Here is a 72,089-nt window from a genome sequence, read left to right on the forward strand (position 1 = left end):
CCATGATATATCTGATATCTTCTGTAATATAAACTAAAGTGATAGTAAAGTATTGTGATGTTATGATATTGTGACCAGTGCGGAATTGCTGTGTAGAAGAATTCATAAAGTTGAGAATAGATTAAACATTCTAGAATTTGAACGAGGATAAATAGGATATGAAGAGATGGGCCGGAAGTAGGAGTAGGAAGAAAGATTCGATATTTAAGAGAGAGGAATTATTTGAGCATTCTTTCAAGCAGTAGGAAACTGGGGCGGCTTGACCTATAGTGTAGGGTGTGCAATGCACACGCACACGCAGCAACAGAGATGTGCTATAGGCATAAAAACAATGAGTATTATTCTGCCGTCATAAGAAGAAAGTCCGTAACTAATACCATTGCTTGATGGAATATGAAAAAACTTTCTTATTACGACGGCAAAGTATAGCCGCGGGGGGAGGGGTCTTGCCTGGGGGTGCCAGGGTTTCATTGCACACGGGTGTTAAACGAACTAGAGTCGCCCCTGGTAGAAAAACATCGCTAGAGTCGGAATGGTTAAAAGTGTTTCAAATTACAGTGAGAATAAGGTTAATCATGCTACGCCCGATACAGTCGCTTCCAACAGCAATATAGTTTCTCAACATGTTTTAAATTAAGCATGCTATTTAGCAGTTCAATAACTATTTTTACGGTGCACATAATTAATGCAAAAAAAAACAACATAGCGTATAATTTTATAGTCATTGGGTTTGAATTAAGAATGACATGATGCATTTTTTTATTTTATTTATTTTTACTCGTTAAGGAAACTTAAAAACTAGTTACATTTTAACAGGCTACTTAGGAGTCATTACAAGTTTCCGCCTTCAGCATTATTACATACATTGTGAGGATGTGCAAAAGGATCATAATCCTACATAAAAAAGTTACTCAATAAACTCTATAGCACATACAGGATGAGCAACAGTCTTACAAGATATACATAAACATAGTATATGTTTGATTGTTTCGACCTTGTTACTAACCGCATCCGCGCTGTGTGTTTTTACTGTGCAACAGACAATTAAAGCTACAACGAGGATCAAGACCCGCGCCGCTCTCAGGACTTTAAGGACCAGAATTAATAGTCATATAGTAAGTTCCTGGGCCCTTGGGTTCCTATTTTACTATTCTTTTTCCTGTTGTAACAAACTGACACTGCATAACATTTCATACAGCGTAATTTGCACAACCGCTCCGCAAGTACAGTCCACTTATAAGGTGAAAATTATTATTAATCCGCAAGCGACCATCTGATGATCCTTCGAGCCGGAGTATATATATGATTTGTATCTTGATATGTCTGTGACCTGATACGGGCCACTGAACTTCACTACCGGATGACCAGTGGGTTGTTAATAAACGATGCCGATCTTTGGACTTCACTAGATGCAGTCCTCTCACTTTCGCTAAGTTATTTCGTAATTCGGTTCACTTAGAACGTAACATGTATATAGTAAAGTTGCTGTGAAGCTATGATTCGTTGCGTCATCTAATGATAACTTAGTATCTATTAATATACAAACTGCTTCAGCGTTTTTTACTGACAAAAACTACTGGCTGGTCGCGGTTCAGAAAAAAAAAACTAAATAATAATAATATATATATTGAACACAATATACGTAAAAGACACAGAATAAAATAATAAATAAATAAAAATAGACTATATATATTGCAAATAAAAGAGCACAAAATAAGTTATAATTAAATAACTAAACGAGATTGTGTCGTAGTCGTTTCATGGATACCTACTGGAAGGTATAGGCCTCCCCCAAAGATATCTAGGGGGATATACCATAATCGTCACATCGCAGTGTGGTATTATGGTATGCAGAGGACGCTGCCCGTCCTCTGAAAACTTGTTTGAGAGCAGTGGCAATACTATATAATTAATGCACAAAGTGTGAATTATTAAAAATTATATCCCGGGAACCGAACCTAGGATTCTAAGTCTCTGTCCTTTATCACTGGACTACCACTGCCATATATATACTGCCATACTGCCATTATGTCCAGATTAAGTGTATACAGTTATAATTATTTAACCAATCGATGTATATTAAATAAATATATAAACACATTATTTAAAAAAGTAGGAATTAAGTCCGTGTGTGTGTTTTGTGTGTGTGGCGGGACCGCAGACAAGCCGCGGCCCCGCTGACTTACACAGGCCTAATAAAACATATATAAGAACAATCACCAAACAACATGCGTTTTATCGCAATTCCAAATTCAAAAAAAACTTCAACCATGCAACTACGACAGAATTTAAATAATACTTATATAAAAAAATATTAAGGGTTAGATGTTTATTTTATTTATAACAACATAGTAATATTTTATTTTATCATAATACTTTTATTTCAATTTTTTAATTTGGTTTTAATTACAGATGATTTTTACACTAATCATTTCAATTGTCGTCCATTTCTGGGAATAGGCCTGCTCAATAGATTTCCAATAAGACCGGTTGGAAGCGACCTTCATCCAACGTCTCCAATGGCCTTAAAAAGGTCGTCTATACTCCTTCTTGATGAACGGACGTATTCTTGTGGACATCTATTCGAGGCGCTATGTGACCTGCCTACTATAACTTCAACTCGCCAATCTATTAGGCAATGTTGGTAACTTTCATTAGTCTGTATATCTATTCATTACTTATTCAATTTCGTAAAGAACTTCCGTGCCTTCTCTTTGACTCGATAAGTGACAGCAAGCTGACTGGAAGAGTATACATTATATATAGACTTTGTCTTTATATATTAAGGGATTTAAGATATACAATAAATCTGAAACAATTCAAAAAAAAAATATTTTTGTGATACGTTATATATAAATTCACAGAAGGTATTATACTTTCTTCAACATTTCGTAACATCTTTATCAATGTATGAAAATGATAATTTTACATTAAAGGCAAGAATATTTTCACTCTGTGAGCCAATGCGGTAGTACATTTGACATTTAAAGGGCGAAATCGAACGTGACTCCTTTGAAACAATGTCTCAGTAGTTCATTATGTCAGTTGAGTAAACTGACTATATTTATATAACGTCAATTTGTTACTATCCGAGTTTCGTACTACAAAAACCTTTGTACCTAATTAGTTAATAATATTTTAATTTGCAAAACATGGCAGTCATCCTGTGTGGCTGTTACATAAACTGCCTATTTACGAGCTCAATCTTTTCTAAAGATACGGCAATGAGGCTCTGCGAATAGGCAGTGTCTTCTGGTTTCGGAGTGAAGACCACGGATCATAAAGTGTATATTTAACAACCCATAGAGACAATAATTCACAACGATAGCCCGGGACTTCTTTACGAGGTTGAATTAAAAAAGAGGAGATTCGAAGATGAATGAAAGTAATAGCCTAGCGAAAAGGCAAGATGGTCTGGACAAACGAAATAGCAATGACCACATATTGCGCAGAACTGATGGCAGCTGGGACTTCACGGTTCTGGAGTAAACCACCAATCAAAAAGTGTATATCTAACGATCCATGGAGACAAAAACCCTCGAAGACATCTTAAGATTTCTCTATAAGGTCGAATCAGAAATGAGGAAATTCTTAGATGAACGAAAGTGATCGATATAGCCTGGCGAATAGGCAATATGAGCTAAAAATGACAACCAGCAGTGGAAATCTGATAGTAACTTGGACTTCATGGAGTCAAGGCCACGGACCGGAAAGCGTATATTGTACGACCAACGAAGAGACGATAGGTCAGGACTTCTCTACGAGATCTAATAAGAAATGACTCGTAGATGAACAAAAGTGACTGTCAAAACCGAATAGCGAATTGGCAAGATGAACTGGCAGTGGCCACATATCGAGCAAAACAAGTGGCCGCTGGGTCTTTAAGGTTCTGGAGTACAGACCTTGGACCAGAAAACGCAGATTAGGACGTCCATCTAGATCATGGATGCACAGACCGCGGCCCACCGGTCTAATACTGGTGGCCCGCCGACAGCAAAAATAATACTCTCGTACATTCGAAAAATATTGAATTCTATTCCAGAATAATACCAAAAAAAATTAATTACCCATACTTCTGGCAGCCGGCCAGCCATCAGTATATGATGTCCGAGTGGCCCCTAGTCTTAATAAGTCTGTGCAACCATGATCTAGATGAACAGAGCCTATAAAAGTCGGAACTGGACGCTATTGTAAATTCTTGGAGAGGCCTATATCCGAGGACATCCGGTAGCTGTAAATGATGACGTCCACATTTAAGTTACTTCATAACTATACAATCTCTTATTGACAGGTTTGTTTATAGGCGTAGGTATATCATAAGATTTGAATTCAGTTTGAAAATAGAACAAAATGTTTATTTATGTAAATTTGTGATCTCAAAGTCATACGGCATCAAAAAGATCCGAAGTAGATTCGTAACATTATCTGGACTTTCACTTATCAACTTGACGGAAATATTAAGTTTAATGGTAACCCTTAAACACCTCTCGAAATCTGTTTAGGTTACGCCTGGTATACTCAACATTAGGTGCTTCGCGCATTTAAATATTATATTTATATTTTTTTTATCAGGCATATATGTGGGGGTAATACTAAACTTGATTCTTACTTTAAACCTCATTAATGCCTAAATAATTTGATTCATATTTTTATCCTCATAAAATCATTATTATTGTCATATTATCATCATTTACAATGATCACTTATGTAAATAAAAGAAGAATCCTACAATAGGACAAAAAAATAGTCAATTAATCCCTTCATAGTAATTTAATTCAATTTGTAATAATCGCAAACATTTATAAAAGTATTTTATCCACTTATTTGCCGTCGTGAAAGGTACGAAAAAAAAGGTTCAATACCCCTGGATTGCGCAATAGTTTACTGTGAATACATAATCAATTCAACTTGGATAAGTATTGCTTATGGTTATTTTGAGGAGGAAAAAACAGTGTAAGAAACATCTAACATTACGAGATGAGGTTAGATCTTAACTTCCATAATTTTTACGTTGATTACATTTAACAAAGTACAAAATCAAATATGTTTGCTTTTTTCAGACGTATATAGCCACCATTATAACTATTCTAGTTTATATCTTAACGTTAATAACTAAATAAAATAAGAAGTAATATAAAACCTCTCACCTAATTATAACAGAAAAGGATACAAACATTTTATTGTATGTTAAATTAATTATAGCAAAGATATAAAGACATATACATACTTTCTTTACCGTAAGAAATTCAGAAATTAAAAAAGATTAACTGAGACAATTGTACGTTGCAGTGGGCAGAGCACATAGCACGCCGAGCCGGATCGGGAGATGGCAGATCCTGCTTATATACAGTGGCGAAGAATCCTTGGTCCATCACGCTTCGTTACGTCAACCCCTAAGTCAACCCGGATTTACAAGAATAGGGCTAAGTTATCCCCTGTCTGTCTAAAGAGGCGACTAAAAGGGCGTAGGGTTCGTGAAGGGTTAATGCTGGAGAACTGATCATCCACTCAATGCAAACTCGATAAGAATAGCAACGCGAAGTAGTCACGTGTTGCTGTGGTACGGAGAGGGATGTGCCTTGAAGAGCAGCTGTGAGAGACGACCACCAAGAACGTTTTAGTGGGAAGGTATCACACATGACCTCCTATCCTTCTCTGAAGAAGATTCCCTCCTCCTCATAGCGCGCAGAACGATTTACCACTGCTGTTTTAAGATTCTGGTGTGGAGACTACAGACCCGTAAGCATAGAACATCCATCCATAAGGTAGCCGCAGACCGCTTCCAATCAGTCTTATTAGAAATCTTAGGCCCAGGCCTATATCCAGTGGCCGAAATTATAATAAAAGTTTACTAAAGAACGTTGTCGCCCGAATAGAGTGACTGGCTGAATATCCAGAGGTAGTCCTATTTAAGATAGACAGCTAAGTCCACGGCTGGACATAGACCTTTTAATTTCCAACAGGACTGGTTGTAAGCGACCAACATCTGCCGTGAATTCTATGTATGTCATAGGCTATACTTGGTCATGGTATCCATTCCAGAACTGTTCTGTACGTTATGTCACCTGCCCAGTGTCACTTATGACAAGAATAGATACTCGTAAATACCAGAAACAGGAAGAGGTATTTAGTAGAGAAATGGTATTTGGGCATATAATGTTACCATCTTGTATCTTCAATGCGCGAGACGGTGGAACTGGGACAGTGGCTGCCGAGGTCGCCGGTGAAAGGATGCGCGTGTGCTGCTGTGGCAACCGTCGTTGAGTTTACAACACCCTCTTACATAGCTAACTTAATAACTGCTAGTATCAACATTGTTTACCGACGTTCTATATTACTCGAGAATTTTTTTTAACGGCTTGTTAAACATTCATATTTAAATTTCATAAAGTTTATTTTATTAATGCCGTTTTGTTTATGACTTTCATAATAATTCGTATATCTTACGCAGTGTTTTGAATTGCAATTTATCTTTTATTTTCACATAGACAATTAAAAATATGTACATATGAAATCACGAAATTTTGTTCACAGTTTTAATGATATATGTATGAATAATATGATATATCAACTAACTTGGGACATGCAGTAATATTATAAATAAAACTTTTTACTCATTTAAACAGAACTGGAAGTCATCGTGACTATCTTTAAGGGCGGCCTGTCTTCCAATCTATCTGTTACCATGATGAAAATGTCTCTTAAGTTCGTTCTTTAGAGTTTGAACAGTATAAATCACGAGCAAAGCATATGGGTTTATATTTGTGCTAGGAGAGTTTACATAGCGAATAAAAAAGACAGCAAAATTATTTTTAATAAAGTTAAAGAGTAGGTAGAATAGAACGATATTTATATGAATTGATGTTAAATGTTTAAAAGATATTGATACAAGTTTAATTTGCTCAGTGTTATTTTATCTATATCCGTCCCAAATTTTCTATCTTTTTCTCTCTATGAGAACATTTCTCGTATATTAATATAAATAAGGGGTTAAAAAGCGAGGCGGTTATTGTCCGTCGATCAGCAGACATCCTGGGGCTGTATAACAGTGTTCATCATGCAGTGGTAGTAATATCACGTAACACGAGCTCGTGCGTGTATTACACGGATGAAACTCAAGATGCGATCGCAAGATTCTGGACCGCACAAATACTGGCACACAACCTGAGGATGGCAATATGGAGTAGATGAGAAAGTTGTCGAACATAATTTTATGAACTGGATATTTTTTTTTGACCCCCGCTATCGGGAGCCTCTCGTACCCCTATTTTGTTTGGGACAGGGACTTTATTTACAAATAGTTTTTTTAGAGTTTTATCTTTATTCTACATTCACTTTCATTCTTCTCAATTTCTTTAATTCTTTCCTTTTATCCTTTACAATATCTTGCAATTTTTCTTGTTCTTTCATTCCTTCTTGCTTTCGTCGTCTTCCTTTCCTCAACTTTTTTACTCTTAGGTTATTCTTAAATTTTCTATCCTTGTCTTTTAATATCACAGGTTTGTTTAGATTAGACTTTTTAATACATTAGAGTCTTGTCTTACATTTATTATTAATATATATTTACGGGATATTGTTAGGGCATCGTTGAAATAGATATTAGATTAAGATAGTAACATTAATATCTTACGAGTACATTTGTAAATCAGCATTGTTTATTATTTAGACACAATACAAATCAATAAACTGACCACTATTTTTTCGTTAGACAAGATTTATTTACTTATTATGACAATTATTGTTGTCTACTTGATGTGAATACAACTTCATCATCATCATGTCAACCGATTTACGCCCACTGCGAGGTATAGGCCTCCCCCAAGATGGTCACGATATCTTCCCACGACTCTAACTTTGTCGTCAGTCCATCTACTGTGGGAGCTTACACAAACTGCATATACCGACTCGTGGTCACCAGTTGAGATCTTTTCGGCCCCAACGGATGTCGGTTGAATAATCGATGTGTCTCACTGCCATTTCAGACGACCAACTCTACAAGATGACTCATTTCTGACTCGATCTCGCAGCGAAACTCTGACTATAGCCTCTCCATTGCCCTCTGGGTGTCCTTGAACCTTATGAGACGAGAGTGATGTCTAAAGTCCATGTCAAGTCTACTCAAGAAGTTGTCGGAGGTATGTAAGTTCAACTTAGTGAAAGAGATCATTCGCCGAATCCAATTCGGATGGGCAGCGTTCGGGAAGATCCGAAACCTCATGGTTGTTACTCTCTGGGTGATCTTAAGCCTCCACATGAGGTACATCGTTAGCGACCACATCTCGGATCCGAGTTTAATTAAAAATGGAACTCGCGTATTATAATTGTCAAAACCATAAAAGAGTTAGAGATATTAATTAAAGTTTAATGCGTCACGTTCATTTATATTTTTATTTCGGGAATCAAACTGGCAACCCTACGATCGTAACCGACATGGCCATAGTCGCATTACTTAACTGTATTTGGATTTGAAATCTCACAAGTAGCGATTGATTAGACAAATAAGGAAAACGAGGGCCTCCGGTCAACGCGAAATGTCAAAGGCTAAATTAATTTTCGAGATTTCGTATGACATGTTACGCAATACGCGACGTATTTGACACTTTTATTTTGTTTAGAGAATGTACTTTACAAACAGTTCAATTTTATCTCAATTTTTACACACATAATTAAGTATTATATTTTAATAAAACATAACTTTGTGATTGAAGTCGTTTTACTAAAAACTTGTATAGAGGTTTTACGGGTGTCGGTGAGAGACCACCATTTATTTCTCTTCTTTTATGGCGGAGCAAATGAAAGCAAGGTGTGATCATTTTGTATACAGGTGATCACAAGCCGCGGGTTCGATTCCTTGGCTACAATCTAAGGTTTACCACTGCTGACAACAAGTTTCCAGAAGCAAGAAAAGGACCAATATTTAGCCACTTCCGCACATGCAGTGGTAGTCGTGCAATAAAGTGCACCGCCCGCCAGCCCGCTGATAAATGCGCATGCGGCAAACAATGCGAATTACACAACAACCACCGTTAAATCACTCAACACGTGTTTCACCCCTGCACGGGGCATCTTCAGGAGTTATGTTACACCGATTAGTGCCAAACACAGAGTCCAGAAAGTGAACAGCAGCGAACTATGCGTTCTATTATACATTAATGCGATCTCAAACCCGCCTGCTAAGCGTGGCGATTTTGGTATACCTGCCTATACGTATTTGATGTGATCTGATCTTTCCTTCTTAAATTTTGTACATAGAAAACTAAATTAATTAAAAAAAAAATATGTGTCACCTATAAAGGAACACATAACAGTACCATTATTAATAATGCAACTTTTAACACACTGCGATCTGTAGCCCGGCTGGAAATGTGGTGATTATGGTGTATATATATCTTTGTGCCGCCCATATATCTTTGTGGTAGGCGTATGCCTTCCAGTGAGCGTCTATTGGCTGAAAAGAAGAAGAAAATTCGTGTAATAACTTTCAAAATATTACTTATTTATGCTTTTAAATCTTACGTAAATTTATCTTAAAAATTATTTTAAAAAAATCAGGTTATCAAAGTGTCAAAGGTCCGACATTCGCTACACCGTACTAATTCGGGTTAACGTCTTGATGAATAATTAATTAAAAATATTTTAATCTAATGTAAATAGCTACAAACCTCCACCTCCATTAATTACATCAAATAAATATAAATCTAATCATATTTAATCGTGTAGAAATTCAACGGATTATATATGTATATATAAATTCGTAGTTGAATGGGAAAGCGGCTGACAAATTTCTTATTGTTTTATAAAAAAAAATTAAAAAGCAATAAAATTATTGTCAGTAAATTCGTTTGAAACGTAAAATATATCCTCAATACACACCCGGCTCAAAGTAAAGGCCTCCTATAAAGATATCTATAGGAGATATACCATACTCGCCATGCTTGGCGATTGCAAAGTGGTTTCATGTACGCAGAGGACTCTCTCTCTCTCTCTTTCTCTCTCTCTATCTCTCTCTCTCCTTGACATTTATTAATCCCATCTGATAGTGGGGTTTACCTTCTTCGTTTTCCGCTTCCATTTCGCTCTATCCGACGTTTCATTTTCGGACACATTGCAGAACCGCATGTCTTATTTGACCACATCCATCTAGTTTTCGATCGCCCTCTTGGTCTGGAACCTGGTATGTTGATATTGGATGCGACGTTGCTTACCTTCTTTGGTGGTGTCCTCTTTACGTGTCAATGCCGGTGTAGTCCGTTTTCTTGAAGCTTATCGACGATGTCATGTACACCGAGACTATCACGTAATTGTTGCGGATTTTGTCGAGTCTCATCACTCTGCGCTTCCAACGCTGTGACAATCTTATATAATTTCTACACAAAGTGTGAATTAGATAAGATTTTATGTCGGAAATATAATCCGCGAACTGCATAAATACAGACGCCCAATGCATAACATTTCTTTAAGACTCTATCTTAAAGAACAAAGGTGTAAAAGGTCCAGTAACCAGAATGTGCTTTCTTTAATACAGTTGGTAGTAAAGATAACGTATATATATTTAGTAATGTCTGTTAAAGTACATTTAAAGTAATTAAGGCCACATAACGCGCAGAATATACGATAAGTAGAGTCTTAAAGTAGTGGAGACAGCGGTGTGGAAAGAAGCAGAGCAAGAAGTCCATTCGCAGTGTGGACTGATCTGATGTTTCTGATCTAATGATTGTCTGAAGGTCATAGTAAAACGCTGGACGCTCACCAGCCGGTATTATGGGAAGTCTATACAGGAGGCCTTTATCCAGTTGTGGAGATCATATGACTGAAATAACTTCTACTTTCACAATATTATTGTAAGATTCTTAATAAATAGTGTTGTGTGACATTCTTCACATGATCTTTCATTCCATTCTTTTATACCACATTTCTTCTTTCTTACCCTTTTGCTCTGTTCGTCTATCATTCTTCCCTTTTTCTTTCTCTCTTATCTATTTTGCTTTTAATACTCTGTTTTATTTCTTTCTATCGCCCTTTTGGCGATTTTTTTACAAAGGTATATGGACGCCTGTTTGTCATCGCCGCCTATCAGGGAGACTATTGTCTCTTCCCTGATTTCAACGACAGACCGGCACTCGAAGCCGTGCCGGAGTCCCCCGAATGCGCGACACCGGGCCACAAGGTGGATCACGGTCTGGTCCACGCCCGGTTCACAGAAGCACGAGGGGTCCTCCTTGAGCTTGAAGCTGTGGAGGTACTCAGAGAACCCCCGTGCCCCGTGAAGAGCTGGGCCGAGACCGCGTCCACCTCGATACTGCGGAGCACGCGGATACTTTTGAGTTTAACACCTGCAGGATTTCGTACTGTCATAATATGTAATCGTGTTACTGTACAATATAATTGATAATATACAGGTTGGTTGGTTATAGATGTAAAAACTTTAAACGAAGAAAAAGACCAATATTTAGCCTCTCTGTGGGATGTGCGAGTGGTTTGAGGGTGCAGTTGTGTAATTCGCATTGTTTACCGCATACGCATTTATCAGCGGGCTGGCGAGCGGTGCACTTTGTTACACGACTACTACTGCATGTGCGGAAGTGGCTAAATATTCGTCTTTTTCTTACTCAGGATGGACTTCCGCAAGGTAACACCTGATTCCATTAAACTTTTAAAGAGAAAATGTATAGCTGATATTTCAGCGTTTCACACACTGAAATATGTTACATTAACTTATTTTTTATATCGGAATGTGACAGGCCAATAATTTCTTGCAGTACGAAATATGCAGTGACAAATAGTCAATAATAATAAATTCTAGTATGTACTAATCAAAATTTTGAAAAAGCTTTTTCTTTTGTTATTATTTCAGAAACCATTAATTATTAAATAGGTTGGTTGCACCGTACATTCATAAGTTTCAATCTTTTAAATTTCTTATTAAATCATTCTGTATAGCCACATAGTATGATCGTTTCATCTCAGATCTTGAACTTTGAACTGAGTATCGGTATACATACGTCAATTTTACACCTGGTTGTCTGTACAACAGACAAAAATGTACATTATAGTTACGTAATAAGTTTCAATTTTGAATAGATTATATTTAAGTGGCGATTCTATAATTGTCAATAATTTGGCAACAGCTCTAACGGATGGCCGGTAACTGTACGCCTTCTAGTGGTTCAGTAACTTAGTATTGCGTAATTGGAGAGGCGAAGTTCGAGCGCGTTCCGCCTGGTGTGTCTATAGCTTTATTAAGGCGAAGTATGCTACAATTAAATTCGTCTAGTTGTAACTATAAAACTTAATAAGTAAACACTTAGCAGAATTATGTGTCTACGAACAAGATATTATAAATTTAGTCGAGTTTGTGCTCTAAGAATATAATATTTTAAATGATTCCATGTTTAAAAAGTTTATATGCAATAGCGTTGATAGATAGAAAATAAGTGAATGAACGTAGCCAATTAATTTCAAATCACAACAGTTAATAATTCATGGATTACTGGTGATATATATGTATATGTATACGTCAGGCCTAATAAAAAATAAAGGCCTTGGAGCCAAATAGCAATGGAAATGGAAGAAACAAAGCTGCTATCGAATCAGAAATCAGGAGATATTCATAGAAATACCAAGGTAATCGACATTGCTCGAAGAATTGCTCGAAGAGTGGTTTCGTTCCCATGGTTGGAGGGGCGATCAAGAACCAGTAGACGCGGCGTGGGTAGCCCCCTTTTTAGGTGTATCGATGACATAGTTCAGGTCACGGGATGTCCTGCGGGCAGGGAGAGGCCTATGACTTGGGCGGCTATCGGCTGAAGAGAAGAAATTATGTTTATTGATACATGATTTTTTTACTTGGTCCCCTCTTTGCACGAAAGCCTCCAACATTCTGTATATATCTTACGCCTTGTTCAACTAGTACTGTCTTTGATTTCTGAAACATTAGCTCTCCAACTTTTGTGTAATGATCTCATGTTTTTTTTGTACCTTAATTATATTTATATACTGTTAAATTGATTGTATGTGCTCATTACTCATTATTATCTAAGATAAAAAGAACATTGGAAGTGATTGTTTGCCAGAACAAAGAACAATGAGTTGTTTACGCTAACATAGCCTTAGTGTTATTTCTTTGCAATAAATATTATACATACTTACTCCAGAACTTTACATTTGTACAGGTAGCCATGTTTTATTTTCTCAATTGTATCTCTCTATGTCATTGATAGCAGTATCCAACTTTTATCTTTACAATGTGCAATTTGCCCAGCAATGCTGACAATTGTTCACGCCGGAATTTAAAAATACTTAGACTATTTTATGCAAGAGAAAGATGACGAGTTTCTCCATGGAGTCGTTGGAATTAAAAACCATGTGACTTGGCCTTTACAATGTGACGGGACGGAGCAGACATTCTACGCCATTCCCTGTGCCGACCTCCTATCAACGCTGAACAATCTTTACGTTCAATTATCGGATTACAACATTCGATTAAACTGTTAGCAACCGTAATATAGTGACATAGGTAAAAATAAAACAGTAATAGACTCAAATAGACTTAAATATGAATAAAAAAAAATTAAAGCAAACACTAAAATATAGAAATAAAATAAATAAAGTAGTAACAAAAATAGTGCAATAAACAGTATAATATAATATGATAATTATTAAGAAAATATGTGTTAAATAATTGAACAATAAATGTAAAGTTGCAAAATAAAATAGTAAGGAAACCTAGAATGTAGTGGTTGAGGATGGATGCATAGCTAATGGAATGAAAGAGAAAGACTGGGAAAATTGTAGAATGAAAGAAACAGTACGACAGATAATATGATAGATGAAAGAGAAGAATGATAATAATAAAAAACATGAACAAATTACTGGGAAATAAAAGTCCCTGTCTCACACGAGATAGGGGAACGGGAGATCCCCAACAGCGGGGACCATTTAAAAAAAACACAAAAAAAATATAGTGACATATAGTTAAACATTTACAATTAAATAAAAATCCGACTTTCCACAATCTGTTTGCGTAGAGTACTCTATTAATACGATCACTATGCACGGAGGATAAACTAAAGAAGCTAATAGTTATAAGCAATATAGATGGTAAAAATAACAGAGAATGGTTACCTAATCATTGGACTGATGAAATTTCAGAAGCATGGAACACCTTAATTTTAACAAAATAGAACAGCATATAAAGATGGTAGCAGAAACTGACTTATTAGGGCAAAACACTCAGCCACGAGGAAGAGAAGAAAAATTATTTTCTTTCCAATGTGCGGAATATGACAATTTCATAATCATGATTTCGGTTACTGTTGGAAAACTTTCACGTTTGGAACTGTGCCTTCTCCAGAGAATTCTTTTCTTTGATTTTTACCAAGTGTGTCCACCTTGAGAGTACAGTCTGTGGCTTCTACTTCAGAACCTTACTCTGAACCTTAATCTTTTCCTTGCGCTATGCGGTCTGACCACTGCCACTTCTGCTACTTACGTTCGTCAATGAATTTCCTCATTCCTGGTATGATCTTCTTGAGTATATTCTATCGAGTATAAATCTGTAATGTAAATTTGGTGCAAAAAAAAAACCACTTAGGTGTAAAATTTTAACTAAATCTGGTCTGAGGCTGGACTATGACTTAGCTGTAATGCTGTTACAAACGCACTGCCTTTACTAAAGGCTGGAAGACTGTTTACAATCGCTTGAATTATTATACAAATCATTAGATATATACTGTTAGCGTAAACAATACATTAGCCTTTGTTCTGGCAAACAATCACTTCCAATGTATTGCTTTTTTACTTGGATAATAATGAGTACATGTATCAATTTAACAGTATACAGACATCTAAGCACAAAACTATGAGATCGTTACAGTCAGAATTAAATTATTTTCTTTCCATAGTCCGGAATATGAAATGATTTGTTTTATATTTATTTATTAATCGTTACTTTCATTATTATCGTCTTATTATCATATTAGAGCAGGGTTCTGTTATCGTGGCGACCTTTTGGGGGAGGTGGATGATTATTGTTTTAGAGTCATTTACAGCGGCCATTAGTCATGGAAAGAATGTCAGGAGAGTCCAATTTGTTAAAACTAGAATCAGATTGCGTTCCCTTATAATGGCACCCTTTTAACTTAAAGCTATGAAGGTTCCTAACGCGGCCTGATCTCAGAAGTGTCTCTTCTACTGAGCAATTTTAAATAACTTTGATTGTTTAGTTTCTAATGCACAAAGGAATTTTCTATCATAGTTAAAATACATAAAGAGTGTCCCAAATAACATTCAAGAATTGGCGCCGGAATGAAACGTGCAATTTATTTAATAAAGTCATTAAATGATTATGAAAAATTTAAATGATTAATTAGTACACGATAATTAATACCGTACATTGACAAGTTAAAACTAAATCTGGCAACCCTTCTAGGGTTGCCTGTACATTGCAATAATTGCGTTCAGGAAAAGCAACAAAGCTTTCAGGGTATAAATATATATTTGCTGTCGATTATTGTATGGTACACCATATCTATAAATTAATGTTTTCAAAAAATGAAATAACGTAATGATGATATAGTAAGAGAAACCTTTTTCAAAATTAAAATTTTAAAATATTAAAATCAATCATTGTTTACTATATATCCTTGCTATCTTTGTACTACCAGAAGTTATTGTCATGTCGCATACGAATTGTTAAATTAAACTAGTTAAATGTATTTCAGAGTGATCATTTTGTACAGGTTGATTATATATAGGCCTTTTACCATTTCAGACAATTTCATCTGGAACTTACTCCGAAATGTCTTTTAGGTATGTTACCAATTACAACGTATATACATAAATATGTTAAATACATATTTATAACTAATAGTCAACAAATATTTCGTTTAATAATACAGTTGAATAGACTCATTAAAACTATGTCGGAGTTTTACTAAAGCTTGACCACGCCTAAATTGATGTGCTTTTACTTTAAGTGATTATGCAAAGTTATTGTTTATAAATATGTAATAGGCTCGTGTGTCATGCCTCTCAGAATTCGGTCAACGGTGACACACGGACACAAAGGATGATGACATGATTTTTTTTTGAAAATAATTGCGCAAAACAATAATATAAAAAAGATATTTTGCCGACAATTTTTTTTGCAACCGAAAAGAGAAATTGCTTTCTTATTTATGTAAGTCGATTGGTTATATTAGCTTTAAAAGGTCAAATATATCCTCCATATGCTGCTCCGTAATATAAGTTATGATCTTACCTAATCATATTGTAAGAAGGGGTGTACAACATTAAAGGATAGAATGTATAACTCATTTGTCAGCAAACATTTTAAAAGCTTTAATACCTATTTGCAATCACCCTGTTCATATTGATCAGTCTGAAATATGTTACATTAATTTCCTTTTTTGCTTGAATGCGGCAGGCCAATAAGTTCTTGCAGTAATAAATCTGCCAAAACAGATAGTAAAAAAATAACTAATTTATATTATTAAACCACTTTTTATGATTATTTATGTCTTATTTTGGATAGGGTGTGCTATATATTAATTGACAGAAAATGCAAAATACATTGACCCATTTAAAGCTACAATCAAACCATAAGTTAATCTAATATATAAAATTCTCGTGTCACGGTGTTCGAACTTGAACTTCTCTGAAACGGCTTGATCGATTTTTACTAAATTTTATATGCGTATTTAGTAGGTCTGAGAATCGGCTACTATCTATTTTTAATACCCCTAAGTGATAAGGGTTGTTCACCCTTAAAATTTTTTTTTATTTTATTGACGAAATTTTATGTTTTTATTTTTTTATGATACAACATACAAAAATACATACAACTCTAAATTTTCACCCCTCTACGATCAACCCTTATTTTTAAATTGAAAATTAAAAATATTTTTTTTGCAAAACAATCAGCCAGTATTTAATAAAATATTTAGTTTGCAAGTTTTAACAACCGTGTGTCACTTTACGGACATAATCTGCGCCGCCACGCGCGCCGAATAGAAAGGCACAGTGAAAGTTTACGTCCTTGTAATGAAGGCACGCTTCCTGCTACTCAGCACAACAACGGCAGCTGGTAGAAATATCTCTACCGATGCCAATAATGCGGTCGATATTTTATTAGATGTTACCACTAACTCGATAGATTTGAAAAGCACCGATCTTAATAATTAAACTAAGGAATCTCCTTTTTGTCATCAAAAGGTTATAAATAGAGATTCCGGGTTTGTTAATTTCACTAAAATAAACCAATCGAGTAAGGCGAAGTAGTTACGAGTACCATTACATACAAAGAAGTTACCAAGGTTTACTAAGTGACTAAAAATACTGAACCAATGTCAGAGAACATGCTTCTTTTGCGCAGTATTATGAAATCGTATAATGCTCATCTCTTTGATTATTTTTATTAAGTTTGAATTGTCATTTATTGTATCACTAAATAAATATAAAAAAGTTGTTTTATATAAGTTATAAAAATTTCTTCTTTTTTTAAATATTCGTGATATGTCTTTCTGTTTTTGTTTATATTTTAGTATCCGCTCTGTTTTTTAATACTATTATAATATATAGCTGATTGTGTTAATATTAATTTCTTTATTGTTTTAATCAGCCTAATTCTAATTACACAATTATTTATTATCTCAAACAAATCAAAAAAATGACTACCAAGGAGGTTTAATAGGTAGGAAAGGACACCTAGCTTAGGTAGAAACATAGTAATTTTTTCTCGCGAAAATATCTCGTGTAAAAGAGGGATGACAGATAAGCCTATTTTCGGATTCCATGTTAAAAGTTGTGCTAAAGAAGAAGCTATATACGGATAAGCTTTGAACCAATTCAGCACACCAAAATAGTTTACCAGTTCAATCGTAAGGTAAGGAAGCAAGTTATAATAAAAACCTTACCAAGCCTTAGTAAACCTAAGTATTAACAAGAGAGATGAGCATCTATTTTCATGTATTAGTATAATATCTGGTGGCAGGACATGGATTTTAAATTTAAATTAAAAAAAAAAACAGATCATGTGGCAGGATACGAATTTTAAAGGAGTGAAATTTAAGATCCTTCTTCATTATTTCATTCACAATTATTCTGGGACCCCTGGAGCAGCCACTTTCTTGCACACTCTGACATTATTAGATTATCGTCCAAGCTGTTCGCGAACAGTTCTATATTTTCATTAGTCCTCAACATGCGGCTAGGCCCAGACCGCGGGTTTTTGTTGTTGAACCTGTTGCTCAAAGCTTTCAAAAGAATCAGATCTTCACTTGGAGCGTCATATAGCCGTCGAATTATATTACATACGCTTCCACGGTATTTTACTGTCCAATTTGATAAACAGTTGCTGAACAATTTGAATTTGAAATTCGAATTCTGATACCGGACACCTTGTACAAGAAAACTTAAACTATTTGAAACAACAAACAAAACCTATCGAACTGTAAACATACTATTCGAAATTAATTAAAGATATAAAACTGATTATTGTATTGGTTTAATGAAAAAACACCCACCTAACCAATACATAACTTGAACATATGTTGAAATTATGTCACAATGTGCCATGTGGGCCCGGCCTAATATTGACCCAATACATTTTCTTTTAAAGTTGTCGTACGAGGCCACAGAGAGATCGGTTGCCAAAGGGTGATCACCACTATCCTCTGCGTACCTTAACACCACATTACGTTTGCCAATTGGCATTCTAGCGAAAAAAATAAATTAATGTACAGTAATACCCCGCTTTACGCGAGGGATACGTTCCAAAAAAATTCGCGTATAACGAGGTTTATGATTAAACATAGTCAAAAATTATTACAAAAAAATACAAATCATTTTAATCAATCACTTTAATTCTAGGAACACTATGCAATAATATTTTTTTACGGAAAAACACATCTATTGTCTTTTGGGTAACGTTTTGTTTACGTTCTTGTAAAATACGTTCATAACACCCAACACTGTTTTTAATTGTTTAACAGATGGTCAAGACACCACAGAGAAGTTGATGACTACATTATATTTATACGCACTCTTTCGCGTAATTCAAGGCATTTTAGCGCGAAATATGCAATTCGCGTTATAGTGAAACCACGTATATCGGGGTCGCGTAAAGCGGGGTATTACTGTAACATATTAAAAAGTCATTACTTTAAACAGGTTAATTGGAAACTACCTATTTTTGTTGTTGATATAAAAATATCAACAACAAAAAGATTTGAAACTTTTTGCTGTCAAGTTATTTATAAATTCATTTCTTTAAATCTTTTACATCATTAGCTAATCTCTGTCTTATAACGGTATATAAGTGCTCTTAGTCAGTCGACAAGTAGGAAATTTTTCCTATTTTATGAATAGAACAATAGTTAGAGCGCCAAAATGTACAAATTCTTTGTTGCGTAATGTGTAACGGATGCCGCAATAGGCGCGACTTCCGAATTCTAAGCGAAAGTACGGGATTCAAATTAATTTCTTACATTGTATAATTGTTTAGTACGGCTACGTTGACCATAATTAACCCATTAATGGCAATTTAGGATCGATTTGACCAGATTCACTTATTTTAGAACACTCGAACTCTGATGAATGAATGAGGAGGAGACAATAGCCTACCTGATAAGCGAAAAAGACACCAAACAGTCATTCATCACCCTCTGCAGAAAAATCGTAAAAAATGCTATAGAAAGGAACAAAACGTAAATATTGCAAATAAATAGATAATGAAGATAAAATAAGAGCAAATTAATATACAGTTCTGTGATATAAAATATTTATAGATTTTTAAGTAATAAAAATGTGATATAAAATAACAATGTAATTATGAAAATGTAAAAAGAAAAGAGGAATGAACGAAAGGTGATACAGAGCAAAAGGGAAAGACAGCAGAATTGTGGTATGAAAGAATAGACCGAAAGACAATGTGAAGTATGAAAAAAGAGAAAGTAAATAATAAAAAATTATGTGAATAATTAAATTTGTCCGTAAAGTCCTTGTCCCACAAAAGATAGGGGGTACGAGAGGCCCCCAATAGCGGGGGCCATTAAAAAAAGAACCCATTAATGCAGGACTATAAATGTATAAATACAAGGAAATTTACTCTAAGAGTACGAATCAACTACTTTTTCTTTCCAAAGGATCGACGCCAATTGCAAAGCGTAGGCTTTCCGGAAAAATCGCCACGATCGGTCCCGTCTATCATCATTGTGGACGGATGTCGTTCACTTTGCATAAAATGTTACTCCGTCACCATTATAACCTATGTTATGAAGTAATTTGTAATTAAAATCACTAATAGTTAACATTATTGATTACTTAGACTTAGGAATAATTACTGAAGTTTAGAAGTTATTATTTTCATACACATAACTCATGGCCACCCTATTTGCATTTAGAATCGTGGACAAATTCCCACGCAGCCTTTTGACCGTCTCGCGCATGTCGCCGCGTCCAAATGCCTTTCGTCTTTCGCATAGTGTTGTTAAACAGATGCTGTTGGTTTCCATTGTCAGGCTTAATACGATATACAGGATGATTGTTTATATGTGTAAAAGCCTCAAAAAACCGTAATAATAAATTACTAAGTAAAATTTTTTTCAAAATTCGGATTACAATATATTGCAATTAATTATTGTTTACTATCTATTTCTAGATACTGTACTGTCAGTTGCTAGTGTGTGCATTCAAAATTTCAAAAAATTATTGAATCTTTGTTTTAGAATAATCTCTTAATTTAGTATGATTGACAATAGATATACAGTGGTACCTCGACATACGAGTTTAATTCGTTCCGCAACCTTGCTCGTATCTTGAATTACTCGTATCTCGAAGCAAATTTTCCCATACAAAACAATTGAACTACCATTAATCCGTTCCAACCTCCAAAATGTCACCCCAGTTATTTTTGTTACGAGGTTTTGAACAATAAAAACGTATTTATACATAACAAATATTTATTGCACAAAAACAAAAAAGAGAATGTAAAGAAATAAATTAGATATCCTCACTGGTCTATGCCTTTTTCGCTACATTTTTCTCGCTTTCACCTGTAGGCCGTTTTGAAAAAAACATGTTCAAGGAGGTTTGTTTCTTCTTCCCTCTCAAAATGTTCCGGAAATGAATTAGGCAAGTGTCATTAAAAAGGTCAGATGCGACTGTTGCTTTTTCTGGGTGTTTTTTTTCCCACGAACTGTGAAACTCTATCCCACATTTCTAAGATCTCCTTTATCTCACTTGTAGAACTAACCTCCTCCTCTGACTCCTCAAAACCAATTTCTTGCATAACCTCAGAATGCTGCTGTGACTGTAACTCTTGTATCTTGTGTTACTACCGAACCGAACTCGTATTTCGAATTTCGCTCGTAGCTCAAAGCAAAAAATCACTTGCTCGTCGGCTCGTATCTCGAAATACTCGTATGTTGGGGCACTCGTATGTCGAGGTACCACTGTAGAAGCTTTGGAGGTTTTAACCGTCAAATAGGCTATTTATTCACTCCTTAAAGTCTTTTATATATAACAGGTTGTCAAATATCTCCCTTCCGCTTTTTTGCTCTTCATTCAAAGCTTTATAAAAAGTGTTACAGTGATCGGATTTAGTTCAAATATGCGTCGTTTTGTTCGATAATCTGTTTCCATCTAGACGGCAACTTCATAATACCTCCCTCGTAGAAGCCCCCCTCCTTATTTGCGAAGAACTCGGACAGCCACTTTTCACAAACCTCTTTTGAGTTCAACTTTACACCACCAAGGGCGTTCGCCATGGACAGGAACAGGTGGTAATCACTTGGCGCTATGTCCGGGCTATATGGTGGATGTGATAAAACCTCCCATCCGAGTTCCCGTAGCTTCTGACGAGTCATCAACGAAGTGTGTGGTCTGGCGTTGTCCTGGTGGAACACTACACCCTTCCTGTTGGCCAATTCTGGACGCTTCTGGTCGATCGCCTGCTTCAAGCGGTCCAGTTGGTCGTAGTAGATGGTAGAATTAAGCGTCTGGCCATATGGGAGCAGCTCATAGTGGATGATTCCCTTCCAATCCCACCAAACATACAGCAAAACCTTCCTGGCCGTCAGTCCCGGCTTGGCCACTGTTTGGGACGATTCGCCGGCCTTCGACCACGACCGTTTTCGCTTGATATTGTCGTATGTGATCTATTTTTCGTCGCCAGTCACCATCCGCTTCAAGAATGGGTCGAGTTCGTTCCGTTTCAGCAGCATATCGCAGGCGTTGATTCGGTCCAGAAGGTTTTTTTACGTCAAATCATGCGGCACCCAAACATCAAGCTTTTTTTTGTATCCAGCCTTCTGCAGATGGTTTAAAATGGTTTGGTGACTAACTCCCATCTCCTGGGCGATGTCACGAGATGCCACATGACGGTCTAACTCGATATAGTCCATGATTTGATCGGTATTTGTCGTCACAGGTCTTCCGCCGGCTGGCTTATCCATGGTGTCGTTTTCGCCGGCTCTGAATCGTCGAAACCATTCCTCCGCGGTTCGAAGTGATAGAGTACCATCCCCCAAAACACCATTAATCTCACGGAACGTTTCTCTAGCGGATTTGCCTTTAACGAAGGAAAACTTTAAAATAGCGCGAATTTCGGCGTTAGTGAACTCCATGTTTACACGTCTATAACTGTTGAACGCAATATCCAAACTAATCATGCATAGCGTCGTTTTGTAGGTTATGTCAAGACCTTTCAAATTATGTATAGTATTGCCAGATACGAGCTCTGTAGCGCTTTGTACATAGCCGCGAAATTCAAAAGACAAAAAGGCGGAAGGGAGATATTTGACAACCTTTTATAACCAATCAACCTATTTATGTATATAATGTATGGTTCAGACGAATTCAAGTCAATAAGTACAAGCTGTGGTTAACCATCTTTTAATGTCAAAATAGTTTTATTATATGAGATTGTAGGAGCAATGGGGAAGGAGAAACGGGGAATTCCACAGAAATATAATTCTTTATTTACATGGTATAAATACGGGTGAAGCTAGAATACACACTACTTCTTCAGACTTCATGTTGTTAATACCTCAAGATCTACAGCGCTAAGAAGAATCCCACAATATCGTGTCCTGATTTCCAGCTGGGAGAAGAAAGATTCGTATCAGATAGCAACAATCTTTCTTCCGTCTGCGTTCAGCAATCGCGAAAGAAACACATTGATAGCCAAACATCCTAGCGATACAAATTATAATTATTAAAAAAACGATGTAAAGTATTGTTATTACGGGGGTATGATTTGTTTATTCCTTTTTTAAAGTGCTTCGGCAAAAGGAAAATTACGTGTCATATACTTTGACTTTAGTGTAGTGGAGATGTATTCTGATCACAATCTATGCCTGGACTTCTGGTAAGTAGCTATTGTTTCTATTTTGCGACACTTTATGTCGCCGTTTGTGAAATATCTCTTCGATATGAGCGTCGTAATGGTGCAGCAACGAGTGATGACATATTTTACAAGTTTAGTCATTCACGTATTAATTTACTATTACATCCTAAAAGCCTTATACGCCCATTGCAAGGTATAAACCTTCCCGAGATATCTATAGGTGATATATCATAAATGTCACGCTGAGCAGGCGTGGTTGGCGATCGCAGTATGTGTTATTTATACATATGTAGCGTCTGGAAACTTGATTGTGAGTAGTGGCAATCCCATGTTATTAATGCACAAATTTTAAAATATATATAAGACTGTGTCTCGGGAATAGAATCCGCGACCTACGATCTCAAGTCACAGTTCTTAACGCTGTAATGCTGTTTGTGTAGATCATGTATTCTCAATTAGTTAAATTACTAGATTTAATATTATCATTAACTATACCTATGGACATTGAAATGCAAGAATGTATTGGCCTGTTGCATTCTCATCATCACCTTTTCAGCTGTGTGACGTTCACAGCTGGACCTCGGTCTACCCCTTGTTTCTAAAAGACCGGTTAGAAGCGGTCTGCATCCAACGTCTTAAAATGACCTAAACAAGGTCATCTGTCAGCTGCGCTTCCCGCTCCGTGATCTCTACACCAGAACTTTCAAAAAGCTCGCTATATAGCCTTCTGATACTTATTAATCAGTTGGGCAATGTTGGTTGCTTTCGTTAGTTTACATATATCTTCATTCCCGACGCAATTTCTTGAGAGAAAGGCCTTTTTACATTTTTTAAACGGTTTTTATTTAGTGCGAACCGTACGGAATTTATTTGGGTCAAAATTAGAAATTGAAATTTAAGCACCTTCCCGTTGTCAGATCGATCTGAAATTTGGTGCACACATTTAATTTAGATGACAATACAATATAATAAAATCAATAACATTAAATCTAAGATGGCCGCCGATACAAAATGGCGGATTACATATTTTTCCTTAACCCCCTCAATATGGGTATCAAATGAAAGGGCTACACTAGTAAAACACAATGATTATGTCAAAATTTAAAATTCAAGATGGACGCCGTTCCAATATGGCGGACTAGGTACATATTTTTCCACAACCGCCACAATATAGGTATCAAAAAACCGTTTAACTTAAAAGTTTTTTAAATGTATTTATTACGATTAAAATTTTATAATACATTATCTTAACATTATTGTATTTAGTAGCCTATAACAATTTCATAACTCATGATTTTAGATAAACGGTAATTACCCGAAAATTAGTACTAGAAATCATTATCGAACAATTGCGATTCTTATCAGCGGCGAAACAATGTAAATTTTGCGTAATCTATTGTAGAGCGACGTCTTTTTTCTCTCACATTGCATTATTTTTACAGCACATCGGCAATAGATACGAAATAGAATTGTTAACATATTGCATATTCTCACACTTATTCAATAGAACGGAGCCAGTTCATGTTCATATATTGTAATCGAAGTGATAACACAATATTTCATTTATTGCGTATTCAAATGCTTCGTGTCTTTTGTATGATTTTTGAACGCAGACATTTTACACAATTCTTTTCAGTAGTTATCATTTCGATCACAAGATGTCTACTACTGGACATAGAACTCAAGATTTCCAATAGCACTGTTTGGATGGGACCTACTGTTATATATATCTATAAAAAGAATACATTTTTGCCTGATACATTTCAATTATGATTATGGTATGATACGTTGCAGTGGGGAGACATTTTTAATTATATAAAAAAGATTTTATATTAATTACTCAATTAAAACATAACCTTTATGTATGATTTGTATTTCGTTTTTCTTTTTCATTTTGTAACATTATACATTGGACTACATAATAATTAATTTTTAAAATCATGAAACATAATTTTTGAAGACATAATTACGATATTCTTTTTGGGGGATGGAGTGTGTTTATTTGAAAATCTTAACATATTCGATTATTCTCTGTCAAGTATTACCTAACCAAAATAAGTTGTATCAACAACACAAGATATTAATAAGCAAAATAAATATCCATTACAATGCTCTTGCTAATTTGGCAATATGTGTGGGCGAATTTATGGATTATCGAGCTTATACTAAAACATTCAAGGTTTATGATAGCGTGGTAGAATTTTGGTCTTTTTGAATGTTTCAATTAATGCAACTAATGTTTATTGTGTAATGCAGTGGTCTGGTTAGTGGCAAAATTGTTTTGTAACTTTTTTATAATTAAAAATGGCGCATGCACACATGCATTTTATGCTGTGTAAACATCATTTAATAACACTTGAAATAAGTGCAACAGGTTATCCCGATACCACTGCCAATGGTATGAGGTTAAACTAGAACATTGTATTACCTCTTTTTTATTTAATGGAATCAGGCGTTATTTTGCGGAACTCCATCCTAAGTAAGAAAAGGACCAATAGTTAGCCACTTCCGCACATGCAGTGGTAGTCGTGCAACAAAGTGCACCTCTGTGTTTGGCACTAATCGGTGTAACATAACTCCTGAAGATGCCCCGTGGAGGGGTGAAACACGTGTTGAGTGATTTGGCGGTGGCGGTTGTGTAGTTCGCATTGTTTGCCGCATACGCATTTATGAGCGGGCTGGCGGGCAGTGCACTTTGTTGCACGATTACCACTGCATGTGCGGAAGTGGCTACATATTAGTCCTTTTCATACTTACCTCTTATTTGTCCAAGTCTCCGGATGAAGTCTGATGTCCATGAAAGAATATCTCTGTGACTATATTATATTATATAAGTATTATTTTTTTATAATTACGTTTTTCGGGACATTTCGTTTGTGTGTGTGGGACAGGGAAGTCACATATTCCGAAAATTTGTTCCAGTAAGAATTTTTAATTTCTCATTCTACTTCTATTCTTCACAAATTATTTCGTGCTTTCCTTTCTTCCTTTACAATATCTATCTTTCCAACGCTTGATTATAAGCTGCCTTTCATCGCCTTCCTTCCCTCATCTTCGCTCTTATATCAATGGTAATTTTGTATCATAGTATTGACTTTTTTATCTTAAATTTTTTATTTTAATTTGTATTTATATGATTTTTAGCTTTTCTTTTTTTTTCTGAAAATACTTACTATTTTACTTGCATTAGGTCTTGCCCGACCGCTATGGGATACATTATTATTAAAGGTCTCATACTAGAAGCTAAACAACTATTAGCTTAACAAGCGATCTGCTTACAGCTAGAGAGAGAGAATTTGAGAGAGCCGATATGTTTAACATGGGACTCGCCTCAGCTGACGAAGCGCCTCGAGAAACATTGGGACTGGACAGTTTGTTAAAAACGTCGCGAAGTCATGTCAAACTTTAGGCCTTTTTCGGAACCCTTTATGAAATTATTCCCTTGGATGTAATGTAATAAATAAAAATGTAATTTTGTCGATTCCTAACGCAATTTTACATTTAATCAAAGTTTGTTATGTTAAAGAAAGATTGATTAATTAAGGATATTATTGTATTAGGTAGAACAGAAACATGCTTCGAATTAACATAAAGTTGATATTTATGTTACAAAAAGAAAATAAGTTGGAAAATTGCCGTCAAAAGGGTACCAGTGGATTTTCTTACTAGGTACTTCTCTTCATTCTGACCTAACAAACTAGTTTTCGCAGCGGAAAATTAACATAGGTTAACTGTCTTGAAAACACGGCCACGCCTCGCGTCACCCCCTCCCGATGCACCGACCCTTCAAGGAATCAAGCGCTGCCTCTAAAGAGAAAGAGAGTCCACCCACACGAGTCACCACACGGACTAGACACGTTCACGGAAGATGGTCACCAGAAAGAAGAAACCTCAGAGAGAAATAAACTTCGACACTGAAAGCTAAAGAAGCAGTCAAAAATCCTCGCCGCACCATCCTCGAAGCAAGGACTGCCTCCAAGCACCAAGCGAAGAGACAAAGAAATAGTATACCTGAGTACACTGACGCTTTACATAACATATAAGTGTCAAACAAGAACGTACAGTAATAAAAGTAGGGAAATCTGAATTTTAACTCGCGGATCTTTAATTCACGAGCTATGTGATCACCAAAGCTATAAGAACCAATATATCAGAAACAAAAAAACCGATATATCAGAAACTAAAGAGAATAACACTTTGTACTTGTGTAGGGGCAAAAAAACATCATCGTCAGAGGCGCATCGAAACGGGGAATTCCACAGAAATATAATTCTTTATTTACATCGGTATTACGGCAGCAACATTATCAGCGGCGCATCTAAAAGGGGAATCCCACACATATAAAATTGTTCACTTATATCTATATAGATTATATACTTCTAATTCAGGCTTCGTGTTGTTAGTACCTCAAGGCCTACCGGCCCTAGGAAGAAACCTACGTTTGTATTAAAATGTATGTTGTAATATCTTGACGTTTCGAAAGAATAAATATATTTTTTTAATTTTTTGTTTCATTAAAAACGTATTATAAAGACCAACCATACGATTTACTTCAATAAATGCTTCATTTTAGTTCGAATATAGAACCTTTCAAATCCTTAAATAGGCCGAAGTATGAACAGTGATTATTTATATCAATTGAATAGTTTAAAACGGCTCTAGCATTAAAATCATAGAGGACGCTCGTGATCGGTTAAATCCATTGAACTAGTTAGTGAGAGGAAAGCCTTTAAGTTAATCTAAGTGAGCGGTAGTGGAGAGATTAGGTAATTTGTAACAAGGTCCGGCCATTATTCATCGGTTGCATATGCGCTTGCGCACGTTTCGGCCTCCTTTGTGTTCTGACCTCCGCCTACGCAGCTAACGGAAACTTTATAAATGTATCTTAGTAGTTAATATCGAAATATTAATCGAGCTTCGTTCGAAAACAAATGGTTAGTGTAATAATTTAAAGGAGTTAATGTATAGACCTACGGGGTGGTTGTTGGTAAATCCCCCTCATCTCGTAGTAGGTAATCCGATTTAAGGAAAACACTTGCAGGATGGTTTAAATATATACAATATCACAGCATAACAATCTCAATCTGAGTTTCAATAATCTTTTGTTTTTACAGCGGTCGAAGCGACGCGTCTAGTCGGTAGTGCAGTGCGTCAGAGAGAGCGAGACACACAGACTAGAGTAGAAAAAAATGCGTTCTTAAATAATGAACTTCGGTGCGTTCTAATGAACGCCACACCACCCGAATAAAAAAAATTAATGAAAGAGGAACTAATCACAGGTCGGAAGGAGTTTTGAAACGGACAAGACGACCTAAGCGCATGTATTTCGTCGCAAGTTGTGTCGGCGTCGTATGAGGCGTTGGTGTTGCTGTTGGAGCGTGCATCGGGCTGGGTGCGACGGGCGTCAATGAACTAGCTGTTTAGCATACCCAAGAACCTCTGGAGTCCTTCGACGGTCTTCGATACGGGGAATTCCTGCAGGGCTTCTATACGTTCCGAAGGTAGACGCGTGCCTTCTTGGGATATACGGTAGCCTAGGAAGATTACCTCTTTCGCCAGGGCTCACGTCGAAGAGTTGACCACAACACGATAATCGCCAGACGCTTGAACAAGGTCCTCGTGCTTAAGCTCATCCTTGGAATACACAAGAATATCATCTAAATAAGGAAAACAGAAAATACCCGACCTGACCTCATGAATAAACCTTTGAAAGGTTTGGCCCGCGTTGTTTAAACCAAATGTCATATAGGGGAATCCGAAGAGGCCAAACGGAGTAGTGATTGCCATTTTCACGATGTCCTTTTCAGCAAACGGGTATCTGATTGTAAGCTTTGACTAGGTCAATGGTACTGAAAATTGTGGAACCCGAGTTATTGTGACAAAGGTCCCTAATGTGTCGTTCTGGGTAACGATCAACACAGTAGTATATATTCAAAAAACAAGGTGAAATAACCATTTAAAAATATGTCAAAGATAAGTTGCTTCAAAATCGTCGACCACAACTAGAGACCTCTATCGTTTCCTCCCTAGTGTCGGGATATCATTTGGCTTAGCCCGAATCATTTTAAAGAATATTTTTTTACTCCTACGCGTGAAGTCTTGATACTACATACTTTATTGGTTCTTCGCGATTTTTTTTTTGCCAAAAACTCGACTGATATCGTTCCGTAGCCATCACATTTAAATCGAAAGATCTTGAAGGCTTCACCGGTAAAAGACTATTTCCAATTGTTTCAAGTAATAGAGAAAGCGTTGGCAAAATTGCGTTTTATCGGACGAGGATTATATTGAAAGGGACGAAATTAGAATAAATAAAAAAAATACATTTTATTAACAAATTCATATTACTTTTTGACCACAGTTTTATATTAGTTGTACATAATCATTATTTCAGCTTTACTAAGACCACTATTGGACATAGGCTTCTCACATTTATTTTATTTAAGTCGGAAAGGGTCTGATTCTAGCGTCTTCCGACAATCCTGCAACGCTTCTCCGTCCTCCTTATAGATGGAAGCCCTACACAGAACTTTAAGGTCCCAGCGATGATCAGTTATGCGCGCTATGATGACTTGTCCACTGCTACTTCAAACTGTCAATCAGTTAGACTGTCAATTTTGTTCGTATATAAAATGGGTTAATTTATTAAGTGGTTGGATACGGGCAGCATACCGGTCAATGTAGCGATCTTTGGAGGTCTATGCCATGCAGTCGGTGTCTATCAGAGAACAAAAGTAAACACAGAGTAAGTCATTACTTGTCCTAAAGCTTTTACACCTATAAACAATAACAAAATTTTTTTTTATCAAATCTGTAAAAAGAAACATCCACATTAAGCAGGGGGAATCATGGGCCCTAAAATCGGGGACATTTCAAAAAAATCACATGTACAATTATTACTTTTTTTTTGGTCCCCGCTATTGGGGAGCTCTCGTTCTGCTCCCTATTTAATTGGGAACAGGGATTTTTGGTGCAATGTTTTTTTCAAACTCCTTTTTTTATTTACTTTCTTTTTATAGTCTTTCATTCTTTTATTCATTCCTTTTTTCCCTCACCTCTCACCCCATCGTCATTCACTTCATTTTTAGGTCTATTTTTTATAAATCACTTCATCAATTTATAAATCACAATTTATATCACATAAACTATTACTTTATGTGCTTTTTTCTACAATTTTCTTGGGTTCTCTCATTTTAATTTTTTTTCTAATTTTTAGCAATGTAAAAATAAAATTTGGCTTATATTTAACCGAACATTTAAGTAAGTTTTATTTCTTGCCGTGACTTCATTTATGACAATGTTTACTTTAGCCAGTCGAGTATATTTGTCAATCACAGAGTAAGTTGCGCTGGTAAGATATTGGATGAACATTTTATCACTAATATTTTTACCTCTTAGGTTAAAATATGCATATATTATATACATATGAAACTAAAAACGCCATAAATTCAATTAAATGTTGTACATACAAAAGTAAGAATTCAAATAATTGCTTGCTCACGAGTAGTAATTTATAAATACACTTTTTGACTGTTGCCTTTGCCCTTTTTAGGTTAACATCTAAAAAACGTTATCATGACGACATAAATTTCTTATGTGAACTGGTCACATAGACTCAAAATGTTTACATTTTCTATTTGTTTTATTTCAGCATAGCCTGAAAATATTGGTAAACGTTTAGAAATTTGAGAAAGCCAAGTTTTTGAAACTTGCAATATAAGCAACTAATGATCGCTGATTTATACGCATGAGTATAGTTTTCAAAACACAAAAAAATTAACACTATTCCATGAACATAAGATTGCATAATATTGGCTAACATCAGAAGATAAATTCTTCTTTTCAGGAAATAGATGATGCCCGAAATCGCCTCGTCTGGTCCTGCGCTGCCCGCATAATCAAGTCTTTATTTTTAAAATTATTGTCGTTTAAATGTTATAATAATTTTGCGTACATGATTATATCAGGGTTCAATCTAACCATTGTTGCGCCAAATTTATGTCACCTGTTCTAGTATTTAAATTTTTCTCATAAGAAACCACTTAAAAGTTCTCCATTCACTAAAGTCATATGGAAAATTTTCGTCATTTTCTTTTTTATGAAAAGCGTTAATAAAGATGTAATTAACAAGATTTTCACCAAAATTGTTCACCATCACTTCATTCTAAAAATGAACAAATGACCAAATGTGATAAATAAAAAACCAAAATATCACAATAAAAAAATTTATTATCTATATAACATAACATCGGACCATAACCGTAGAATGAAACGACTGTATATTACATTTTTATATGTATATATAAGCTATACACGGCGTCATTCAAAAGCGACCGAAGACAATTGCACTGTTAAATTAAAATAAACTTTATGGATAAGGTAGTAAATAAGGGAGAATGTGTTTGACCACTTCATGTACTCGGATCTAAATTGTAAGCAAAGGACAAACTTAGTAAAATTAGTATTTATATTATTATGGTTGAGCATTTAACGTCACAAAATATTCACACCATTCCATAATGGAAGCTCTATTACAGATTATGAAGAATTCACACAAAACTAGACTTAAAGGACTTGGCAATAGGGTCACATTGCAGTATGGTAAGGACGCCTTATATTTAAAGGGTTTACATAAAATCGTCGTAATCGTCGTCGAAGTTGCCATAAGTGTCGTACTGATTGAGATGGGCCTGAAACAAATAATTAAACATTCAATTCAATATATCATTATTCAAGTAGGCATACATCTAATGGCATCAATATTATATGTAGTAAGCTACCACTGGCTCGGAACATTGATCTGCTGAGAACAACCAGCTAGAAATTCAACAGTTGCTCTTTTGAACTTGAACGTGTATATTATAATATCACCCATGTAAATGAGTCAACAAATTCCAAATATTTCCAACAACTAAAAATTCTCTTGAATAACATAAGATTAATTTGATAATATACATTTTAAGTTTATAAATCTCGTCTATTTTATATAAATTTAAATCATATATACCCCATTATGATTTAAAATTTTATAAAATAGACGAATTGTAGAATCACATCAAATGTATTGCAATTACTAGAAGATTTTAAATACAATATGATAGGTTCACAATGTATATGATTTCAACTTAAACATGTCAGACATTATGTAGCCCTAATTGCAGTTACAATAAGTCTATTTTTATCACATTGGTGAAGGTCTGTATCTGTTTTAAAATTTAAACGGATATTTATGTACATACATTAGAAAGTCAAGTTTCATAAATCAGAATCTTTTTTAAAAAGTTATATAAGAATATTTCTTATTTTATTGTTTAACTTATCTAAGAGTCAATTTGGGGACTAAGTTGGAGCTAGCACTCTGGGGTGCAGCAATTTCCCTGGAGCCTAATCCAGAAGTGATGCTATGACCATCCAATATCCCTCACTTTCTTAAGTTGAGTTTCTGAAGGATATGTCAGATGTTTACATTGTTTTGCAGACAATTTATTTGGCAAAGTTTAGGAAATAGAGATAACTTCTTGCCTAATTAGCACATTATTCTGTAATAAACCCTCTGCTGTTTTTATAATTAGGTTGTAAATATAGTGTGAAAGTATTATATAATATTGAAGAATGGAAATATTTTACCAATTATGAAGGTGGTTTCACAGAATAAAATAAATAAGTCTTGCACTCACATTCTCGCCTTCAACTTTTAATTTTGCTTTTCCTTTGCCCTTGGCCGATTTCTTTGCCTTGTCGCTCTTCTCAGATTTCTGTTTCTCAATGTACAGGTTGTCCACTGTCATTTTTATCCTCTTGATATCGACTGATGGCACTGAAATTCATATACAATTACAATATTTTATAAATATATTATACAGTTTATATTAATAAGCTATATCTGACAGTGTATGTTCATAAGTCTGTACTGTTAAACTTTTTAAAATATGCTTTGTTGTGGAATTTCTTCCTGCTATTTCTCCTCAATTATAACACCTTGCGAGGCAGTCAAAATTAAAATGGATATAAAAAATTTAAATTGTTGACACTGAGAGTCCTGTTAAAATGTAGTGGGTAGACCGCTAGGTGGACCGACAAAATACTTATGGTCGCGGGAAGTCGCTGGATGCGGGCAGTGCAAGAGCAATTATCGTGCCTATCTTTGGGGGGGGGGGGGGTATGCCTTACTGTGGGTATCTATGATGATGATGATACCAGCCCACTGCTGCTTTACTTAACCATACCGCTGGGCTCTATCAGTTACTTTCGTTTTTATGTAAATGGTCACAACAGTTAAAAAGTTGACAAACTAATATATATTCATGTAGCTGCCGATTAACTTCAAATAGGTTCAGGAGCAATTGGACTAAACTTTTTGTGGGGGAGGTAGACTCCAGATGCAGATGGAATGTAGTATGAAATACCAATATACATTATCGAATCTAATACCTACACATATATCTTTTTGGCAATCTGTATGTGGCACTTTATATTTATTTAGCATCTGGATTACTGTCGGAATTTTTACACTAAGTTCTGATTTGTTTACTCATTTCATATCACAAACTGTCATTACTTCACAAATAGCACTCAACAGCTTGTAAAAATGTTTTTCATAGTTTTAAGGGCCAAACACGATTTTACGATTTTTAAGGATCAAAAAATCCTTAAAAATCGTAATCTACTGTTTAAAAATAGTATTTTATAAACTAACTGGTAAGTCATTTTTAACACTAAGTTTTACAGTGTTGTATATGTTTTATAATGACAATCTCTCATAAAATACACAAAGTGAAAAAACAAACAAATTTTGGGCCAATAATACATTAGTTAACATCCAACACAATGCAACTTCAGTCTGTCAACTGTAGACAATCACAGAACATCCAATTTTCTTCTTAAAATAAGATGTAAAGGAAAAAATAACAATACTCACTCTGGACAAGAATATTTTTGACAAGGTCATCAATAAAAGCAGGAAACTCGTCTTTGCCTTTGTACAGGGTGATCTTCTTACAGAGAAGATCCCCAAACTCTGCAAACTCCTCTTTAGTGGTGGGGTGGAAATTGTCTAACTTGCCACCGTTGCCTTCCGATATGCCTGACAAATTATACAATGCTTAATTAAAATAAATAATTGCCTTATGAAGGAAAAAACATCTATCACCATGAATAATATAAAATAGTAATTTATTTCTTTTTAACCAAACTACAATAACAATTAATTTATTAATCATTAGACAATTTATCTGAATTCCCCCCAAAAGGTTTTCTCTGCTGGTCAACCAAAAGAAAGTAGTTTAAAAACCCAAAAACAAAATAGTTGCCAAATTTCCAATTTTGTACATATCTCCATAAGTAACAGCTAACTTAGATTTTGTTTTGCCATTTTGTATCAACAGGTGACAATTGTAATATACATTTTTGTCTGTCCTGTACCGAAGGGTTCACCTATATGAATAAAATTGCAGTGTATTTTTGTAATATTAAAATAACCGCTTTTTACTACATATATATGAGTATGTATATGGTATATATACCAAACAATTTTTGTCTTCAATCTGTTTGTTCCGGATAATCTATGAAATGACTGGACCTGGTTATTTATTGAGAATTTTAGTGGCAGGTTGCTGATGATAATGTAATAAAGAGTAACGTAGGCTACATTTTTTAAAAAAAATTTTTAGACACATTTTTTTGTTTAATTTTACATGGCCAAAGTCAAGGACACAGCTAATAGTAATATAGAAAAAATATCCTAAAACGACCAAACTAAGGTGAATAAGTAATATAACCAGTCAACAACATAACTGTGAATAAGTTTTTCATAAATTAGATATACAGCGGAGACAGGAGCTAGGGGTATTACAGAAAAATTTCTTTATAACCTATGAAGAATTTAGGCATGTCAAAAAGAAACAGCAGCTGATTTTTTGAGTGGTTTCCAAAATAACAAAGATAATGAAGGACACAATGACCTACCCACCTTCATTACACATTTTTTGTATTACACTATAGACAACAGACAAAATGGTAGCATAGTAGTAAGATTTAATTCAACCAAAATTTGACACATTCTACAATTTTTAATGCCAAGTCCAAAAACACACTATACTTTTGCATGTCACCTTGAACCATAAGATATCACCTTATCATATGTTAACCCAGTATTTTCACTTATCCTCAGCCCACAAATGGTAACACACATAGTGCTGATTGTGGCCTATACATTGACTCATATTATCAGTTATATTTCACAGTAAGATAAATTTATCTGATAACATATTTGTACATAATGGCAACTTTCCACTGGTCACTTAGATTTTTAAACCATAATTCATTATTAACCCTTTGCATTCGAAGATGTTTCCGCGCAGACCAACCAGCAACTCGGAAACATTCTGGAATACTTGATGAATTTACTACCACCAATGTAAAATAATAACACACATCTTTTATATTTTATTATCTTGACATCTTTACAAACATCATTTCTTAAACATTAGTCTTTGTAATTTTGTATTGTTTGATATTTTATAAAACAGTTGCCAAGATGTATGCCCAGGTTTTTGGGACAAGTATTATGTTGATTGATGTCTTTCGGCATGTTGATTATGTTGATAGCAGATTTTACAATCTTTCCTACTGCTATTAGAATATTATGCAGCTTTACATTTAAGCACAGATTTTCTGGGAATTTCTAAACAAAAAAAAAAGTGATGAGATACAGTCATCCTGAGTTGTGGCATCAAGTCACTGGTGAGTTTCACTCACCTCTTGAGTGCAAAGGATTAAAATCAGAACCATTCATCTGTAAAACTGGATTATGGCAACACATAGTCATAAGTTGAACAGTAACCCTTAAAAGATTAAAAACTTATGTACTACTCTTGAACTGATATAAGTTTTGAAAATAATTACCGAATGTTTCCAAGGCAAGTCGCAGATCCGATTCCTCTTGGAGCTTTTGCTGACGAAGTTTCTCTGCAAGTTTCTCTTCAGGTGTGAGTTCTTCAGCCGCCTTCTCTGCGGCCAGCCGCTCAGCTTTCTCCCTTTCTAAGCGCTGGAATTATTAATATGAAAATATAATATTTATGACATAATTCATAATAAATTTACCATGAATACCCTTTTCATAATATTGTTTATATTATATAAGGTACCCCATTAATCAAGATCAAGCTGCAATTGGCACTTGCCAAGTTCTACCAATAGCTTCAATTCAAACCAGTTGGTAGCAAGCACAACTTCTTACAATACCAAATTATGTCCAACACTGTGTGGTACTGCTGGTGGTCACCCTATCCTAACATTTCAAATCATCCGCTTATAGTCCATAGATATCCATGTGATTATGCAGACAAGGTCTATTTCAGCCTAAAGCCCACTGCAAGGCTTAGAGGCCTTCCCCATAGATTTCTATTGGGGATATACCATAATTGTCATGGCAAGAGAGATCACAATCTAAGCATTAGTTACAAACAGTTACAATTATTTACAAAGAATCTGTAGATAATTAAATCATGATCAGTTATTATGAACCCCAATGACTGATGAAGGCACTTAGTATTAAAGAATAAATTTATCCAGTAAGTGGTGACTTAGAAAAGTGCTTGCTTTTGTTAATTTATCTATTAGCAACTGACATAAACCTCTTTAGTTAATTTAAATTTCATGCATTAATATTTTAGGCAAATATATAAAGTCTCATATTTAGTCTTTTAATTTTAAACTTAATTCAGATGATGTCCAATGTCAAAAGGAAGTCATTATTTCCTTGGTTTTTGTTAATTAATATATTAACATCAAATCATCTCTACATAAACAATGAAATATTACTGGAAATGTTAGTTTACAAACATTCGAATTTACCACAAAATCAGTGAGAGAAGAAAAAAATAACTTGTGAAGCCATATAGGTATTTTAAAACCAAACTGTCTCTTTTCAAAAAATCAAGTTGAGACACTTAACAAAATAGTGATTGAATTTAAATAAATTAAAAAAGAATTTCATAAGATTGTTACTAAAAGAGAAGTAGTAGCAATGAAAAAAAAAATCAGAACAATGATGTATGGATTATTTTCAAGGCATATCAAAACAATGTGAAGATAAAGGGCCATAATTAACATAAGCAGAAAATTCACGTGTTGTTTTTAAATTTTCGCGTGGTATTTTTTTGGGCTCGTAAAATGATACAGCAGTAAAAAAATTCTAGAAAACATTCTCATAATGTTTTCATTATCAACTAAATACATTAAAACAAAATTTTTAGATAATTGAATGTATTATTTAACTTGACCTTGTCTTATCTACATCTGTTACACATATCACTAAATTAATTCACGTCTCACCTCTTTTTCCGCTATTTTATCGTGTATTTTCTTCTTAGGTTTCGTTTGAACTGGGGGAAGGTCTTTTTTCTCTTCATCCTTTTTTTCTTCCTCCTCATCCTCCCAACTTTCCTGTAAAATAGAGTTGACGTCAACACGTAAGCAACGTGGAGGTTATATGATTTATGTCGAAATATGTCACAAAAAGTAGATAAACACACGAGTGCTCAAGCCAAATGCACACTTGGCACCACAACACTCACCTTCACGACTTCTTCCTCGTCCTCGCCTTCCCATTTGTTCGATGAAGTCAACGTGGTCGGCAGTTTAGGCTCAAAATTGTCCGCGTCTAAACAAAAGATAGCCTTTTTTATTAAGTTTCGTTATATTACAATAATTATCTAATAAAATACGTACCCCACGACATGTCTGGGTCCATGGTCGCTGGATCTCTGCTAGCACCGATCCGATTTAGTTACCGTTTTCGCGTGAAGACAAAATCAGACAGAGGCGACTTGCTGGTTTTTTATCACAAGATGTCTCCAGGGTCGACTGAATTACAAACAATACACTCGAGCGGATTTTGTCAAACGGATGTGATTTCTTTGCAATATCCACGACCGAATTGAAAGACAACGCACATACGACATAATTTGGGCGAATATACGATAGAATTATAATCAGAACTTGTTGCGCAAAAATAAGACTCCATTGCAGACGATAATTCCTGAATCACTAAAAATTTCAATATGGCGGCTGCTGGTGTTGCCATAACAAAAGTTATGAATTTTCCAGATTATTCTGTGAAAAAAGTAATGACATGTTAATAAAAACACTTAATTATCTTTAATAAAAAAAATTATATTATGTAATATCATGATAATTGTTAAAACATATAACGCTAAATACGAAATTCAATTTATAAAAACGGTTGCTATGCGATGAATATTAGAAAGATGTGTAATTTTGTTAGAACCATTTGAGGGTTTGTATACCAATTGCCAAATCTTTTTTGCTGATCAGCGACGTTAAAAAGACTTATGAACATTCATACAAGAGAAAGTAAAAACCATTACAAAAAAAATCATAATAAGGTATAAATCTCACAAAAAATTTTATAACCCATTATCCTGATCAGTTAAATCTCTTAACCTAATTGAAATTATATAACATATTTTTATATATCGTAGCTACATAGATTTTGTAATAATTTTTAATTTAAACATTTGTTGGGATTTTTTCCAAAATGACTAAAAGAAAAATTGAAATATTCACAGATGTTAATACAGAAAAAGATTTCGAATATATGCTTAATTTTTATAATAAAAATCTTATTTGTAAGTGTAACTTTTAACTTCATGAATAGAGATATTTTTACTGTAAATACAGAGGAAGTTATTTAAAATTAGCTCTTAATAGTTTTCTAATGACTTAAATCCTTTAGTAATTTTAATTGTTGACAGTTTTTGTTGTTACTAGGTGCGCAAATATATTGCGGTTACTTTGGCTATTGCACAGCACTTGACCATCTTTTTTTAAAAATGAAACTGGATTGGAGTGATGGAAATGCAATACTTCTTAGAGTGAGTATTTTTTAATGTTTTTTTATTGTTTAGGATTCTTAACTCATATTCATAGTAGAAGATCCATCTCGTTATACTCGTATGTTTACGAGTATATCCATAGAAATTAGAAATTATTTATATACTTAATTTTTCTAAGTAAATTCAAAAATAACATGATTAACTTTAATCACATTTGAACTTTCAAACCGAACTTTTGTTGTTTCAGGTGGCTGCAGATGAAATAGAAATGCTTAAAAGATTTTCAGGTCACAGTGAACCTATATTCTTATTCATTTTGGTTTGTAATTACTTTTTAATATTTTGTCTCGACTCAACTATGCCCTTTTCAAATTATATAGCTAAGATTTTTTTTAAATACACGATGCTTAACATACTAAGCATTAACCGATTAGCTAAAATTTAAATTCTGAAATTGAAATATGTGTGAAAGAACATATTTTTTTGAGTTGCAAAACATTTGCTATTAAGGTTTTTTGAGAAGTTTTTTTATGTATTGGCAGCACCATATTCCTTTATTGACACCTATTGTTTTATTGTATTGTATCGGAGGTAATGTTTTTTTTCGCCCTTTAAATCGACAATAATTAACTTTAGTTTAAATAAATATCAAATAAATTATATGTTTAATACTTGATAATTAAAAAATATTACAATTATTTGTAGAATAAAAAAGTGATTAAAGTGTTTCATGGCGTTGATTACATTAAATTCGGAAAGGTTGCAAAGAGCGAAATCGAATATTTCAAAAGGCAACAAGAAGGTTGCCATATTGAAAGACCAATGTACGATATAAATGTTGCAACTCCGGAGGAAAAGGTAACTGTTTTAAAATAGAAAAAAAGTCCAGTTTTTTGTTTTAAATTAGGTATAAAGAACTTTAGACACGAAAAGAGGTTCTCTATGCTAAATGAAATAAAATACTATCGTGAGAAGCAGACATAATTAGGCCATTTATGTGTCTTCCAGAATAATATGAGTTTATGAATAAGCCGCTGTGGCGGTTAGTCAATTATTCTATTTTTGTTTAGTGTGTCGCTGATCGACACTCGTGGGTTAGCCAATTGGGTAGCACATGTGTAATTACAGCTACATATATTTTAGTGAATTTAGTAGACAAAAAAATTTTTATTGGATTTTTTTGAGAACGATAATTTTTTCAGGAATGGTTTAGGATTCGCGAAGTGGAAAGTGACGAAGCTGTTGCAAGGCTTTTGGCTCGTAGGGCGGCACGTCAAGCTGCCAGAAAAAAGCATAGAGCCGAGCTTATGGTGCCATTTTTGCAGCATTTGAATTTTGTGCTTTATTGGCCGCACGCTATTCACGCTCACCCGGAATTATACGAGAAATGGGATCCGCACAGTTGAGTTGTTTATTTCGTGTTAAACGTAGACGAATTGTTTTTTTTTTCTTTTTCTTTTCTCTTATTTATTTTGTATCTGTAGCGAAAAATAGTCATTAAGAATAATAATGAATAGGGACAAACAAGAACCATAACAACGGTAATCTGTCGGTTCCTATCGCTAGCTGTCGCTCCTTATCACGTGATCATCCGCTATCGTCATCAAAGACGACTTCACACTCCGCGTGATTCCGAAGATCAGTCACAGATCTTACCAGGCAAAGGAACTTGTCTTGTTGGTACCTATCCCTCACGCTGTAGGCGGACTATTGTTCCCCGTAGTACTCCCGCCTAAACAATCGCACCCGCAGTTCCAATTGCGAGCCTTCAGCCTACACCATCATGATGCCATCGTCTTAGTAGACGTGGGTTATAATCATTACGAACAGCGGAGAGCGCCCACATGTACTAAGGGTAACTCTCCAAGTGGAAAACGCATTGTGTCGAATTAATGGTAAATGGCCACTGTCAAGGAGACATTAAGCCGAGTGTCTAGTGCAGTTGATTATATTAAGTACATATTGTTTTATACTTCTGTCGTTCCACAGATGTGTAGTCAATTTGGCTGTGATTTCGTTAGATAATAGGTACAGGACTCTCTCTAATCTATTTATAATTGTAATCCATCTTATTCCTAGCATTCAACAAAAGGCAAGTAGTAAATTTGATCATATGTGCGGTACAGAATATTGATAGATGATTTTCCATGAGATTTTCAGTCTTTAACAGAGTATGTAGTGCTTTAGGCGTAAGTCGAAGAAGTCGAGTAGACGTTTATTCTCTTTGTGACTTACTGGTCGGCTTAGCCGATTTGTAAATTCAACCGTGGCAGCTATAAATAAAAATAGCGAAGTGCTGTGATATATCTTTCGTTGTCAATTGTGATATCATTAATTAATGTAGAATGTAACTTTAAGATACAAACATTGAGATTAATTAATAATTATTGCGATTTTTTTTTATTAATTCTAATTTGTATCGCTGGTGTTTTTTTTACAGTATTTATCTTTCGCTTTAACTAAACGCAGACAGTTGGGAGAGGGTTGCCGCTATTTGATACGGATCTTTCTTCTCCCAGCTGCGAGGCACGACAGCGTTTTATATTATTATTATTTTTTTTTTTTTTACAATTTTTTTTTACACAATTTTCACTTACGGGTAAATACAGCTAAAATTTATACATATTAACAATACAATTTGGAATACACAATTATATATTAGTTGCTACATTATTTTATTTAAGTCGCTGCCCAAGCGCTACAGACCGTTAAATGCCTTGAGATTTAGGACAATGTGCCGGGCCAACTCATCATTAGTTATCGTTTCGACTCATAGACCTAAGATATATATGAGGAGATATACCATAATCGCCACGCTTGGAAGGCGGGTTGGTGATCGTAGTCAATTATTATGGTACTCAAAGGAGGTTGCTGGGCATCTACTAACTGGTTTGTGAGAAGTGACAGCCCTATTTAAAATTGAATTAACTATTTTTTAAACAATGATTGACCAAGCATGTTTGCGTTGGGTATATTATAAGACTGCTGCCCATCGTTTGAAAACTTTTGTGAGCACTAGCAAACCTATATAACTAATAAGTGTGAATTATATAAGATTGTATCCAGAAAATTAAACTTGAGACCAAAAATCAAAAGTCTCAGTCCTCTACCGTTGGGGGTTTTTTTTTTATTAATTCTAATTTGTTTAGCTTATTTTTTTTTTACAATATTTTTTTTCGCTTTTACTAAGCGCAGACAGTTGGGAGAGGGTTGCCGCTATTTGATACGGATTTTTCTTCTCTCAGCTGCGAGGCACGACAGCGTTTTATAATTTTTACAATTTTTCTTACACAATTTTCTCTTATGGGTAAATACAGCTAAAATTTATACATATTAGTTGGTACATTATTTTATTTCAAGTCGCTGCCCAAGCGCTACAGACCGTTAAATGCCTTGAGATTTATGATTCTGCAGTACATTTTTTCTTGAGAAGGTCCGGTAAGTTGAACGGAGGTATATTAAGGTTTTCACATAAGGTCACGTGGTTACGTCTTTTGGATTCGAATCGGGAGCAGTGTCTGAATAAGTGATGATCTACCGTAGGTTACCATCCTTTTTTATTATATATCATACAATATTATAGCAATTTTTAAAATTAAATACAGATATAATAATGTATGGCCGTGAAGAAGTACAGTTAACCAGAGAAAAGGCTGCAGATGTGTTATATGCCGGAGATGCTCCTATGAATGAGGCTTCCATGCACTTCCTGCTCTCAGGCCCGGCCCTTGCAATATGTTTCAGAATACTGGACACTGAAAAACATTTCGTTTGTATGTTACTTATATTTTATAAATGATTTATTGTTAAATTAGGTATTATTTATAACATCGGCTACTAAGACGTGTGCAAGTGTTTATTGAAACGACAGCAATTTCAAAAACTCATCACTGACTATAACCGAAAAACTCAAGAAAAAGAAACAAATAAGTGATCTTAAATAAGATTATCATATGAGAGTTGACGTAACATCATACTAAGATGTTTATAAGCTTTATCAATTCCTAGTTATTTCGTAAGGTTACGTTAAGATTATGTTGTGATGATATATGGATTTGATACGTGGTCATATACGACGACTCAAATAAGAAATCTCGAGGTCACTCAGAGAGCAATGTAAAGAGCTGAGCTGATTACCGACGTAGGTCGAAGAATTGCTCATCTGAAGTGGCAGTAGGCGTGGCACAGCGCTCATGCAACCGTTGGCGGTTGAGGTCGGAAGGTTCTGGAATGACGACCACGAAGCGGTAGACGCGGCGTAGATAGGTCCCCCTCTATGTGAACCGATGATATTGTTACGCTCGTGTGAAATATTTAGTGGAATCAGGCGTTACCTTGCGGAAGTCCATTCTAAGTAAGAAAAGGACCAATATTTAGCCACTTCCGCACATGCAGTGGTAGTCGTGCAACAAAGTGCACCGCCCGCCAGCCCGCTGATTAATGCGTATGCGGCAAACAATGCGAATCACACTACTACTCCAAAGACTCTGCGTTTGGCACTAATCGGTGTAACATAACTCCCGAAGATGCCCCGTGGATGGGTGAAACTCGTGTTGAGTGATTTGGCGGTGGCAGTTGTGTGATTCGCATTGTTTGCCGCATTCGCATGTATCAGTGGGCTGGTGGGCGGTGCACTATGTTGCACGACTACCACTGCATGTGCGGAAGTGGCTAAGTATTGGTTCTTTTCTTACTTAAACTCGTGTGAGTCGTTGGATGCGGGCAACGAAAGACTCGTCATCGTGGCGATTTTTGGTGGAGACACATGCCGTCCAGTGTGCGTCCATCGGCTAAAAAAAGAAAAAAAAGAGTTATTTTGTACGTCAGACGTTTTTTGTAATTTCTTTTCATCGCGTGAAAATATTTTTTAAATAAGTCGTCAAAAATATTTCCAAAGCTACACTTGCACATAAATAAATTTGAGTGTGTACATGCCTTTATAAAAAAAATCTAATAAAATACGAACGCAATATAACACAGGTATATGCTTTGTGCTTATTATATCAATACATTTAGTTATGTATTTTAAATGTATTTTCAATTTACTCCAAAGATATATATTAAAACATTGTTATTGGTTTAAGGCGTAAAAACCTTCAGCAAAAACTTTTAAAGCTTCGATGTATATATTCCATCACTTATATAGAGTGATCACTCTGTAACATGCTTATTTTTTTATTTAAGGGTGAAAGGTCAAGGCTCCTGTCTGTACTCTGAAGGCACAGATTAACAATAATTATTTTTAATTTGCAGTAATTCGAATTTAAAAAAAATTTTGAACTGTCATGAATAGGTTATTTATTATTTATAAAACCATTGAATTTTAATGAGGTGTATCATACACTAGCTGACAGCAAATGAACTAAAAAATATAAATCACCCCAATAAGTTTATTCAACATTGGAACATTTAACGAAACTCTTGTTGATTGTCAACTTAATATCTATTTATTTATAAAACATTTTATTTCCGACTCCACTCCCCTTCGCAGTGTTATAGCTGTGGAGAAGAAGTAGGAAGAAACTCCACAACAAGTCATATTTATTAAAGTTTAACATAGATTTATACATATACATTATTTAAGACATAACCTAAACAAAGTCAAAAAATATTCACGCGACAACACTGCACAGTATTCTTATCATTGATATAATTGTTTAATGAATAATAAGCTTTTCCCGTCAATTTATTTTTAATATGCGTTTTGAATTTTGTTTATGGTAGTCCTATATCTTTTGTGAGGTTTTATTAAAAAATCTTTCGTTTATTACAAATAAATCAGACACTTTATGTAGTCGAAATTTTGGTACAGCCAGTTTTTCACGCTGCCTTGTGAATACACTATGGACGTCACCTATTTTTGTATCTATAACCAAACACCCTGTATAGTAAATATAGTGGTGACTTAATAAATGAACTTGCATTTTACTAAGCTCAAATTGTTATTTTAGCGTTAGTTAGGAAGATACTTTATGAAGAAATAGCACAATCGGACGAGTCAAAGCCGCTAAAAACAGCTTTCGATTTATATAAGACTTACAGTCTAACAAAAGAAGAAATTCTAGCAATACGCCGTGAAGAGAAGGAAAAAAGAAAGGTACGGATAATAAAAAATAGAGTTTTCCAATGTGGTGATTTTATAGAATTTTGTTATACAAAACAGTCTTATTTCTTGTCTGCTTTATGAGTATGTTATATAGCTCGAGGAAGATACTACTTCATCGGAGTTGAGTTTACGGAGCAGACGGGTCCGTGAACTTAAAAACTAAAGGAAAATAAACTGGTAGCTCTACCTGCTTATTTTTCTGAGGGCGGCCTAGGACCTGTGGAGTTAGGGCATCTACCGAGCCCCAGGAAAATTGCGGGCCCAAGCCCATTACCAATCGACCAACCAGCAATCGGCACAATTCGCAACCGCAGCCACTGAAGGCGAGATTAAAGGGGACTAGTGGGCACTCTCGCGCGGTCGACGATGATTACGACAAATGTCAACTAAGACGAAGGCATCGTCATTGGCGTTTAAAATACCAGTTTTCTTTAGTTTAGCGTACCGGTTGCATGAAGATGTTCGCACGTAGCAAAGCGCTCTATACGTGTAGAGCTGTGTATTGATTGTGTTCAAGTTGTGTGGTTGTGTGGCTTGGCACGGCCACACGACCACAGATGAACCAAGCATCCGGATCCAACCACGATTCGCCCACGCTGTTCATGGTTAAAGATCGGGCGGCCGCTCTCTAAAAATGGGTGTCGTGGAGTATTGAGTAGCGTTCAGTTCTGTTTTATATAACCCGGTGACTTGTGTTGAGTGTCACAGCTGCAGTGGTCTAACTTCAACATACTGCATACTTGTATTGACAAAATTTCATTTCTTTTTATATACCTGCAGAAATAGCAGATAATATATGAAGGTTCAAGTGTGACAGATGTCTATTCCTATAAATATGCTTTTCTGAAAAAATTATAAAGCATTGGTTAAGAAAAGGACCAATATTTAGCCACTTCCGAACATGCAGTGGTAGTCTTGCAACAAAGTGCACCGCCAAATACAGAGTGATTGAGTGGCACTAATCGATGTAACATAACTCCTGAAGATGCCCCGTGGAGGGGTGAAACAAGTGTTGAGTGGTTTAACGGTGGTAGTTGTGTAATTCGCATTGTTTGCGCATACACATTTATAAACAGGCTGGCGGGTGGTACACTTTGTTGCACGACTACCATGTGCGGAAGTGGCTAAATATTGGTCCTTTTCTTACTTAGGACGGACTTCCGCAAGGTAACGCCTGATTCCATTAAAAAAAGCTTTGATTTATTAAAAATACAATGCAAACGTATTTAAAATCGATTAAATGTTTTGTGTCTTTAAGAACCTTGCTAGGGAAAGCCGCGCGAGACGGTTATCTGAGATGCAGCGAATGGCGCGTCAGGCCATAGCAGAAGCAATAGAAGAGAAGAGATTGCAGCGAGAAGCAAGGAAGATAGAGTTGCTTAAATCTGGTGTACGTATTTATGAAACATTTTATCATCATCATGTACTCCGAAGGGGCAGATAGAAAAACAATAATTATATTAATAATTCGAATTTATAAAACCATTGATTTTTTTGATACGGTTTATCATATATTAGCTGTCAGCGAATGAGCTATATAATCACTACAATACGTTTATTCAACATTGGAACATTTAACAGAACTCTTATTGATCGTCAACTTATTATCTATTTTTTTTTCCATTTTATTTCCGACTCTACTCTGCTTCGCAAGATGTCATAGTTATAGAAGAGAAATAGGAAGAAACTCCTTAACAACACATCTTTTAATAAAGTTTAACACAGATTTATAAATACACATTTTATCTGATATAGCCTAGATGAAAACAAAATAATCAGGCGACATCACTGCCAAGGATTCTTATCGTTGAAATAATTGTTTATTGAATAATAAGCTTTTTCAGTCAATTTAATTTTAATATGAGTTTTGAATTTTGTTAATGGTAGTCATCCCATAGATTTCCTCCCCCATAGATTTTAATGTTAAGTGATTTGAAGAGTATTGCTTTAAGAGTAACGGGAAATAGGCGACTTGGTAAGCAATCTTCATCATGTCAGTCAATAGACCCTCACTGAAAGGATCAGCCAAAGACGGATACAATGACCGGTCTTGTGTTGCCATATTCAGTGAATTCCACCGACCCTCGACCTCCCAGGATAACCGAAGGATTACTCAGGCCGTGTTCACCGGTTCGTGGTCATCACTCCAAAACCTTTCAGCTCTAACGACCATTGCACGAGTTATGTGCGAATCTTCTCATTTCTAATTCGGAAGCCGCCTTATTTCTTCAGATATATGATTTATTGTTCATTGAACTCACAATGACTGAAAAAATCAAAGTCTGAATTTATTTTGGAGTCATCTAGGATTAGTATGCGTTTGAAAACCACTTATATATTATCACCATTCAAAATTTAAAGTCGTTCCTGTACTGGACAGTCTCCATAGATATCCAGTAGCACCGATAGGGAGCAGCCCGCAACCAATGTCATCCGACGACTTTAAGAAGGTCATTTGTTCAACTTATGGAATGTCCGTGGTATCTAATTCAGAACCTAAAGGCTTCAGCGGCCATCTGTTCATGTATCCATGTGGCCTATATATATATATTTATGTTTATTATTGGCTTTATAGACAGTCATTACTGTTAGAATAAGCTTAAGTTAAAGTTGTTGATGTGTAAAAAATTTATAAATAAATAATTTAATTCAGAATCTCTCAGCGGTTGAGGAACTTGAACGTGGTTCGTCCGACTTAGAAGTTGATATCACCGTGCCTGAGGTAAGACTTCGTGTCATCACCATTATCATTATACCAGCAGATAGATCCCCACTACGGAGTTTGTACACGGAAGATGTAAATAAATTGTATAATAGGTGTTTATAATAGTAAAACAGAATTTAATGTAAATTAGGTGAAAATGAACAGGCCGAATATTAAGAAAATAAATAAGGCTTGACATTTCTATACTATGTAAATAAAAGTAAAGAATCTGAAAAAAATATTAAACCACAGATTAAAAGACTCTTCCAGTAGTTGTTAAGATGTTTAAGATGTTGATTAAGAAAAAAAAAATACTAGGAAAAGGTTTTCTCAAAGATCTATCTACATTACAACATTTGTATTAAGAATCCAGGCAAGGTATGTAACATGGATGACCTAGCTCCTTGATAGTTCAAACCATTGTTCTAAATTTGAAATTCTTCTCAATTAATTCCGCAATTTATTGCGCATTTAAAACATGCAAATGAATATATTTTTTAAATAAATTATGTTTATTGAAATTACGATAAAAGTACAAAATATGTGTATTGAAGTTAGACATAAAGGCACGCATATACGACATAATAATACATATGATGTCGGTTAGTTAATTATGATCGGTGTCGAATAATAGTAATAATTATTTACTACAGTAATTTGTTTCAATATCCCAGGAGCTGACATAGGTTATACAAATTTAAATATTGAAATAATTCGACAATAAATCGGAGCAAAAAATAATCGTTCAAAGACTCGCATGTGGCTTGCGAGCTGCAGTTTGGCCACCCCTGGTATATAAGTTCCATCGACTTGGGTGTTGAATTTTGACATATATATAAAGTTCTACTATTATACTCGTATTATAGGAGATTGATAGATTTCAAACAGTTCTTCTTTCAATTCTCATTGCACGGGGTATACCCCATCCTTAATTAAAATTAAAATTGAATATGAATATTTAAGTAAGCACTTTTGAATCACATCAAAACGCGAAGTCCAGTGTTTCTCAACCTTTTTGCGCCTTGCCTCACTTGGCTTTTCTCAAATATTTACTTCTCTCTGTGTAACTTATATAATTTTTACATAAAAGCAAAATGTTTAAATGCGTTATGAGTCAATTTTCGGAATACCCCCCTAACAATCGAACTGCCCTCCAAGTAGGGTGTGGGCCCCGGGTTGGGAAAAACTCGTGTAGTCTTCGTAAGTAACATACCACCGACTCGGAATGGTGATATGATGAGAAGAGACGGTCAGAAACTCTGCAGTTGCTATTTTAAATAAAATTTAAGAATATTTAATGTAAACATTATAATCTATATATAAAATATAATATCAACCCAGTAAATGAGTCGACTAACCAAGCTGCATACAAATGAAAGCTTTAAAAGGCTGAATGTGTAGTAATATCATTATATGTCTCTGTACACTTTGTTCTGTAAAAATTTACCTACATATTTCATTCCAATATGGCACTTTATATAGGATGATTCGAAATAAGTTTAAAAATACACCATTAAAGTTTTTACACCTATAACAACCCTGTGTGCGCCCGTAACTTGCTGAAATATATTTCCCTCTCCTATTAAAAGTTCTCTTATTTTAAAGGAACTATCAGATGAAGATTTAGAAGAGAGAAGTGATGAGGAAGATGAGAATGAATACTTTCCTCCTGCAGGGCTATTGGTGCCGGGATTTTACGCTCCCCCCAACGATATAGCTAAAGTAAACGGACTGGCAATTTTATTTCCTAAAGTTAGTATGTTTATTTAAACATTTGAATTACTTGCCTTTTCGCACATTAATTTTATTGAATGTTCGCTTAAACGACCTTTATTTCTTTATTCGTGATATTATCCAACTAAGATCTGAGAGAAATATTGCCACAACGTGCCACTCATACGCCGCACGACTGTGGGAACCCTTCATGATAATATTCCCACAGGCGAATAGCAATAAGCGACACTCTAAAAGAAGAGAGAAATATCGTCATATTGTCAGATAACAGTCTTTGAGTAACGCTTAAAATGCAACAGGACACGGTTTATGAAATATTGCCACAACGTGCCACTCATACGCCGCACGACTGTGGGATACCTTCATGGTATTATTGCCGCAAGCGTATAGCAACAGACGACACTTTTTAAGAGAAGAGAGAAATATTGTCAGACGACAGACTTTGAGTAACGTTTAAAATGCAATAGAACACGGGTTATGAAATATTGCCACAACGTGCCACTCATACGCCGCACGACTGTGGGAACCCTTCATGATATTATTGCCGCAGGCGAATAGCAATAGATGACACTCTTTAAGAGAAGAGAGAAATATTGTCAGACGACAGACTTTGAGTAACGTTTAAAATGCAACAGGACACGGGTTAACAAATATCGCCACGACGTGCCACTCATACGCCGCACGACTGTGGGAACCCTTCATGATATTATTGCCGCAGGCGAATAGCAATAGATGACACTCTTTAAGAGAAGAGAGAAATATTGTCAGACGACAGACTTTGAGTAACGTTTAAAATGCAACAGAACACGGGTTAACAAATTTTGCCACGACGTGCTACTCATACGCCGCACGACTGCGGGAACCGTTCATGGCATTATTGCCGCAAGCGTATAGCAACAGACGACACTTTTTAAGAGAAGAGAGAAATATTGTCAGACGACAGACTTTGAGTAACGTTTAAAATGCAATAGAGCACGGGTTATGAAATATTGCCACAACGTGCCACTCATACGCCGCGCGACTGTGGGAACCGTTCATGGTATTATTGCCGCAAGCGTATAGCAACAGACGACACTTTTTAAGAGAAGAGAGAAATATTGTCAGACGACAGACTTTGAGTAACGTTTAAAATGCAACAGAACACGGTTTATGAAATATTGCCACAACGTGCCACTCATACGCCGCACGACTGTGGGATCCCTTCATGATATTATTCCCGCAGGTGTATAAGTAGCCGTATTTATCAATGCAAGCATTCCGTGATACTATTCCACATGGAACAGTCAATCAGTCTTCTTTGCATAATAGTCTCTATATTTAAGATTCTCAGAACCTAAATTAAAATAAGATTGAGGTCTCCTATAATGGCAGCTTTCAACTTAGATCCTTAAACATAGTATGGTGTAATTTTTTTGTGACGTCTTTCACAATCGACTTATCCAGTAGATCAGCTTGTTCTCAAGCTACATCACCACTTAACATTATGTATTTACCTTATATTTAATAATATTTTACTATTCATAGACAAAATCATGATATTAATATCAACTGCTTTTGTTACTTTAATTTTTGTTTTTACCAAACGGCTCAAGATATATTGTTTGTAGAATGTACACTAAGTTCTTTTCTGTTGCACAAAAATTTGTTCCGATATATGCAGCATTAACCCAAAAAAATCAAACGCAGGACATAATATACTGAGTATTTGTTATATTTAGGTATAAAAGCTTAAAAGCACATATTGTATCAAATAATACATGGTAAACCAATGGGTGTAGAAATAATAAATAATGTAATAAGATTAAAGCGTTTTCAAAATTCGAATTACTTCATTTTAAAATTATTTTTTTTTCTATCTGTCCTTGCAGACTTTGTACTGCCAAAGGCTGTTGGTCTGTCGCATTCAAAAAGAAAAAAAAATGTAACATATTTTCGAGTAAAATATATACAATGTGTTTGGAAATATGTGCAATAGCTTTAAAACTTTTTACTGAAAAATGAGAAAAGATTTGTAAAATTAAATATAAAAATAAATTTTGTGAAAAGTATACTAATTATTTTGTATGTTAATTTTGTTCTAGATAGTTCTAGAAAGTGTAACGCCTCAGCCGGAGTATCTGCCTCCCCATGTACTTGTTTTACTTGATATGTCGCAAAGATATAAAGCTATTGAAACACTGGCAAAGAATCAACACGCTGTGATACATGTAAGTGAATTATTTGGTTGATAAACACACTGAAATGTCCACGGGTGGGAACACGTGCCCGTAGACGTGGCGTGGGTAGGTCCCCCACTAGTTACGTGACGAAGACCGAGAGAAGTGATTGGATGTAGGTATCTTTGGCAGATATCTTTGGAAGTTGATGATGTACATATGACATATTGACTTTTGACAGCAGATGTCATCTGTCACCTGTGCTCCGCTTCTCTTGTATATTTAGCTCTCTATTCTTATAGTTAACATTAATATATATTTTTTACATACAAGGAAACTTTGAATTTAGAATCTGATGTTAAATTCTGTAAAAATGTAATTTTTATATCGCTATATTGTAAAGAGATATGTTTTACTATTAAATTTTTTGAAAAGAGAATACGTAGTACTCTTATTCTCTTTTAGTAAAAATGATTTTTATTATTTAAGACGCAGTTAGACGTGATAAAACCGTTCAGTTTTATTTACTAGCTATGGCTTCGACTACGCACGCGTGGAATTTAACCTAAAACTTACTAAGTTTTTTTTTCTATTTAAGAATATTTTTCAAAATAAAACTAGCCTCAGTTACTTCTTATTAAATTAGCTACCAGCCAGTATAAGTCCCGTCAAAATCGGTCCAACCATTTCAGTGACTACCTGGAACAAACGGATAGACAGACTTTAATTAAAAAAAATGAAATTTATGTATATGTTGTTTAAAAATGCATATGCATATAGTAAAAGGTTATTTTAATATTACGAACAGACATTCGAATTTTATTTATTTTTATAGATAGGTATTTTTTAAAGAAATAGTGTATATCGTTCTCTATGAGAAGTTTTTCACAATCTGATTCGTTAAAAATATCAATTAATATGCTTAGCTTTTTTTAAATTCACTAGACTCATATACTTACCTTTTTAATTAACAATATGTCTCTTAATATCAATTTGACGAAAGTAACAAAGTAACCAATATATAAAAATAGTATTATGTACATATGTGGTTGATACATAGTTTCGTTGATTGATCTTATTAAGATAGAAGCACCTATTACCGCTGTATGCTTCAGTATACATTAGTTAATTTAATTAATCAGATTGAAAATAGAAGAAAGAAGTACCTACCTGCTAGTTACAATGATTGATACCTCTGTAGATGCGATTTACAATATTTTTGAATTCATTCACATATTTAGATGGGAGTGTTTGAGGTAGCGGCTGAAACTGTATCTATAGCACGTCACATAGCGTACAGTGTGAAGCAATTTGATAGTCTTCAATTACCAATAAATATGTAAGTACAAATCAGTGTTACTGTAAGGTCTTTTTCGCTTGACGCTATTGAGATGTTACCGCGGTAAGAATATTTCATTTCATCTCCACTGAAGATGGTTATACCATTTCCTCCTTCAATCTCTTGTCGGATTCGGGATGAACTTACGCAAACATATCCTGGTGCGATAGTAAAAAAACTGGTGGGGAGCTGAAACTCTTTCCCAAAACGTTCAGGCCCCGCTGCTCAAACTGCGATAGCAGCGAAGGCGTTCCCGTAGTTTTAACTAAAGGCGTCAAAGAAAATCTTGGTGCTTTAGCCGATTGGAGTCCGATATGACCCTTTAAGGAAAGCGTATCCAAGGGTACCAAAGAGTATGCGAATTTGCACACAGACTAAAAAAAAAGTAGGTTCTTTTTATGATACCTTTATCTTATTCTTGAGAAAAATTCAAAACCGCTACTGTGTTTAAAAGACGCTGCAGCCACCGAAATTATTGGGTTTAATTATCACCGTCTATCGTTGTAAGTTAGTTAGTAAATATTCTTTATTGTTCACGCTTAAAAATAAATATACATTAGTGTGTGATAGTAAAGAAAAAAGTACAATGGGCGGTATGATCATACGAGGCAATTTATTCCTGACAAACAGAATGGAAACAGTTTGTTAACAGATTTAAAAATTTGTAATGATGAAAAAGTGGTGCAAAATTTTGATTTATAATACCTTCAGGTGTCATCGTGATCATTATTTCAGCCGTAAGATGTTCACATAAAGGCCTTCACGATGGAATTTCATTAGGATCGGTTGTAAGTGGTCTGTATTCAAAATTTTGGGAGAACATTAACTAGATTTTTTTTTATGGTCCCCGCTGTTGGTGACCTCTTGTTCCCCTATCTCGTGTGGGATAGGGACTTTTTAATTCTAGTAATTTATTCATTTCTTTTTTTTTTATTATTATTATCATTCTTCTCTTTCATATCATCTTATCTGTCGTACTATTTCTTTCATTCTACAATTTTCCCATTTCATTTCATTCCATTAACCATACATTCATCCTCAACCACTACATTCTAGATTTCCTTACCATTCTATTTTGCAACATTATTTATTTTTACCTACTGCATTCATTACCACCCTCCTGCAGTAGCTGAGGAAGCATACTCTCTCCCCTTCGTCTTGCATGATGGCCGAGATATTCCTCTCTTCTATCTTTTTGCCCATCCGGCATACATTAACTAGATCGTCTGTATCTTGTTGATGGACGCTATACGTTCCGCTTACCAGTCCGCGGTCTTTCAAAACTTAAGGTCACAGTGGCCACGTATTCTGCATGCTATGTGGCGTGCCCGCTGCCACTTCTGCTTGCTATTCCACTGAACTATGTCTGTTACATTCATTAGTCTATGGATATCCTAATTACATCTCGTAGTAAAATCCAGACTGGCTACATCACGTATAGCTTCCAAATTCAAATCTACGTTCGAATTTGAACGCGCAATAAGAATTTAAAATTAAAAAGTATTGTGGCCGCAGTGGCCAGTAATTCGAAGCGTTCTCAATTGGTCACCATAATTTTAACGTATTGAAATCATACCTGTCGCCATTATGTACATATTAATTAAAAATGTACAACCTCATGTCATAAACATATTTTTTACAGAGATAACGTTAAACTAGCATTCATGCTTTCTATAGAAGTTGATTTACCGTTACTCGAATTGATGGATTTGAACCCGCACCACGTCAGCCGCGACCCTGAAGTCGGTGAGGATGAATGTGCTGAAATGTTTCCCGTAGACTATGGCGATGTATATCCTGAGTTTGAAGATTTTGAAAACGTTGTTTGATGTAATTTATTTGGAAAAATAAAGGTTGTACTCATTTGTGTCTATGAACTATTTATCTGAAATGCAATGCAACCATAGCCACATTGGTGTAACGGTTCGGAAATTTAGGGAAAGTATAATTAATAAGAGAGTCCTCCGCTAGAGAGAAGGTAGGTAATTATATATTATATATTCAATATTTATTGTTAAATGTAAATAAATAAACTTCTTAAGTTTCAGAGTCACTTTTTCAATTTAAATTTAGGTGTATCATTCTTAATTAAGTAGGTAGGCAGAAAAATACAAACCAATTGAAATGTTATATAATAATCTTTATTAAAGAAAGAAAAAATTTAAAGAAGAATTACAAATTTATGGTTTCTATTTCTTATAATTACTGCGTATAAAATGCAAATCAAAAAATCTTAAAATTATATCTATATGTCGTAGAAAAAAATAATAGCACTGGGTCTAATCATATGATATAATTGCATGGTTACACAGAATTAGACTGTAAACCAACCCCTTTTCCTTCTTCGCTTATTATCTTATTTTCTTTATTTGCTTCTTGCAAAACCGATCGCCACACATACTTTCTCAAATACGATGTTTGCGTTTGTACAGCTTCCAATATTTTCTGAATCGTTGCTAAAAGTCTTTCGTCACTTACAATATACATTGGTCTCTCACGTACAAGATTTTCAGGACCTTGTATACATGGTATACCTTCTAAAGAATGTCCGCGAATAGGAGAAACAAGGGACGCCGGATGCATTTTGGAATAACCATTGTTATAATCCCAAAGTACTTTAGCTAACCAATCGCAGGACAGGCTGTTGCCATCTATGTACACGATTAGATTAGTTTTAAGACCTATCCAGGAGCTACACTCCAGGTGAATCATTGCATTGTGTCTTAATACAAGAAATTGCAGAGATTTTAAATCATATAACACCTTCGAGTCAAGTCTTATAATCCTATTAAAAGATAAATCGAGGTTAAGCAGCGACGTTAGCCCCCGAAACACGCCGTGTTCGATATGGCTGAGATAATTATGGCCCAAGTGTAGAGTATGTAGATGTTTTACATGAAAGAATGCGGAGGGGTTTATCACCTGAATACTATTGAAGCTTAAATCAAGATAAACAAGCGTCAATGGTAGCTGCAATGACTTTTCATCTAAAAATGTAATGAAGTTTTTGCTCATATCTAATTTCATGAGGTCTCTATGATACTTCAGTTTTATTTCAGCAGCATCTGAAATATTGTTTGAATTCAGAATCAATTCGACTAGACCTTCTGCTTCACCGGGTGAAATTGCAAACGATGTCAAATTATTATTTGATAAATCTATTATTCCCCTTCTATAATGAAAATGAATTTTTAAATCTAACACTTGTTGTATATCATTGTGACTGAAATTTAGACGCTCAAGTTTATCCAAGTAGATAAAACTTTGCATATGTATGTTTTCGAATCGGTTATCAGATAAATCAAGACTCTGCAAATTTCCCATCAGTGAAAACGTTTTGAAATCTAAACTACTGATGAAATTTCCGCTAATGTTGAGATACTTTACAGTCGCTAGATCTCGGCCGTCGACTATGAAATTATACAATGCATTATTCGAAACGTCCAGAGAAATCAAATTTTGTATAGATTGGAAAGCGTTATATGCGATGCGATTTATTCTGTTACCGGACAAGTCAAGGTGGGTTGCTATTTGACTGTGGTTGCTATCAATATTTTGCAAAAATTGTTTATCCAATTCAACGTTATCCAGTGCACTTATGCGATTTCTCGAATACTTCATCCTGTAATTTACATATACGTTTAAATGATTCCAATGCCTAACAAGAAATATTGGAGGCAACTTTTCCAACTTATTGTTTGATATTTCGAATGTTTCCAAATGATATATCTTATCATATGACTTTTCGTCAATGTTAGCTATTTCGTTATTATTTAAAAATAAATGTGTTAATCTCAAAAGATTCTTATTTATCGCTCCGTTTAGGTTTTTAATGAAGTTATTGTTCAGTTTAAGAGTTTCTAGATTGGTCAAATTGGAGAACGGCTCCTCATTCAAATCTTCTATTAAATTATTCGATAGATCGAGTACCAAAAGACCAGTAAGCTCTTGAAATACGAAGCTTGGTATCTCCTTCATCTCGTTATAAGACAGATAAAGTTTCTTCATCTTATTTGATCTATCAAAAACGAACAAATCTTCCACATTGGATAAACTATTGTGTGACAAATCAAGAACTTCTAATTGATAGAGAAATCGAAAGGGACTTCCGTTTATTATCTTCATTTGTAAGTTAGAAAGGCTTAATTTCTTCAATTTAATTGCCAACTCTAAGAAATTCAGATTTGTTTTTGGCCAGGCTCCGAGCACTTTTAATGAAGTTAGACTTATTAGAAAATCATTATCGGTTACATCCACTTGAAAGCTGTCATCAACGTCAAGGAGAGTGAGATCTACTATAACGTCATCGTTGACTGAACCTCGGCACTCCGGTGCCAGTTCGACGCCATTTATTGATTTAAAACATTTAATTTGAAATACGCAAAAGCCGAGACGATGAAATTCCTCCTTAGGACAACTGCTCGCTGCGAGAGAAGCTGACAGCAGCAGCACAAAGATCGTAGTAACTGAAAATTAAAACGTTTTTACTGCTTAAATTATTCAAGGCGCTCGTCAACATAAGAACAAATCATTATCATTATGTTTGTCGATACACCCCCACTGCGGGATATGGGCCTCCCTCAAAAGATCACAACGAAAACTGGTACAGCAATGCATGTATCCACCGACTTCCGCTACCTTTACTATGCCATTTGTCGACATGGTGGAAGCCTACTCATCTGTGCCATATTTAGTGTTAATAAAGTTTTGAATTAAAAATGTTAGTTATACATAAAACTTACCGGTATACATGGCAGAGTCGACCGAGTATCGGATTCCAGCTTTCTGAAACGGAATTTAAATTATTATAATTTAACATAATAGAAAAGATTTAAAATTATTACAGGTACATATATATAAATATATATATATATATATATATATATATATATATATATATATATATATATATATATATATATATATATATATATATATATCATAAGTATTAGATACAGAACTAAATACATTATAATGTATATTGTAATTGACTTTTCATACATGGTAAAGATTTATTTTGGCTTTAGTATTTTTAAACAAGACGCTGGAATTCTGTGGAAGAGACCTATTTAGAGCTGGAACTGCTAGGGCTTAAATGATGATGGTGTTATATGTTATTAATATATCAACATTCCAATGATATCTATGGGGGAATGCGCCATAATCACCATACTTAGCAGGCGTGTTCACGAAGTGTGGTATTGTGGTGTTATAGTAAGCGGAAGACATGACTGCTCTCCATCCTCAGTGTTTAACATTTAATTGTAATTACTAAATAAACTCACCTTAATTAAGTGAACATCACGAAGTCGACAACTGAACACGACGAATCTTCTCTAAGTAAAGGTCCGGCGTGCTTAGCTTCGGTATAAAATTCAACGCTCGGTATTTTGCTTACCCGACGAAAATTGGACACCGCAAAATGTAACAGATCAAGCAATAGTTTGTGACTATGCCTTTTATATTATGTCTCTCCGAGACAAATAAAAACTTTTTTGTCGCTGATGCAATTTTTAATTTATCAAAAAAAAGTATTTACTAAATTATGGCAACATTGTTTAATAAATCATATTATTTTATCAATGATTATAAATATAGGATTAGTATCGTGATTTATAGCAGGAAAAAAGGTAAAATTGGCATTAAAAGAGTTCTTTGTGATAGTGTCCATATTCCAATCCTGGCAGTATTGGTATTTGATGAAAATTGAAACCAATAATACTAAATAATGATATGTAAATGAATCAATGTGTTTAAGCTTTTGAAGGTACTCAGTAAAACCTATAAGATATTTAAAAAAAATATCTCTTTAAAGTGAAATGGTCTATGGGAAGATTTCAATTTAAATGTGTGCATATTTATATTATAATTGTTGACACATTAGTGTGCGTGAGTTCAAATTCTACTATTATTTACAGTAAGTGTGGACGCAACAAAACCTTACCTAACAAAGTTGCATATCCTAACAATGTTTGTCAAACTGTATTCTATTTGATAATTCTTAATGGATCTTTTTTTTTTAAATATAATATCGATACAGATAATTTAAGTTTCTTATTTATACCACGAAATAACAAAAATATTTTTTTCTATATATAAAACTAGCTGATCCCGCAAACGTTGTTTAGCAAAAAAAAAATTTAAGTTTTTATTTAACATATAAAAATAAGGGTTGATCGTACAGGGGTGAAAATTTAGGGTTGTATGTATTTTTGTATGCTGTATCATAATAAAATAAAAACCAAAAAAATTGGCTAAAAAATAAAAAAAATAATTTAGGGGTGGACCACCCTTAACACTTAGGGGTACGGAAAATAGATAGTAGCCGATTCTCAGACCTACTGAATACGCATGTAAAATTTGGTAAAAGTCGGTCAAGCCGTTTCAGAGGAGTTCAAGTTCGAACACCGTGACACGAGAATTTTATATATTAGATTATATGGAACTGTAGCAAATTCTCATTGTAGCTTTAGAGATTAGAAAAAAATATTTACTATCGTGTAACTTGTTATGTATATATATACAGGGTATATATATATAAAAGCTTTGAAGGTATAAACGAAAAGGTCATTTTTCATGAAAGCCTTTTTAAACTTTTACAATAATTAACCACTGCTAATAGTTTTTTGCTAAAAAATTATTCAAATCAAGAAATTTGGCTCGAGTGTCGACCACGTGCCGGCAGACGCGGAGGTTGGTGGAAAGCGCTGGATGACCGATGTATGATGATTATGTACGTAAAGATGATGAAAATGTACTTAAGGCTCTGATCTAATATACTCTAAAAGGATATAAAGATAATTGCATAAAACCGATACTCATCGGATTTGTGTTCTTGGTGATAGTGTATTTGATCGTGGTTTAGCATCCGTCTTAGCTATCCTGGTTTTGCTTTCCAATATAGATGATATAATAGATGCAACGGCTTCTTAGTTGAAGATCCATTTTTTGTCAAAAAATACTGTACCTCGTTTAAAATTGTTAAGCTATAAATGATGATGAATAAATAGCATTTCAACATTAAAAATGTAGTGCGGTATGTGAATTTATACTTTGGGAACCAACGATGTTACATTGTAATAGTTTTAGTATTGTTTTCTACGAACTATCACGGCTGTTATCAAAAAGGGACGGATATATGTAGACATGTGATTAAACACAATGAAACGTAATATGTAATCTCGTACAATGGATTTAAGAGTTGGTTTAGATTCCTCAAAGCTCCGGTCAAAGAATTCCTTTTAGAGATGCGGTAGACGACTGATTCGGCGAAAAATGTGCTACATTTTGCAAGACACCGGATCTTTTATGACACATCTCGTTAAATAAACAATATGCTCTTACAATAATCTTCTATCTATGATCCGTATCACCTTTTAATTCTGCAAGCAAGTATTTTAGTACAATTTGCTAAAATTATATGCCTATATTAAAAATACTTATTTTATTATTAGAATCAATGTTCCACAGAGATTAGCGTCAGTGCCTTTGTTTTACATTTACGTTCAATATTTGAGATTTTGTTTTGCTCACGTTTTTGCATGTTAGTCTTTAAATAAAAAAAGTAAATCTCTTAATTTATTTAAATGACGTTAAAATGATGTCCAGTTTTTAAGATTACGTTTCGTGCGACCACTTCCTCATCCCGACTCCATATTGTTATCCTCAGATTGTATGCCTGTATTTGTGCGGCGGTTGCCGTATTCGTCACGTCGATGAATCTTGCGAACGCACTTTGGGTACTCGTCCGTGTAAAAAAACGAGTTCGTGTGACGTGATATTGCTATCACCGCATGATAGACACAGTTATATAGCTTGAGGGATATATCGCATGCCTCTTCAAATAGTTGATGACAAGTTGTAGACGATTATACTTGGGACAAAACGTCCACCTTGTTAATTCCATCTCCGGGGAAGAGCGTAGCCTAACTTAGATGGACATCGTTCGGGAAGCTCTGAAATATTTCTTAATGGAATCAGGCGTTACTTCGCGGAAGTCCATCCTAAGTAAGAAAAGGACCAATATTTAGCCACTTCCGCACATGCAGTGGTAGTCGTGCAATATATAGCTCCTGAAGATGCCCCGTGGAGGGGTGAAACACGTGTTGAGTGATTTGGTGGTGGCGGTTGTGTGATTCTCATTGTTTGCCGCATGCGCATTTATCAGCGGGCTGGCGGGCGGTGCATTTCATTGCACGACTACCACTGCATGTGCGGAAGTGGCTAAATATTGGTCCTTTTCTTACTGAAATATTTCGTCTAAAATATCGCAATTTCTACACGAACTAACCGGTGTGTGTTGCCGGTTATAGCTTATGGATCTGAAACGTCGTCGTTTCCAATGGACCTCACTAGAAGGTTCTAGTTCACACGAGAGCAATGGAGAGGGCTGTGTTGCAACCTTCGCTGCGACGAACAACCAAGGTGGAAGAATTTCATGCCTGAAATTGCAGTAGACGGTCATTACGCGGAGAAAAGATTAAGGCTGGGACATCAAATTCCGACGCAAGCGATGAAAAGACTACCTTGTTAATATCGCCGGAATGTACTGCAAACATGCCGTTTCTGATTGATCCTATTGGAAATCTATCTGGGAGAATCTCCAGCAGTTAACTGAAAATAACTAAGTAAACACCGCTTTAAAACACGGCAACAGTGAGCTTAGGGGAATTCCCTAATAATAAATATACTGCAAAAGCGTGGGGGTTATCAGTGTCCGCTCTTATTATATCGCTTCTGAATGTTCTCTTTATAAAAAAGACGACACAAAATATTATTGATTGAATTGAATATTATATTTGTTAAAGCGGTATCGTAATATTGCTACTGATGAGCTAAAAACGTCTTTTTAAATTCTAGTGTGATTTATAATTTGCTTATTTATGAAGTATGAATGGAAGAAGTAGCTCAAAGAATTGATCGCCAGAAATGTCGAACGCTGGGTCCTTGAGAGGCCAGTCCCTAGACGCAGCGTGGATATCACCCATTAGGTAGACCGATGATGAAGCCAATGTCAAGGAAATCGCTGGATACGGGCAACGCAAGACAGATTATCGTGGAAAACTTTCAGTGAGGCTTGTGTCTTGTCGTAGATTTTTGACAGCTGTCATGAATAAATGAGTAAAATCTCGTAATAAAAACCGTATTTGTATCTGCCCTTGCACACTTCTTACTGTCAGAAGTCACTGGCCTGTTGCAATCGATAAGTAAAAATAAATTAACGTAACATATTTCAGAGCGATAAACAGGGTTATTGGAAAGATGTTAAAGCTATAACGCTTTTTGCTGTCAAATGATCTGTATACATTTACCATTTGAAAGCCTGTACACCAATTGCCAGTCATTCTGTGTTCCATAAACTGTTTGAATAAAGATAACGCATCATGGTAAATGTTTAATTTATTTATTTTAATAGACAGCTGGCTAAGATGGCATTGGACACGCACACGCACACACGTTTACGCACACGCATACGCACACGCACACGCAAATCTCAACTCTTGACTTATTAAGCAATTATATTAAGGTATTAGACATAAATGCAACATGTTGGAGCATTTTACATCTAACTTTAATCGCTGTAGATAAGATAATATTGCGTTTTATTATATTTTAACAGTTTCATAATTTTATAAAGACCTCATTGACAAGTGAACAGTCGCTGAACAAGCATTGGAAAGGACTATGGCTGCGATTTCTCTACTAGACTTTACAAGGAACGAGGAGATGTATAGACGAACGATGGTAACCGATATAGTGCAGCCGGCACGCATGACAGGGCGTCCACCCATAAGGTCAACGCGATCGGTCTCTTTGGAACTCTACATGTAGAGCAGTCGACAACCTTCGGCTGAAATGACAATGATTAATTTTGTTACTCGTATAATTTTATATTTATATAAAAAAAATATTATTAAAACAGTAGCCAGTATTAATGTATATTAATCTTCCTGGCATATGAAGAATGTAAGCACTGACTAAGACTGTCAAGTAATTTTTGACGTCGTCATCGTTTCATATCGCATAGGCTTCTCGTAAAAATATATACGGGGATATATATCATAATCGCCACGCTTGGCAGGCGGGTAAGCGATCGCAGTGTGGTATTATAGTACGCAGATGACGCTGCTGTCCATCTTCTGGAATTTGTTTGTGAGCAGTTCCAATCCTATATAGCTAATGAAAAAAAATGTTTATTATACAACATTGTATCTGGGAATTGAACCCGCGACTTGCGACCACAAGTCACAGTCCTCTACCGGTGGGCTATCACGGCTCGAAACAATATAATTTTACCTAACAGGCATCGCTATCCAATTAAATTGCGATTTATAGTGTTACTAAAACCTCAGTTCTGCGCCTACGCATGTCTAAGGCGCGGTGTAGAGATTTTTCTAAACTTGTACTCATTGATGTTTCTTTATCTTTGCGAGCTTCGATAAATAATATGCTGCACTGATATGAAGGTTAAACAATATGAATAAAACGAATAAAGTAAATAAAATAATTTTATGATTTTCTTAACATTCTATACAGAAATTTTTCTTTCATGGTGTTTCCGTGTACACTACATTTATATTAATAAATTTATTATAAATATTGATGAAATGGAGGTCTTAATAAAACAGGTAATGGTTACACATACGATTATTTTACATGATATGAAATGCATTTACGTTAATTTTTATGTTTAATATGTTTGTTTTATGTTAATACGAGTACTACTTATTTTTAATGCATACTTCACAAGTTGGAATTTTCCATTGATTCAGTGATATTTCTTGTACTAATTGACGAACTAAATATCGATCTAATGCAACGGTTTTTATACCATTTATAAAATTTAAATATAATCATACCTGTTAATATAACGAGTATAAATGCTACACATATCTCGGTAAAATTCGTGTTAAAACGTGTTACGACCTGTTCATTTGCTCCTACATTTTTCTGCGCGTACTGCTTCCTTGACGTCGCTGAAGATATTTTAGTATCGAGCTCGGCTAAAATGCTTTCTTTTTGAACAGCTATACTATCTTCCATGTCTTGTTTTATTCTGTTAATATATAATATCAAGTTGTCGTATGTGACATTTTCTTTTGGCGGAGCAATTGGTCGCCTTATTGTAGTATTAATAGTAACTACAACCTTTAAAAGTGTATCCAATAAAGAATTAGTAAAAGTTGTGGCATTGTTGAGTCGAGAAAATTCTTTTATAATATCCATGTTGGATTTTTGAATTAAATCAGTAATGTTAGAAATGAATTTATCGTTGTTAAGATTTGAAAGTTTTTTAAAGTCTGTTGACTCAGATGAAATATTAAAAACACTTTTCAATACATTGATGATATTATCAGTTTCATTGCCCTTTTCTTTTGAATCATTTTCATCGAATTGCATACGCTTTTTATTGCATGTTATACCATCGACGTTTTCACTGTGCGCATCTAAACTTAATGCAGTTATAATAGGAATATGTTGTTTTAATATAAAAATTCTATTGCAAGGTAAGGGATTACCACCTATGCTTAGTGATCTTAAATTTGTATGAAGAAATTGGTTACTATCAAAATCACTGATATTATTGTTATCCAATATTAAAATTTTCAGATTTTCCGCTCCGTTCAATCTTTCCTTTTCAATATTTTCTATGTAATTATAAGACAAATCTAAAACATTTAAGTTAGTCAATCCTAGTGTTGTACCATAATTAATAGTTTTTAAAAAGTTGTGTGAAACATTGAGTGATTTTAAATAATGATTATTTTTAAATGTTCCCGGCTTGATATATTTTATATTATTATAACTTAAATCAAGGTTTTGTAACCGTTCAACATAAGAAAATGTCTCTATATCTATTGTTACTATTTCGTTATTATTCAACTCCAAATTTTCTAAATTTTTTAATTGTTTTAAGCACAATAAAGAGATGTTTTGTAATCGTGCATGCGAAAAGTTTATATCGATTAGATGACCTCCATTTATTTGAACAAAGCTGAAGTCAGCAACATCACCTGAAAGATTAAGACTTTTTAATTTAAACGGGAGAACTTTTTCTAATTGAATAACCAGTAGTGGATTATAAGATAAATCTAATTCCGCTAAAGACTTTTGATTTATAAACACACCGTCGTGGATTTTGTTCAGGTTGTTACTTGATAAATTTAATTTAAATAAATTGAAAAGTTTCTCAAAAGCGTTTGAAGAAATTTCTGTTAAAAAATTGTTGTTTAAATAAATAATTTCTAGCGTTACTAAGTCTGTTGTGTTTATAGCAAAGCTCTTGAGCCTATTAAAGGATAAGTCTAGAATTTTTATCGACTTTAAATCGGCAAAAGAATTCAATTGCAGCTCCTGAATACAACTCTGTGATAAGTTAATGTACCTTAAGATATTCATTTCTTGAAAAGTGAAATTTTTCACAATTGACAATTTAGAGAATGAAATATCGATATGCGGTAATAAAGTCAATCCAGCGAATGTACCGGGGTCGATACTTGTTAATGGATTTTGCGAAAGTCCAATGTGCGATAATAGCTTTAATTCTTTAAAAGAATCGCTTTCAATCGTTGTTATATTATTACATGTTAAATCACAAATCTGTAGGTGTTTTAAGAGAGAGAAACTGTCTCGTTTTATGTTACCTATAAAATTATGTTTCAAAGTCAGGAATTGTAGATTTACAATATCATCTTTGTCGAAATCTATACTTGCGATGTAATTATTAGACAGATCTAATCGTGTGAGACAATGCAGTGATTTAAAAGATTCTTTTGACACACTATGTATTCTATTGTTATGAAGATACAATAATTCTAATTTATCTAGACCGATAAAAGCATTGTCCGCAATGGAGGTCAACTGCTGGTTTGAAATATTTAGACAAACGAGATTGTGCACACCATAAAACATTCCTCTTTCAAGTTCACCCTCCAAATTGTTATCGTTTACAGAGAAAAATGAAATGTTCTGACCTTCAAATAATTTCTTTGGAAGAAATTTCAATTTGTTTGAAGACATATCAACGCTAGTCAGCTGTTGTACATTTTTAAAGCAATCTTTATCAATATCCTCAATGAAGTTTGAACTTAAATCAATTTTTTTAAGATTATATAAATTTTGATAATCAACATTTGATACTCTTGTCAGATTGTTGCCTCTAAGAGATAATTTTTGCAGACTCTTAAATCTTATTAGCGATGAATTCATTTGAACTATATTATTGTAATCCAACTGTAGGATTTTAAGGTTTTTGATGCCTTCAAAATCTAAAATGCTTAGAATTGTTATTCGGTTATATGATAGAACTAATTCTTCTAATGACGAAAGTTTAGAAAAAATTAATTCAGGTATTTTATCAATTGCATTGTTTGATAAATCAAGTATTTTTAAATTTTTATACGCGTATTCTTCATTATCGACTACAATATCTGTGATTTTATTGTATGAGAAATCAATTTGTATTAAATTATTTAAATCTATGGTATTAGATAATACAGCGACCGTTAGTAGATTGTAAGAGATATTTAAATATTTCAAGTTTACCATAGACGACAGTATTGGCTGGTATTTGAATCTGTTGTTACTTATATCTAGTTGAACGATTACATCTGATACGGGGTAGTTGATGTTTTCCCACATTATGCTTTGAACGTCATCTTCTGTGAAATATGTTTTGTAAACGAGGTGAACAGGCGAAAATATTCGATTATCATAGAGTACAGAATTATTGCAGTCGGATCCAGTGAAGTAGAAGTCGTAGGGGACATCGAGATATGTACTATCGATGCAAGTGATGTCATGAATGCAAAATTCTGCTTGGTAATTAAAAATGCACTGCGAATCGACCACACTGAAAATGTTCGAGATCAATCCAAGGTTTATAATCCAAAGGAAACCTGAAAAATATGTTGTATTGTACAAATATGCAGCTGAGTATATACATTATGTTAGTTATCTCTAAACGCAATCGGAAGCATTAAAGAGAGATTATAGTAGAAATCAGAGAAGTCTTAGATTATGCGATTAAATATTGTGTTATACAATTATAGTTAGCGGCGTAGTTTGTTCGCATGAACGTCTATCCAAAAGTTGGACAGGCTACCTTATTAACTATTTAATGGAATCAGGCGTTACCTTGCGGAAGTCCATCCTTAGTAAGAAAAGGACCAATATTTAGCCACTTCCGCACATGTATCGGTAGTCGTGCAACAAAGTGCACCGCTCGCCAGCCCTCTGATAAATGTGTATGCGGTAAACAATAAGAATTACACAACTGTCACCGTTAAACTACTCAACACGTGTTTCACCCCTCCACGAGGCATCTTCAGGAGTTATGTTAAACTGATTAGTGCCACTCAGTCACTCTGTGTTTGGCGGTGCACTTTGTTGCACGACTGTCATTGCATGTGCGGAAGTGGCTAAATATTGGTCCTTTTCTGACCTTATTAACATTATCAGAAGACGCTGGATGTAGACTGCTGTTAAGGGTGGGAGGTAAAAAGGCAACAATGTGAAGTGGTCTCATGCTACAGCGGTACAGCAATGACAAGGGAAGCTGCTTTCCTTCAGGATGTGCCTTGGTAATACTGAAGGGCAGCTACGAGTACAGTAGGAGATCCCACTCCGCCCAAGGTACCGAAGACGATCAAGGGTATGATTTTAATGGGAAGGAACCCCCACATAATCCTATCCTTCTCTCAGAAAGCTATGCTACCTTACGTCCATCCAAAAAAAAGGACGGTCTTTGTCGGACATAGATCTCTTCCGTATATTTGCAATAAGACCGGGAGCTGCCCATATTCAACATCTTCCGACAACATTAATAAGTTCAAATATGCTATAATATACTTACGTATATGTGATGTCATTTTGTGTTTTCAATACCTGTAACAGAAGAGCATATACAATTAATATTAAGCATTACGTAATTTTATAATTATGTGGTAAAAACCTATCAGTTTAATTACGAGCGCGGCCTATGCTTAGCAGTGGAAGTCTTATGCTTAAAATAGTGAAGAGGATAATCAATAATTAATTGACAAAGATATAATTAAGAATATTAGCGGTGTTCCTTATTCGCACAAATTAAAGCTAGCATTACAGGATGTTCTATTTTTATTAATACACCGAATTTTATTTTTTATATTAGCGCGAAACTATATCTATGTCAAGGGCAAAATTAAATTTTTATTAGGTGTTTGTGATATATACGATATGTGGGTTTTAATTTCGATCCATGGTGATCGTAGTAAAGTACAATAGGTCGATGCTACCGCAATGGCTATTTCTTAATAGTTATTGAGGATAAATAAATAAGGTTGGTATAAACAAAATACTTACATAACAATCACACACAAAAAATAAATGTATTCTATTAATTTAAGCTTTATATTTTGATTAATAAAAAGTTCACTATCAGTATTTTTGAACAATGCGTAGTACAACAAGTTGGTATAATAAATGACTAAACTTTCCGTTATTGATATCAACATGAATATGTAAATGTGAATATGTATTGTCTATACACATTTATTGTTTGTGTGTTATGTTCGACTCATCAATTTAAGGAGGGGCAATTTGAGATGTTATTTTGTTAATATCAAATTCGAAATTAACAACAAATTGTTTTTTGTACTATTCGGTTACTTAATTAAGACCAGACCTGTCTTGCACTTCTCGCATTCAGCGATGTTTCGGGACCTAAACAATCTCGTTGGTCTACCTAATGGGGGCAAATACGCCGCGTCAACCTGCTCGTGGCTGCCACTCGGAAACCTTTCGGCATCAATCGGCATCCGTAGACCGATGTGTCTCACCTATTGCCACTTTAAACGAACAATTCATTGAGTCACGCCGATGACTTTCTTGAATAATATTCAATTCCACAAAATTTTATATATACATAAACCTAATATTTGTTCTTGTGTGTTTTATTTTCTGAATTAATTAATATTGATTTTAATTTTTAAATTAAGTTTTAATTTTCGTAATAAAATATTACAATTTTGGAATTGACCGATGACAAAGATGCAGTGTCTTTTATTCAAGAGAAAAGTTTTATTGAAGAACACTGCAACGTGCGATCAGAACATTAGGTTAGATTATAAATAAATTGAAATCGCGAATGTTAAGGGTGGGGGCCGTAATGAGGGAGTTTACGGCCCCCACCCTTTAACATGCGCGATATATAGGCTCACTATGATGACCGGTTTTGCGCTGTCAACATTCAGTGACTTTCCTCGATCTTGACTATGTTGTGGATCCACCTAGTGGAAGGCTTGTGATCGCCATTCGAGAACCTTTTGGCCACTTCAAGCGCGCAATTCTTTCAGTGAACGTCGGTGACTTTGATCGTTTTCGCATTTCCTCATTTTACCGGTGGTTGACCACACCCCAGCCCCTTCCATTGTTTTCCGGGAGAGCCTTCTTATAAAGTATACAGAGAAATAAAAACAATGAAAATAGTTGATTTTTATACGTTTTATCTCCTCTAGGGCAAATTGGTAACAGAAATTGTCTGTTATTTGCGTTTATATAGCGCTAGCAGCTGACATCGTTAAAATTTATTTTTCATGAATGCAATATTCGGTTGCGCAAAGCGTCTAGTTTTTAATTCCTTTCTAACAATTGCCTGCGGGTTCCTCTGTATAAAGTTTCCAACAACATCGATATTTATACCTGTTAACAAAAATTCAGCTACAAAAATGTAAATGGCGGAGGTAAAGACATGAACCATTTTCTATTTGTCAAAACTGTAAGAAATGACTTTTAGACGGACCACGAGATAAGTATAAAAAAGTACTAAATATATCAGTGAGAAAACTATTTTTTAAGCTAATACATTGCACATGAATCGAATAATAAGAGTCGCAATTTTTAAATTATTCGGTATAAAAAACTACTTTTGCTTATTAGTATGGTAAAGGAATGCGGAAATTATAGAAGGTATAAATACCTTCTATAATTTCCGCATAATTTACATATAAATTTCAAAATATTCTTTATTCTAAATTGCTATTACAAACACTTTCGAATCGTCGATCAAAATAAAATGTTGGCAGAAGCTACCAGAAGGCAGTTCTATTAAGAAGAGCTGAAGTGAAATTCAGCAGTTGATTTTTACAAATATAGTTTTATAAAGAGTGTTTGAAAATAATTAGCTTCTTGAGTAGGCGTCAACAACATGTAATTCTACGCATCAATATAGTATTCTTGGATTTAATAATATACTTTTAACAATAATATTTTTATAAAATCTGTTTCAAATCTCTCAAGTAGCAGATTGATTGCGGAGTTTTTTTTACACCATGCAACTCTCATTCAAATATTTCATACAAATGACAACGAGGAATGGAATCCTTTATGTCCAATACATTTTTCACATCAGTAAACATTGATATATTCACAAAGATGAAAGTAATAGTTCAAAAACTTGTTCTTGGCCGATTTGAGCTCACAAAGTCACTTCCTAAATCGACAAATTCTAAACTCAAATATTTCAGCGGCCATTTTGTTTTTTCATGTTTTTAAAATCTACTATTTCAAAAATCTGCTAATTAACCGAAAACAAAACCGATACGAACAGCCGCCATTTTCAATTTTCCTAATGACCGTTTTTTCTGGAGTACATCGACACGTATATGAAAAACGCCTTGCAAAACTCTATCTTGACTCATTTCGGGAAGTCAATTCGGGTCAAATCGGAACCCTTGAGGATTATATGACTAGTTCAACCGGAAAATATTGTTTTGCCATTTAAAACATTTCCAGGGTATACGTAATAATAACTAACTTATTGTAATTGTTTGAAGACGAAGTATATAAGTCATAGAATATAAAAGAGTAAACATTATTTTTTTTTATTTATTATAACTTATATCTTACATTTCTAAACATTTTTCACACTAATAAAATTAAAAAATAAAAACAATATCAATCCCTCAATGTTTCCGTGATAAGACCAATTACGCCAAGGGAAGAAAATAATTGAACTGTTGATATTTCCATAGGGGATTGATAGTAGAAGTGAAAATTTAGGGTTGTGTGTATTTTTAACGTCTAATTCTGTAAAAATAAGAATAAAAATTTTGTGAAAAATAATGATCTGTTTTTTGGGATGCATCAATCATGCACATGCAACCTCCCAATACGTTATCAATATACATAAATTTCATAAAAATTGGGCCGTATCGAAGAAGTATGGCAACTAACACTGTGTTCGTACATATACATATGTATCTAATATATAAAATTCTCTTGTCACGGTGTTCGAACTTGAACTCCTCCGAAACGGCTTGACCGATTTTTACTAAATTTCATATGCGTATTCAGTAGGTCTGAAAATCGGCTACTATCTATTTTCCATACCCCTCAGTGATAAGGGTGGTCCTCCCCTAAATTTTTTTTTTAAATGTTTAGACAAAATTTTTTGTTTTTATTTTTATATGATACAACATACAAAAATACACACAACCTTAAATTTTTACTCCTCTACGATCAACCCTTATTTTTAAAGTGTTAATTAAAAACTTTAGTTTTTGTTTGCAAAACAACGTTTGCGGGATCAGCTAGTATATATATATATACATATGCATTGTGAATCATTTAATTTTCATTTTATACCAATCATTTTATTTATACCGATACGTCTTTAAAATACCACGATGTGCAACTTGTCTATAAAATTTGTTTATCTTAATTTTATAATTGTACCAAAAAGGAGAAATTGTAACCGATCGGTAGAGGATTTATACTTGCCATCGTGGGTCACTAGTTCGATTCCCGGGATACAATCGTATATAATTCACACTTTGTATATTATGTATTGGATTGCTACTGCTCACA

The 72,089-nt window shown here is 34.6% G+C and overlaps 3 protein-coding genes across 3 annotated transcripts; 1 reads left to right on the top strand and 2 right to left on the bottom strand.

Annotated features, from left to right (window-relative positions):
* Positions 1 to 31,558: 31,558 nt before the first annotated feature.
* On the bottom strand, positions 31,559 to 38,384 carry LOC137921333 (eukaryotic translation initiation factor 3 subunit J-like). The gene is made up of 7 exons (XM_068764039.1): positions 38,078 to 38,384; positions 37,924 to 38,009; positions 37,682 to 37,792; positions 36,251 to 36,392; positions 34,266 to 34,430; positions 33,025 to 33,164; positions 31,559 to 32,037 (listed from the first exon to the last, which is right to left on the bottom strand). The coding sequence occupies exons 1-7, from the start codon at positions 38,097 to 38,099 to the stop codon at positions 31,975 to 31,977; spliced, it is 729 nt and encodes a 242-aa protein (XP_068620140.1). The 5' UTR covers positions 38,100 to 38,384; the 3' UTR covers positions 31,559 to 31,974.
* Positions 38,385 to 38,906: 522 nt separating this feature from the next.
* LOC137921630 (uncharacterized) lies at positions 38,907 to 55,072 on the top strand. The gene is made up of 13 exons (XM_068764429.1): positions 38,907 to 38,997; positions 39,140 to 39,243; positions 39,452 to 39,523; positions 39,910 to 40,062; positions 40,407 to 40,605; positions 42,810 to 42,977; positions 45,156 to 45,301; positions 46,569 to 46,700; positions 47,964 to 48,032; positions 49,620 to 49,766; positions 51,830 to 51,955; positions 53,146 to 53,243; positions 54,886 to 55,072. The coding sequence occupies exons 1-13, from the start codon at positions 38,907 to 38,909 to the stop codon at positions 55,070 to 55,072; spliced, it is 1,692 nt and encodes a 563-aa protein (XP_068620530.1).
* A 475-nt stretch (positions 55,073 to 55,547) lies between these two features.
* On the bottom strand, positions 55,548 to 57,995 carry LOC137921632 (leucine-rich repeat-containing protein 15-like). The gene is made up of 2 exons (XM_068764431.1): positions 57,986 to 57,995; positions 55,548 to 57,709 (listed from the first exon to the last, which is right to left on the bottom strand). The coding sequence occupies exons 1-2, from the start codon at positions 57,993 to 57,995 to the stop codon at positions 55,548 to 55,550; spliced, it is 2,172 nt and encodes a 723-aa protein (XP_068620532.1).
* Between the last annotated feature and the right edge of the window lie 14,094 nt (positions 57,996 to 72,089).

This window comes from Battus philenor, unplaced genomic scaffold (genome assembly GCF_028537555.1).
Source record: "Battus philenor isolate CCGP_79_NKW_IND1 unplaced genomic scaffold, ilBatPhil1.0.hap1 SCAF_19, whole genome shotgun sequence".
Lineage (NCBI taxonomy): Eukaryota > Metazoa > Arthropoda > Insecta > Lepidoptera > Papilionidae > Battus > Battus philenor.

Excerpts from the sequence above, each read along its gene's own strand:
- LOC137921630 (XM_068764429.1), top strand. The coding sequence starts at position 38,907 with ATGACTAAAAGAAAAATTGAAATATTCACAGATGTTAATACAGAAAAA. Across the intron at positions 38,998-39,139 it reads TTATAATAAAAATCTTATTT|GTGCGCAAATATATTGCGGT; the intron begins GTAAGTGTAACT and ends TGTTGTTACTAG. Across the intron at positions 51,956-53,145 it reads ATCAACACGCTGTGATACAT|ATGGGAGTGTTTGAGGTAGC; the intron begins GTAAGTGAATTA and ends TCACATATTTAG.
- LOC137921333 (XM_068764039.1), bottom strand. The coding sequence starts at position 38,099 with ATGGACCCAGACATGTCGTGGG. Across the intron at positions 36,393-37,681 it reads ATAAAATAGCGGAAAAAGAG|CGCTTAGAAAGGGAGAAAGC; the intron begins GTGAGACGTGAA and ends TAATAATTCCAG. Across the intron at positions 32,038-33,024 it reads TAAAAGTTGAAGGCGAGAAT|GCCCATCTCAATCAGTACGA; the intron begins GTGAGTGCAAGA and ends TATTTGTTTCAG.